General features: G+C 36.9%; 1 protein-coding gene across 1 annotated transcript; it reads right to left on the bottom strand.

The window, feature by feature from the left end:
• Positions 1-32,907: 32,907 nt before the first annotated feature.
• Positions 32,908-38,180, bottom strand: PCDH20 (protocadherin 20). The gene is made up of 2 exons (XM_014248666.2): positions 38,127-38,180; positions 32,908-37,006 (listed from the first exon to the last, which is right to left on the bottom strand). Exons 1-2 carry the CDS (start codon positions 38,175-38,177, stop codon positions 34,310-34,312), a joined length of 2,748 nt encoding a protein of 915 aa, XP_014104141.2. The 5' UTR covers positions 38,178-38,180; the 3' UTR covers positions 32,908-34,309.
• Positions 38,181-72,089: the final 33,909 nt, after the last annotated feature.

Raw genomic sequence — 72,089 nt, 5'->3', positions numbered from 1 at the left:
TTCAATCACTTGTTGAAAATGACAATAAGAACTGCTCAAAATTAAATATCCAATTTTTTTTTTAATCTAAGCTAGGTTAGATGAATCTCTTACTGTGTCGGGTCCTCCTGAACTGCATATTTATTACATGTGAATGAATGAGTGAAATGGCTACCACTTGCCCTTCTTCCTTGACTTCACTTCCCTAGAAACATGGCTTTGTTAACATCCAGAAGTTTCTGACCAGCCACTGTTCCTTAGCTTGATACATTAGAAGGAGACACAATTGGCTGCTGTTCAGTCACTGGACTAAATGACTAAATGACCACTGTAGTGGTTTGGGATGTTGGGGAGGATCAATGTGGACAGGACTGGGTGATAAATACTTTAGCAAACCCAGTTGCAATGGCTAATGTTAGTCAACATGGGAAGTTACAGGCTTGTAACAGTTGGCATGAATGCAGCCCCATCAGTATGATCCTTCCAAGCTGTGTGGATTTGCCCTGCATAAAATGCAAACTTGTCTGTTAAACTGTGTTTTTCACAATCCTATTGTGAGCAAAGGCATTCCTGGATATCCTGCTGAATCCCAACAATGCATTAATAGTGACTGACAAGTTACCTAGGGTCCCACGAAGAAATCCTTCAAAGCAGGTACATCAATCCTGACTGCAGTTACCACTGTTACTCTCTCACAAATGTCATAATGTGTCACTAGGCTACCCTTTGTATCATCTGGAAAGCTGGTCTTTTGGTGAAGAAGGGAAAAACTGATCTTGTGTTAAGCACTGAGAGCTAGTCCCTTCAATGTCTCATGGATCAAATGATGAATGAGAATGTTCAGTCCTGCTTCCTTCTCTGACTGACAGTTTACACAACTGCACCAGCAGTCAAGTGGTCTGACTTTAGGTCAGTCTTTAGAAAATAAAGTTATGTAAAGAAGGGAAGACACATCACTGACACAAATGGGAAACAGATTGCACCAGAAACCAGTAGGTGACTGGCTGGCACCAAGTGCTAATGAAAGAGGAGCTTTGCTGCATCTTAAGAAGACCCTGCCTCTGTGTACTTTAGCAGGGAAGAAGAGGATAAAGATCATCTTGATCATCTGTTTGCCTCATGTCAATAAAGGAGTGGCATATAAGTTCACTTTCCTTTTTATGTACTCATTAAATGATTCAACTCTCACATACATTTTTGTATTGTACTGGTAGAATTATTTTCTTTTACTTACATTTATTTTTAATTTTCATATAATTTTATTTGGACATATGTAATCCCTCACCCCCCTCTTCACTGATATAAACTCAGGTATTTGCTGTTAGTGAGATTTATCAGTATTAAGGGAAACATCTGCTGAATACATTTTAGTATAACTTATCTTTGCTGAGGGTAGAAATTTACAAGTTCCCAATGTGTATTGCTGAAGAGATTTTCCATTCAGATTTCAGAACTTAAAGGACAGAGAACATGGGCTCATTCTTTGTGTGTCTGAGCTTGGTCCTACCAGCCCTTCTGGCCCCTGTGGTTATTAGCAGGAATCCATGTATAGGTTTCCCAGGGAGGATGGGAATCTTTCTTTATTCCTGGTAAAAGCATTCCATTATATTGGGTTTTGTTTCTTTCCCTCCCAATGCCATGCACTGTCTTGTCCATAACCCCAACATCTCAGCAGAGAAGTAAGTAGATAGGTGGCCTGAGATAACAGTGTGGTGAAGGTAAGGCTTCTCCTCTCCTGGTGAGAAAAAGTCATTGGGCAGCTCTTAAAGTTTCTGCCTCAGGATCTATTTTTCTAAGAGACACCAAAAACATGCACTGTCAAAACTGTTTGGAATACAAAGGAAAGACTGAGTAAAACATGCTGGGACGCTGTTCATGTTGCCTAAATTAAGCTGCTTAAATCAGGTACCTAGTCAAATAAAAAGTTTTCACAGTTGACAGAGGAAAACAAGGGTATACTCCAGAGGCTGTCATCCTATCCAAGGGTATTAAAACACAGGAATAAAGTATTCTCTGGAATTTCCTGCTTGCACTAGCTAAAGAAAGAACCTGAGAATGTACAAAATGCTTAGCTTCTAGTTGGTTACATTTGAGTGGGATTAATGATGTTTCCAGTATTCCTTCAGATTCTCTAATTTGTCTTCATAATTATATATTAAGATTAAATTACTTAATTTTTTTAAAAAATTATTTAACTTGCATTACTAATTTTTACTCATGTTATAATCCTGATACAGGTGACAACTTTGGAGGAACAAATCTATCCCTGACTATAAGGACGATATGGTACTGTTGTGACCTTCCCCAGATGGCAAGAGTAACCCAGCCTCTTGTTAACAGATCCCTTGAGCCAGATTAGAGTGAAATAACACTGAATGATCTTTGTTTGTAAAAATATATGTGCAGGGTTTATTTTAGAACAATCTGGTTGAAATGAAAAGCAGGTATGTAGCCTTTTTGGTTGCTTTCTAAGTGATTAAGTTTCTTTCTTATTGCCATACCTATAGTGAAATGGCAGTAAGAAAGAATAAAAATATCACTTAAGAAAATGAGGGAGAGGGAGAAGGAAGGGAAGATATTTATTCACCCATGGATCTGTGACAAGGCTTGATTTTTGCAGTTTGCCTATTGGTCCAAGGGATGGTCTTGTTGTGATCCAACATTGTGATCCAATTGTGATCCAATGCTGTGATCCATTGAGTGTGAGGGAAGAAGCCTGTGAAACACAGTCTGATGTGTTAAAATACTCTCAGCCTGGGTGGGAATGCCCTCCTCCTGGGGAGGAGCTTTTATTCCCTGGTGGAAGGCCTCAGAAATGAGTCCGGGGGCACTTCAGGGGTCTTTAATGATTTATGACATCTTCTAAGACGCAACAGCTGTCTCTCAGTGTGGTTAAGCCCCATCATTTATGTTAATAAATGTTATATTAGTTAAGCCCCAGCATTACCCATCAGACCTTCCCTGGGGGCAGGTGGACAGAGGTTTTACAACTGAGTTGTGTAGGGAGGGCAATTAGCATAAGAGTCACCACCCTGCCTTGCAAGTGCCTTTTCACTTTGTGGCCTCCAGGTGGACATGGTTCACCCTCTCTGTTGGAGGCAAGCTAGTTATTGCACACCCAAAAACTCACCTCCTCCCTGGAGGGATGGAAACCTGGCTCAGCAAAGCACCTGGAACCTCAACAAATGGGCAAATATTTGGAGTCATTAATGGTCCAGTCTCTCCCAGATACCTAACTGGAAATATTCAATTCAATATTTATTTATGCTCAAGTGTTTTTAGAGATTAAACCACATTTCTTTTGACATGGTTGCAAATGTATAAAACTTGAAAAGTAGTGAGGCCCTGAGATGTAATAACTATGGTTATGGAAGACTAAAGCAGACTTTTATACAAACATAGCCTTCTGCAGTGTAGGAATGTTCTCATGAATTGCCTATCACACTCAAGATACTCACAAAATGGATCAAGGTATTTATTTAGATGTTTAAACTTTTAAAAATGTGATGTTTAAAAAACATCACAATTGACCATTAAATTATCCAACTTCATCCTAATATAACAACTGTCTTATTATTAGCTTTTTTCCTAGCTGTTTCTCAGTAAAGCATACATTCCAGAAATGAATTTTTTCATGATTTGTTGCCATCAAGAGATGACAAAGCCACTACTTCAATTTCTTCCAATTGTAAATCACTCTTAATGTTAAAAAAAAACCCACCAAAAAAAAAGACAAAAAACAAACCACCAACCAAACAAAAAAACCCACTCAATTTGTGTTACTTCAATATCTAGTTCTTAGGTCATTTTAGGATTTTTTATGCTTTTTATGCTTTTTTATGCTTTTATAAAGGCTTCTTCTTTATTCAGTATTTTTCTTCTCCAGAGATACTCCACTTACTATAATCAAGACATTTCTCTTGTCTTTGATCACCTAAAAAGAATAATTTCCTTAACTTTTTCACTGTATGGAATATCTCTCCAGCTTGTGAATAATTTTTAATGATAATTTCTTCCTTCTCTCCAGCCTTTGACATTTTTCTTTTTTTTTTTTCCCAGATGCACTTCTTGTCTAAGTTATCAGCTGAGAGCAGAGTTTTTGATGCATGCTGTCAAGTGAATGAATCTCCCCAAGCATTTTCAGATTATTTATAAGTATTGCTATGTGAACTGCAAATCAGCAAGGCATGCATGGGTAATTAATGCCCATTTCATGTGAAATATGAAGAGTAAACATCATGAATTTGCTTTGCATAAAAACCTTTAAAAATCAGCATAAGTATTTAATACTTTTTCATCCATATAGAATTTCTTTAAACTTAACACTTCTACATCTTAAGGAATATGTCATTCAATATCACACATACTGTGCATAAAAGAATGACCAAATAATAAAAGTGACAACTTTTTTCTGTAATGTTTAGCAATGGATTATTCTTCTGTAATCCTTAACTTCTAGAGGAAGAAACACTGCTGCTTTTCACAGAATTTGTTGATATTAAGAGTATTTAACTTCAGAAACAGTCAAAAACACTGTCATGAAATTAAGATAGTATGTAGAAAATAGTAGCAGAAAAAAAGACTAACAGAAAGACAAATGAAAAGACAAAACCATGATTCCTTCAATTTTCATAAGAAGTCCAAAAATTTTCACTGCTTGGATGTTCTTTTAAATGAAATTCCAAAAATTTAGATGTCTGTAGAATTATTCTGAGGAAGCTATTCCCTCACAGACCTACCTTACTCCATTTATGAATATTAAGAATCACATTGAAACATTACAAATAGAATTGATTTCTGCCATTCTTGAGGGGCTGTGGAACAGGAACTAACTCTCTCTCCATTTACTTCTTTTGATGCTCCATCAGTACAAGCAACATCCTCAAAATGGAGAAACAAATTGGACAATTAGCATGACAAGCACTTGTGAAACATATGAAAGATAGTACACTTGTACTTTCTCTTAAGTCTAAAATTCAAGGGGATTTTCTGAAGCATGGCCGTTTTTTCTAATTTGGAGACAGCTGGGACAGAGCAGTTCTGCACATATTGAAACCTGCAGATTCTTCAAAACTCTTGGCCACATCGTGTCTTTTCTGCTTTCCAGCCTGAATAGGTATCCTATATGTTTAAATGCTTGCACTTCAAGCCTTTCTAACTAGACTTGAAGATACTTCTTTTTTGAGTGTGGTAAAGAAACCACGGAAGTCTTGGACCTTGGTCTAACTTCAGCTATATAAGTAGCAGCATGGACTGATGGTGGACTGCTAAGTTGAAAGATTGTAGAAAAGGAACAAAACAACAAAGTATTAAAATACAGCTAGATGACTGAGAATGTTTTGTAACCAAAACAAATGAATATTGTTTTCAGTGATAGAAGATATATTTTGCAGGAGTCTCTGCCTTTAGCTATTTCTCAGCTACAGGCAGTGGTTCATCAGAGATGTAAATTTTGAGTCTTATGACCACAATATGCAAATATATTAGGCTTGAACTTAATTGGAACTCATTAGAATAAAGTCCAGAAGTGAATAACATTCAGAGTTTTTCCAAGGTGTAAAATGTCAATTTAATTTCCAACATGTCTAGACTTGTCTTACCCTCTCTTGGCATCTGCAAAGGGATCCAGTACTGAGGAAATAAACTGTCTTATACACCTGCCATGCTCACTTACTCTGGCTGTATTCTGCTTTTTTAATACAGTTATGCCGAAGAAGCCATCAGTATCTTTGTTTGACTATGTTATACTGCTCTGCTGGATAGAAATGTGATATAGTGATGTTTACCTTTGGAAAAAACTTATAGAATTGGAGAAGAATTTTCTATATATTATTAATAGCAACAGAGACTCCCAAGAGATGTACAGCTATACTTCAGCCTCTGAGGTCTGCAGCACTTCAGGAACACACTCAACTCTCTGGCTTCTAGGTCATGAAATCTGCTGAGTTCTTTAAGCAAAGCTTTGTATTAGTACAGTGTACATCTCTTATTCCAGATATTGCATTGCAGAATGCTAAACAAAATACTGAAATGGTAAATGTAAATATAAGCAATTCTAGTCCACAATATGAGAAACCTATAAGTATTTTTATTCAGTCATTTGAAAATGAAATCATTAATAAATCTAAATGTATTTCTAATTCTATACTATGAGTTAATTTTTTTTTTTTTCTTTTATAAGCATGTGTAATTCCTGTAATTGCATTTTTTCTTCTGCTTTTATTTTTGGTAAATGTCTGGGTATACTAACTGAACTGTGCAATTCAGGGATGTTGACTCTGTGCCTGGAGCACAAAATAGAGCCAGTAATCCAGTAATGGAAGAAACTACCCTATATGAAAGACTCAATGGGTAAGACAATGTTTAAAATATTTATCTTTGTTTTCCAAAGCCTTTCAAAGCAAATAAATTAGAAACAGGAAATGCAGCCATCTGAAGAAAAGGGTTTGTGAATAACCTGCTTTAGGTGGTGTCCTAAAGGTCACTAATCCATTTTGGTCAGGATATAACAGAACACTAGCTCTAGAAAGAACACTGTCTTCACCTCTAGAATTTCACACATTTTGCCAGTGATTTATTTATTTTTTTAACCCTCTGAAACAGCTCGTATAAGTTGTTGGAGAAAGTATCCTGGTTTTGATAGACCTGTCATCTGTTCTGTTCTGACTCATTTTATGCTCCACCTGCTTTGTCATACTGAATCACATTTAGCATCTCTTTGAAATGTTGGTTAAAAACCATCCAAATACTAATCAGAATTTGTACAATGAAAGTATTTTCCTCACATAAATGCAAAACTGTAAAAATTACCTTATGCAGGATCTAGACATTCTTTTGTCAGAACTGAAAGTGACATATTTTTCTCATATATTTCCAATAAAGATTGTTTATCAAAGAAGATGTAGCCATTCTAGCTGCTATGTGGAGACATTGATATGCTAATGTTTTTGTTCTGGAATAAGTAAAAAGAAGCATAGTGTTAAACCAGAGAAAGAATAAAAAAATCAGAGAGAGGTTTCTGTGCAATTAACTGGTAGAATAATGCTTCCATTTATTCTGAAGAGTTACCAGCTACTCAGGTTTTTCTAATTTAATGTATTTCTCTTGAAAGTAGACTTCTACTAAGTCAGAATAAGCACATCAGAATTCAGCTCTGAATGTTTTGATCATTTTTTAAATGGAAGGGCATTCATTGTTGGAGGGTTATATTGAGTCTTGCAATGGAATAAAATGTCAGATCTGAACATGTGTATTTATAGACATTTTTATCCAGAATGACACTATTTTTCATGTATCCTGTCATGTAAATTCTTTCTGGTACTATTAATGTAAGTGCCTGGTATTTATTTTTGTGTCTTGCTATATCCAGTGTCAGATGTCTAAATTGTTCATACTCTGCACAAAGAAAGAAAGGAACATAAAGAATTTAAGTCAAACCCAAAACAACAGATGCCGAAAAGCAAAGCCAAAAAGGAATCCCTTAGTGTTTCTTATAATCAAGTAACAAATTATCACTTTGGCTTTTCCCCCTCATTAGCGAGGCTAAATAGCAGCACTTTGTTGCCAACGGGTAAGGAAGAATTTAGTCTCACTTTACAAGAAGATGAAAAGTAAAACCACTTTGCCATGACCCAGGAGCTGCATCAGACTGAATAAAGAATGAAATAAATAATTCAAGCCATCCAAACTACAATTTTTTTTTTTATTAACCACATTTAAATATTCTTTGATCTTGCTCTCTGACTCCTGCTCTCAGTACCACGTGAGAGACTGGCTGGGGGCAAAGCTAAAGATATCCCCCTGAAAAAATAGATTGTTGTCTGTGATCATGGAATATATTAGCAGATATTCTACTAATGTGAATACTTGCACATCCTTTAGTCTCCAAACTGCTGCTGGTTATGTGAAGAGCACAGTGAACTGTAGCAGTTAAAGTGCTGGATAGAAAAAAACAAAGACACAAATTGTTTGGGTTTCCTTAGACTGTCTAGTTATGAAGTACTCTTTGCTGGGGTGGTTTAATATTTTCCTGGTTTGCTCCTTAGTATGTGTTGACAACAGCTCAGTTTCTCACCTGTTTCTTAGTGGCTGTAACTTTGGTTTCTACTGTCAGATCTATGCCATGGATCTGTTGCAGGATAGACCATTTCTTATTTGCATCTGTAGAAACAATACCAGCATGTGATCAAATTCTTCCAGGACCTGAATCATCTCATGTCCTCCTATTCTTCTATGAAGGATGGGTGTTGATTTTATTTTATAACTCTTCTCTTCTTAAAGACCTGGAGAATCTAGATCTAACACCGTCTTACAATATCTGCAGGATGCTGTGGTAAATTCTTGACTAGAGAAAGATGTATGGTATAGCAACAGTTTCTTGCTTGTCTTTTTCCCCTCTGAGGCCATCTTCTATTTTTTGTTTCTGCATAGGATAGACTGACTAACCTGATCTGTTGAGCCATCCTTATTACTCAGAAAGGAAGTAACAGAGCACATCACACTACCCTGGTTGGAGTACTATCTGCAAGTTTATGAGTCATGGGAGTGAGTGATGGAGAAGCAGTCAGAACCAGTCTTAGAGGTGCAGAACTTAACATCCAGCATAAACAGAACAGCTGACTGGGGATACAAGCATCATAAAGTGACCCCAGGAAAACACTGTGAAATGTCACAGTTTTTTCTCGTGCTACTTCCTGTTTAGTAGATAGAGACAAACACCTACTGAAAGCAACAATGATGTTACCAGGATGTCCAGAGAAGTTCCATTTAGAAACCTAAATGCTCAGCTGGAGCTGAAATTGGCCAGAGGTGTCAAAACCTCTAGCAGGATGCTAGATTGTGTCAAAAAGAGCATCATCAGCAGAGATAAAGAAGTTATCATCCTACCCTACTCAGCATTTGTCAGGCTGCATCTGAAATTCTCACTTCAGATTTGATCTCCACTGTGCAAAAAATCTGCAGACAGACTGTAGGGAGTCTGGATAAGGGCCACAAACATGCTGAAAGGACTCAAAAATCTGACATGTGAGGAAAAACTGAGAGAACTGGGTTTGTTCAGTCTTGAAAAAAGATGGCTTAGTGGAGACCTTAAAACCATGTCCCAGTATTTCAGGGGTGGCTCCAAAGAAGAGAGAGACTCCCTTTTTCACAAGTAGTCACGAAGAAGAGACAAGGGATAATGCAAACAAGTTACCCCTGGGGAAATTCTGATTGGACAGGAGAATAATTTTTTTTCACATTGCAATGCCTAGCCATTGTAATAACCTCCTGTGGAAGTGGTGGGTTCCCAAATGTTGTGTACTTTTACAGTTCAGCTGGACAGAGTGCTGGGCCATCTTGTCTAGACTGTGCTTTTGCCAAGGAAATTTAAACCACGTGGTCCTTGAAGTCCTTTCCAACCTGATATTTTGTTATTGTAGGATTCTATAATGACAATAGCTCATATGAAAAATTGAAAGAAATTAAGCTGTCATGGTTTAAAATGTTATATCCTCTCATAGATAACTAGTTAGATAAAAAATAAGGAAGAGGCACAAGGAAAAAGAAACAAAAAGAAACACCACAAATAATTTTTTGCTGGTCCTATTCAGTTTATTCATAAATTATCTGGAAAAGGGAGTAAGTAGTAAAGTGATATTGAATGGCAGGAAGATAAAATATAAGAGGAAATTCAGTGTCAATAACTACAAAATAATCAATACGTGGGTAAAAAAATATTTTGTATATTATATACAAAAAAATGAGACTTGAATTATCTATTACCATTCAGGAAAGAGCTCTTGCTGTCATGGTGAATAGTTCTTTGTAAATGTTAGCTCTGTGCTCACTGGCACTCAGTAAGGCATGCTAAGAATTATTATGAAAAGATTAAAGAACACAGGAGAAAACAGCGTTATATCAGTGGATAATCCCATGATGAGTACACATCTACAACTTTCTGTGAAGGTCTATTCAGACTTCCTCTTTCTTAACTTCAAAATATATGAAAAGGTGGTTTGGCAAGGCTAATAAGAGATATAGAAAACTTTGTTGTGACAAGGAATTAAATAGGCAGGGAGTGTGTAGCCCAGAAAACAGAAGACTGAACAGATTTTTGTGATGAAGGCTTGTAAAATCATGAATGGTATGAAAGCAGTGAAAAGCACATGGATTGGGGCAATTACTATTTCATCAAATGAAATTAACTGACAGGTTTTGAAGAAAGATCAGGAATCACTTTTCCATATAATAAATAATTACACTGTGGAAGTCATTGATACAAGATGTGGATGCCAAAACCCTCAAGGGAGTTCAAAAGGAGCATCAGACAAATTAATGCAAGAAAGAGTTATCCTACACAAGGAGAAAGAAATACATTAATCTTAGGAATCCCTTCCTTGCAGAAACTGACATTGTTAGCAGAGGTGATATATCAGACCAAAAATAAACCCAAAAATCTATATTTATCCTAATCTCATCTTTTCTTCCACTGGTATCTGCTATGTTGCCACTGTGAGACAAAGGAGATTACAAGGCTATTTGGTTTAATCAGTACATACATCCCCATATTTCATGGTCTTATATGCACTCTCAATTCTTTCTGACACTGCCTGTGTGACAAATCTCTTGGTGACTCATTGTTTTTGGAGTTGTATCTGTAGTCATTCTCTTCAAAACTGAAATGCATAGCTCTATGACTATAGAGTGAAGGCTTTGTGAAGCATACAGAGTTTGTAGAAAGAGGTTAAAGAATTTTTTCTTGGCTTAGAAAAGACCATTTGTTTTCTTATATCCTCTGCTTCCTTCCACCTACCCTCAGTATCCTGATATGATTTTGAAATATAAATCTTCCCTAGATCTGTTTATTTTGATCTTAAGGAATTTTATATTATAGTTTCTTGCCATCTTTATATTGTGGAAAAACTCACTATTTTAGTGTTTAAGAAGTGCATTACATGACCTTTAATGATGGCCTTTAAGAGTCATGTCTTCTTCTCCTAGAGACTGATACGTTGAAGTTAATATTAATTTATTTTAGAGGGACAGAGGAACAAGAAAGACCTCTTGGGCCCTTATGGGTAATTTAGCATCCAGTCCTATCTCTGTTGCTGTCCCACAGATGGAGCACAGAACTCTGTTACAGGTAGCCTTGTCTCTAATCTTTTCTATGGCCCCGTATCCAACTGTTCCAAATTACTCACCCTGGGTGGACCCTAGAGATGACTGCTTACATTGATTGTCTGGCACTGTGGATGGCTCCTGTCGAGATGCCCTGCCCAGATCCTGTAGTTCTGCTCCTAGCAGTGAAGGCAGCATTCAGCCTGTGCTGGGGAAACCTGAAAACCTTGGGCTTTCACCTCATCCTCCCTTGGAGACCAGCCCCACTCATGCAGCTCCCTGAAACTTAAGTTCAGTAAGATGAGAATTAACATTGCCAAAATCCTTCAAATATATATAAATATATATAAACATATATAAACATATATAAATATATATAAATATATATAAATATATATAAATATATAAATATAAAAATTATATAAATATAAATATATATAAATATATATAAATATATAAAATATATAAAAATATATATAAATATATATTTATATATGAGTTAGAAGTTCAGTGCTTCTAACGGTCTATAGTCTTAATACTCACTACTTTGGATTTCAGGTGAACAGACTTTCATCTTGTTCAGGGTTCTGCTCAAAAGAATCACATTTACCCCATGAGACTTGTTTATCTAACTGTAATATTAACCCAGAGTATTTAAATTTAATCATTATTTTCATAAGCTCACCCTCTAGAAATGCAGAATACAATAATTTCTTTTCTGCCTTTTCTGTTTGGTTTATGGATGTCCAGATCTGAAAATGTATATGGAGAAGAAAAATATGACCTTTATATGGCTTTCAGATTTTACCACAAACTACAGCTATGAAGCCCTAGTTTATAAAAGTTCTTTAGAAAATGGTAATAAACTACATAAAGATGACAGAGAAGTGGTTGATAAGAGCTAGAGGTAACAAACTTGTTTTGAGCATTAGAAGTAAAGGACAGTTAAGAAACCTCTATAGAAAGGGATTGTATAAACACAAAGCACAAAGTCAAATTAAAGAAAAAAAAATGTAGGGAGGAAATTCTACTAAGACTTTAAGAGTGGCAAAAAATATATTTATATAGAAAAGAGGTAACCAGAAAGGAAATTTAAAGAAGAACAAAATTCACAGGATTAAGGAAGACACTTTTTTTTTTCTATTTTTAAGGAATGTAATGACCCCTATATAGTATACTATAGTTAACAACACATAAATCTAGAATATGTCCTTACTGTAGATTTCTGTAACACTTTATATACAAGTTACAGTATAACTAAGAATCCCTTTCTGTTCACATAATTCACATGAAAATCCTTTTCTGTTCACATTCACCCCACCTTCCTTTTTCCCCTTTTCTTCCCCCTTTCTGTACCCTTTGTCATAGATTCCTTCAATTTTATATTCCTGGTTTATATTTATTGATTATCAATATGGAACGTATTGTTGTGAACACCTGTGAATTTCACTATTTTCCTAATAGAAAAAAACAAGAAGTTCAATTAACTTAATTTCCTTTTTATCTAAATAACCATGTTATCAAAGACTTGAGGGCAACCAGGCAAAGAAAGAAAAAAAAGCAAAAGCAAAAGCAAAAGCAACTTTTTCAGTTATACAACATATTTGTTTGGAGAATTTTCTTTTACATGATAGGGTTCAATTTAGTATTTACAAGGTCTTTTCAATAGTATTGTATGAATGTCAGAAAGAGCATATTACCAATAGCAAATAAAGACTACAAAGAGTGCAAAGTCAGAACATACACAGAGAAAGGATTCTTGAATTATTTAAAAGAAGAAAAGCAAGAGGGTAAGTCAATTTGTGTCATAGCCAGGTCACTGTTCTAATCATGATTTCAATCCCATGTAACACTACCTCTTACTTTTTTGACGTGGTAATTGTTTCTGTTCATGCCACAGAGAGAACAATAATGCCCATCTAGAAATGTGAGCAGTCTAGAAGCAATGCTAACTACTTGCTGTCCACACAATTAAATAATTAAATGGAATTTCAGATACTCTAGCTTCCAGAATGGTTTGGTCAGAGGTAAGATAATATTAACTGCTCTGCAAAATCTGAAGAAGAGAAGGAAATTTTCCACTTTGGAGCAATAATAGACAAAGTTGCTTTAATTCTTTTTCCATTTGCTGTACTTTCAAAAAAAAAAACCCAAAAAAACCTAAAAAAGCCCAAACCACTGTTTGGCTGTCAGATATATTATATTTGCTCTAAAGTTAATGACAGCATTTCTTAATAAAAGCTATCTTTTTAGACATCTTGCAAATAAGCAGCAAATTAGACATGAATACTGGTTGGCCCTGGAGTAATTTGCAAGTGTTAAGAGAAAAGCTGAAGTCTGGTGAGTGCTAGTTACACAGTAAAATACAGTAAGGAACACTTATCTGTCCCAAGGTGTACATTTTATTTTCTGCTAGAGAGAGGAATGTAATGTTCTTGTCACTGCCAGTGTGAAGGTTTTTGATGGGACAAGTAACAACAGCACTCCATTTATTTTCATTGCTGTCTATAAATATACTGTATGATTGCTGGAAGTATACAGATGTGAATGATAATTATTTGATTTGAGAAGCACCTTTCTCACCATCCTCTTCAGCACTAGTTATATAATGCAATAATTATGACTTTAATGTCTCTTTGTGATAAGAGACAAGATAACACATTTTGTGTGTGATGGAATAACTTCCATAATTACATTGCCTCCTATCTAAATCTAAGGTCTAGTTCAAAAAAATGAAATTTGAGGTGAATGCAATTGTGTTACTAAAATATCACTTTAAAGATAGAAAAAAATGCCATATTAATACTATTTGATAATTGGTACAATTATTTTAGAATAACATTTTACATATATGCAGAGCTGTGCAGAGAAATATTTTCCTGCACAAAGACACATCAGTGAACAAACCATGTTTCTACCTTTCTGTGTTTTCTTTGATCATCTTCTTTCAGAGGGATAAGGTAAATTATCAGTAATAGCAACAAATATAAGGAGAATTAGGATTACAATTAAATCTTTCCTCATTCTTTTTGAAACATCAGACTTTGTCTTTTTGTTCTCATTTTTCAGAAAATATAGTCAGAAACCAGATTTTAAAATTAATTTATGTGCATATCATGCTAAGTATATAATTCAATATCGAGTTTAATGTTTTTAAAATTATAAAAAATAACCTGAGGCATGCACTGTAAACCAGAGACAACATTTTTTTAAAATTTTTTTTTGTTTGTTTGACTTGGTTTGGTTGTATTTGTGTGTATAGAAAGCTAATAAGAAATTTACTCATCTAATAATTAAAATAAGTCTCAGAAGATGGTGAAGAATATCTACTAGGAAAATTTTAGTAATGAGATTTTTGTTCTCAGAAAATTCCATTTTCCCCAAACCAGGCCATTTTTTGTGATGCCTTGTTTTTAATGAAACACTCTAGGAAAGGTTTTGCAAATCTTGGATAGAATATCTGTTAAGGAAGAGACAAGTGATGCCCCAGAATAATAAGTGACCAGGTAATAATGATATTTAACTGAGATGTAGAAGACCTGGATTAAATTCCTTCCCTAAGGGATTTAATACTTTCATGCTTTATGTGTCCTATCTAATTAGTTATTCAGAGGCCAGAGTCACAGTGCAATGTATCTTTACCATCCAGAAATTTTTCTAAAATTCAAAATGCTCTGGTGAATTGGAAACAGTATTTCCTACTCATTCCTCCCTGTGAGGAACGAAGGTAAATTTTCTTAGAAGATTAAAAGTGGCAGTAGACCATATTCTGTTGGATTTAATATATATTTTAAAACACAGAGGAGTTTTAAAATTAAATCTGATTATATGAAACTTCTGCCAAGGAACTGATCGTGCAGTGGCTTTTTGTGCAAACCACATATTTGAGCCCTGGCCTTAAAAAACAAGAGAAAGAAGAAATCTCATTTTATCTTTTTGTGAGTAGTAGATAATTTTAGAATAAAACCTGCATTTTCCTGAAATCCCATGACTTGGGTGAGATATGTTGTTTTTATAACCTGAAGTATATTTAATCAAAATAAATTTGTTTTGGTTGCAGGTAGCAGTACTACACTCCATCAATGTAATGAGGTCACGGTTGAACTTAATTAATTTTACATGGATATACTGTTTCCTTTGAAACTTCTGGTTCTACTAGTGAGTAAAAATAGCATTGATGGATGATAGATGCAAACTTTCCAAATGGACTAAGCAATAAAGTTCAGTTGTAAATTGATCCTTTAGAGAGCAATTTAATTTTTAATTCTCAGACAAGTAGCAAGATTTACTAAAAACCCCACCCAAAATAAAAACAATCACCTTGAATAATAACCCCAGGATAAAACCTTTAAAGATGAAAACATTGCCTGAACTTCTGAAGTTTTAATCCACTGACTAGAAGGTTTCATTCTCTCTATATGAGATTAGTGTATTGGAAATGCAAGGCTTTGTTTCAGTTGTGTCAGTTCAATAACAATTTCATTAAAATCAGTAGGAATCCCGTTGTTAAAGGGTGTCTTCCTTTTTTGGGCTTCTTTGTCATTGCAGTTGCAAAACATTCAACAAGCAAAAAATAAGAAAAAATGCTCTAAACATGGGAAAAACAAATAGGATTCAGACCCTCTAATTGTAGAGATCTTGGTCTGGGTTAGTTACAGAGTTCCCTCTAAAGCAAATACAAACACACAGACAATTTGAACGCATGATTTGACTGACCTATTCTGGGTATCTTCTTCATCGGATGAACTGCACCCTATGTGCGCCTAATTCTCTGCATTTTAACTATACTGGAGTCTTGACTGCTGTAGACATTGACATGGTAAAAAAATTTTAGGGAGCTCTCCAATGAGAAGAGAGCTCCCTGGTTGCTTTTGGAGATGGTCATTGAACAGCAATGTTTTAACTTGCAGGTTTGGATTTAGAGGTGTAAATCTCTAAATCTAGTTAGCATCATGTCCCTCATCTAAATGAAGTTCCTGTCAGAATTTTGCCTAACTCAGAGGTTCTGAGTAGATGATTTAGAACTAGAGTATGGCTAGACAGGAATGGATTTTTCTATCACACTTAGTCTTGTCCAGCTTTTAGATTCATTCACTTCTAATTAGTCTTAAATAGCGGCTAAAGTGAATGGACTGGCTGTAAGTCATCTGACTTAATGGCTTACAGAAGAAAAGTACTGTTAAGGGTAAGATTCAAAACTTAATTTCCTCTAAAGCTTTTATAATATTACCTCCTCATTGTAATGCCTTATTTTGCACCTTCATTTTTTTTCATTGGATACCTGCTTCTGCTGATTTGGTAATTGAAGAATGTTATTATCTCATGCCAGAGGGGTTGGAACTACTAGATGATTTTTAAGGTCCCTTCCAGTCCAGGCCACTCATCCAGAGGGTGGTTGAACGCTGGAATAGGCTAAATCTGCCTGAGTTCAAGGAGTGTTGGAAAATGCTTTCAGGCACATGATGTGGCTCTTGGAGTATCCTGTACTAGGAGCTGGATTTGATGATCCCAATGGGTTTGCTGATCCAACTCAGCATATTCTATTATTATAGTAACAATAAAATAGATTGTTAATCTCTGATTGATTCATTGATGAAAGTTCAATACCAAACAAAAAAATTACAAAGAAAATGTGATTTTTGAAGCATTTTTGCACTCTTTTTAAGATAAATGGGTATACTTGGACTTGGGAAAATGTTCCTTTTTTTTTTTTTAAGGTTAAACATAGCATTTGTGAAAATTCTTAAGACTAACAGGACTAGACACTTTGCCTACCAAAATTGCTTCATAGTTTACATCTGTCATTTTGTTAAAAACTGGTGTGCTTTTTTTAAATGATCAATTGATAAATTTTTAATATATATAAAATAGTAAATACATAACTACCTGATACTTAAGCAACTAAGAGTTATGCTGAAATTGCTGACTTGAATTACAATTAGGTGAAATATGGTAGTTCATTAAGCAAAATGGTCCATTTTAATCAACTGAAAGAATGTATGAAAACACTGTGATATAACTTGGATGATGTGCACAGCTTGTAGATGATGATAGTGATGTTGTAGGGCAAAGCTTAAGTGACATCAGGTTTATGAGCTATAAATACAAGAAAGGAAAAAAAAGATCCTTTAAACAAGAAATCTCACTGTTTTTTCTTTCTCATATGAGTAATGGAAAATTCTATTGGTATCTGTAATTACTGACTTTGAAAAACCAGAGTGCCTTACTATTTTGATTCAAGACCTCTGCAGGAAAGGAAAGGAAGGAAGAACTCATAAAAAGAGATTACCTCTGACTTTATGACTAGATAATTAGAGAAGAACTGGAAAACATCTGTTTCTCTTGTATGCTTCACCTGTCCTCTAGTCCACAGATCTTTTTGGGAGGAAATATGAACTAAATTGACAGAAGGACATTTAAATCCATTGTTTTCACATGGGACAATCCATTCCCTAGCCACTCCGCTCAATTCCTTGAAACTAGAGCATTGCTCTAGATTTCTAGAATGTGCTGGAAAACCAGGATCTCAGTAGTAGAACACATTAAAATCTAAAGAAAGCATACCATTGTTTGCATCATCTGATCAGAGTGATGGATTTAAAAAAATCAATTTTTTTTAAAAAAATCAATCCTCCCCTTGTCTTTTACATCTTTTACACTCATCCCTGGAAGTAGAGCCATGAGAGTGGTGAAGGGCTGTGAGGCCAAGCCTTGTGAGGAGCAGCTGAGGTCACTTGGTCTGTTCATCCTGGAGAAGAGGAGACTAAAGGAGACCTCACAGTGGTGTTCGGCATCTTCAAGGGAGGGAGTGGAGGGGCAGATACCAATGTCTTCACTCAGTGACAGGACTCAAGAAAATGACATGAAGCTGAGTCAGGGGAGGTTTAGGTTAGATATTAGGAAAATGTTTTTCACCCAGAGAGTGTTTGGGCACTGGCATGGGCTCCCCAGGGAAATGGTCACAGCACTGAGCCTGACAGAGTTCAAGAAAATTTGGACAATGCTCTGCAGCACACAGCGTGATTCTTGAAATGTCCTGCACAGGGCCAGGATTTGGACTCAGTGATTTTTGTGGGTCCTTCCCAAATCAGCATATTCTATGACTCTATGGACGAAAGAAAATGTGAGAGAATCTTCTTAGAGTCCATTGGCCAGATCACTCACTTAAAGATCATTAAAGATCTACATTCTAAAACCATTTATTTTCAAATCTAATGGAGGGATATAAGGTATCACAAAATTATGGGCAGCACATTTGAAGCATACATTTTAGATTTTGGTAGCTAAACAGAAACTAAGGGAGTAAAAACTTTTAATGCGTATATCTATCAGATGAAGAACAGGTACACTTTGTGTTAACTACTTAAAGGAAAATAAGTGCAAAACCAAGCTACAACCCACCCAACACTGTAGAGGATGATGGAGCTCAGAAACCATGGAAGATCCTCAGCAGTTCTCCACTTATTTTTCTCTTTTTGTACAGATTGTACAGAGTCTTACAAAGAACTCTTACATACAGAACAATAGATGAAGCACTCCACAGTATCTGCAGACAGACGTGTGAGATTGTGGGATTGCTTCCTCCTGACTTTTCACCATGTGTAGGGTTTACTGATTACACGAGATATTTTTATTTGATGTAAAAGCTAGTTATAACTGTTATTTAGGCCTTAATTACTCATTTCCTTTTATCCCCCTCTCCTTATCTTAACCTTTTCATTAATGTTTTCATTATTCCTTCATTTAGAAAAATCACTTAGTATTCCAGTCTGCAACACAGCAACTATAAATATATTTCTTTATTTATCCAACCAAAAAGGAAGAACTTAATTTGATACAAAAATCATCAGCAAATTAGGAGTTTTCACTGTCATCAAACAAAGGAACAGGAATGGACAGGCAAATAAAGTGCCTCATTGTTACTATTCTTTCCCAGAAGATAAGACATCTGAACTGTATTTAATATTTAATAGTTTATTCAAAGTGCACTATCAGTAGAAGAGATTAAGAACAGCCAGTGATACTAAATAAAGTGGGCATTAGGATATTTTCTTTAGATATGGATTTAAATGTCTGCATGCAAAGAAAGAATGTGAACACAGGTCTTCCACAGAGAGGGAGAAAAATAAATAAATAGGATAAATAATAAAAAGTAATATTGTGACATCTTCTCTTCCATTAATATTCCCTTGTTTCCTAACTTTTTTGGAAAGAAACCAAAACTTCAGTCACTAACTTTGAAATATTTGTTATTGTATTAGTATATGTTTGTGTGGAAAATTGCCTTTTAATTCTAGGTCAATACAAAAGAAATTTTATAATTTTTTATATGTTTCTCAGCTTGTCTTTTAAGACTTCAAGTCAGACAGATGCACAGCTGTTAACACCACAGTCATGGAACTGACTGTCCCTTATCTTCTTTCTCTAAATGCATCCTTTCTGATTTCTAGCATTTTCCCACAGTTAATGCAGTCTTTGAACACATAATTTTTATCTCTGTAAGACTGAATCTTTGTCTATGATATATAGTGGATACATGCACTAGCTTTAAGAGTATGACTGCTTTCAGTAGTGCTAAGTCTTAGTAAGCATGTGATTACTGATAACTAGAGAAAAGTGATACCCTCAAACAAATTTATATTGTTTCATTTTCAGGGAAAAAAGGCTTCAACTAAGACAAAAATATTATTAAAATCTATTTAAACTCTATATAGAGGTTTTATTATTGTTATAGAAATGGGAAATTGCTGGCATTTACATGGGGATGTATCTATCCCTCCCTCCAATGTGCTTCTGACAATTTTTTTAGGCATTCTTAATGGATATACAGTTATTCCAGACAAGGTGTGTGAGAGAAGGGAGAGAACTTTCTGGCTGCTTGGTTTGCTGATTTATATTAGTTTTTTGTTGGGTTGTTTGTTTTTGGTTTTGTTTTTTTGCAATGTTCCATTTTTATTAAACCAAAGTAATAATACAGTGAGTAAATCCTGCCATAATCGGAGCAATTACTAGGATGCATAGCAATTATTGTAAATCACAGAACTGCCTGATGTCCTTCACAGACTCAAGATAAACCAAGGTACACATCCATTTGAAAGTGTTTATCACCTTACTTCCTTAGGTTGTCACCACGTCTGCTAGGAAAATTAAAACACCACTGCCCACCTACAACACAAAGAGAAGCAAATTTCCTGTTACAGAGATCAGCCATGAGGGTGGCCCAGTCTGAAATGAAAAGAATTAAAAGCTGGCCTTTTACAATGAGCTTATTAAATTTTAAATCATTATTGTATAACAGCTCAATGAAAAGAAGACCTGGCTACGTTTGATGTCAATTTAAAACCATGATTTATCTACAGTGGATAATAGGTGAGTAGGAGCACAATTTTATTGTATAACTGCAGTCATTTATTCAATTTGAAACTCTTGAGGATTGTCAAAGTATTTCAGAACAGCTAAAGAGACGATAAGACGATAAGGCCATAGTATATAACCAGTATATATAAGTATATAACCAGTGACAGCACTGCTTGTGGAAGAAATGACAGTCCCACAAGAGCGATAGTTGGATATTGGGCCTGTCATTTCTGAGTCAGTTCAGGCCAACCAGGTCAGCTACAGAGCACTGCTTAACTTCCTCTGCCTAGTACACCCATTCATCCATTCACCCATCTGCCCAACAATTACTGAGAGCTAAGATTCCACTCAATCTGCAGTGCTATCAACAGTCCAATTTGATGCAGCTGAATGGAAATAAATTCCCAATCTATCTTGCCTTGTTTTCCCACGTAATACACCAGTTTACCTCACCTACAGAGCTGAGAAGGAAAAGCTCTGTATGAGGTGCTTCCACATGAATGATGGGCAAGAATCCTTGCTCTGGTCCTCCCTCCTCTGTATGAGGTCCTCAATGGCCTCTGTTTTGAATTTCAAAGAGTGGTTCCCCTCAGCTTAACCAAGGCAGATGAAACAGATGGCCAGGCTGTTCAGGTAAAGTGGTTAAACAATGGGTTAGCAGTAGGGGAGTCATTTATGCAAGAGGAAAGGCTTCCACACAGACTAGACTAAACTTGCACAACTTAGATGCTGAGTTGAAATGTATGTCTACAATTTAGGCTTCATGCCAAATAATTTTCACATGTGTCACATGTATGTCTGCACAACTGAACATGCATGAACATTAATGCTCACTAGACACCTGTGCTTGGATTTTCCATTGGCTAATTTCTGCAGGGTGAGAAGAGACAGAAAGAGATTACTTGGCTTAAAAAATTAAATAAATTGAAGACTTCGATAATGTGCAAAATTATATTGACACGTTTGTATTCAGTTTACTTCTCTAGACGTTCTACATAAGGAGACTGATTATGGGGGAAAGTCATTTTACACATGTATGACAAACCATGTCCTCCACTATTTTTTTAATCTTATCCCAAGGAGTATTCTCAGTGATTGATCTCTTCATTCCACACTATTTTTTTTACTCTAAGTATTCAATAATTACAGTGATATAGAGTTGTTTAGCTAGTAGTGGTATCAATGAGTGAATATATAAAGAAAGGGTATTCATTTTTTAAAATCCGTCCCTATAGTCTAGACAGCCATGGGCTTTATCGTCATTGCTACAGCTCAAAGTTCATATCAGACACTTTGTAATAAAGTGGTTTTCTTTAAAATTTTCTTTAAAAATATCACTTGTATTTGATTTCAGATACATTAACAGATAAGTTTACTTTGTTTATCTAACCATTCCACTAACATAGGGAGGGGAAGAGAGGAAAAGGGTGAATCAAGGTAATATAAAATAAATCTATGCCATAGTTCCAAAAGGTCTAGCAACACATCACTACATCTAGTCTGCCCCTTGTTCATCAGAAGTTACAAACACATGATATTTAATGGACTGGGTATTGTTTTTGTCTCAATTAATTGTGCCTGTTTCAGTTTACATTTTAGAATGTCATTCAGCTTTGATCTAGAGATATCAAATGCCTACTTTTATTCCTTTATTTTTTCTACAATCGAAAGCGTGTTGTGTTTAGAACTTCATTTCAATGCAATCAGTCCATTACTTCCTTTAAGAAAATAGATTAACTCTCTCAAATTAACTAATTTTCCCTCAATTTCAAAATAAATTTGTGACTTATCTACATATCACCCATTTTTAAATGACCTTTTGAAACATAAGTAAAAATTGTAAGCAATGTTTCAGCAGTGTTCTGACTAATGCCTTGTACAGAATAATATTATTTCTCTATTTCTGTTTTTACTTTTCTGTTTATAGAACAGAACAGAAAACCAAAAAAAAAACCCAACCCAAAACCTAGAGTCTTTTTCTATTTCATATTTTTATGACATTATATTAGAGTACAAGTGTACTTGTTTATTCATTTGGGTTTTATTAAGGAATATAAAATTATAAACATATATCCACAGAATCTGTTCAGAAAAACCATCATTAAAGGACATTTCCCACTGAATACTTTTTGCCTGACATCTGTCATTAAGGGGTAGTAACTGCATTAATTTTAGAAATTGCTAAACTTGTTTTATTGAAATCACATAATGCTAATTTTTGGAGTACATAATTAATTTAAAAGTCAAATATACAAGTTTGACTGTTACACCTTGACTCCACAAAATTTATAATTTAATCAAGAGTAAATTCAGGTTCACTAAGTTGAAAAGATGAGCTTTGCACATGATCATTCCTACTCTGATTAATTGCTATGTATTAATTTCTTTTAATTCACAGAATTCTAGAATGGTTTGGGTTGCAAATGACCCTAAAGATCATCTAGTTCCAACCTCCTCTGACACAGGCAGGGACACCTGTCACCAGACCATGATTCTCAAAGCCGCATCCAACCTGGCCTTGAATACTTCCAGGGATAGAGAATCCACAACTTCATTGGACAGCCGGTTCAAGTGCCTCACCAGCCTCACAGTAAAGAATTTCTTCCTAATTTTGAATTTAACCCTATCCTCTTTCATAATAAAGCCATTCCTTCTGGTCCTATCACTTCATTTAATTGTAAAATGACCCTCTCCAACTCCCTTGTAGGCCCCATTAAGGTACTGAAAGGTGGTCTTAGGTCTCCCCAAAGCTGCTTCTTCTCCAGGCTGAACAACCTCATCTCTCTCAGCCTGCCTTCATAGGAGAGGTGCTCCAGCCCTGTGATCTTAGTGGCTCTCCTCTGGACTCACTCAAATAAATAGGTCCATGTCCTTATACTAGAGGCCCCAGTTCATTACTATGTTAGTTGCAAAACAGATTTTTCTTTATTTTACCTAAGTTTTATATATTATTTTACTTGTAAATATTTGGGCCGTCACATCTAATGTTTCTAAATATTGGTATAACATCTGTATTCTTCTAGTGACTCTGTGATTTAAAGAAATTAACCACCAATGAATCTGTAAAAAAAGGTCCAACTCTGGTGTCTGTTGTTCAATATTCTGTTTGGTATGGGAAATAAAGTCTAATCCTTATGAAATAAGGAATATAATTTCTTTCCCACTCACTCATTACCAAATGAATGAGGATTTCTCTCTCCAGTTCAATACACTTCAATAGATAAAGTATTCTTTTATGGAAAAGCAGTGGTTGAAATCTGTGATATAGAGACTGTCTTCAAAGACTGCAGATGAAATTGAGACACCTTATTAAAAAGCTACAAGGGTACCCTGGAGTATCCCTGTGCTCTTAGGTGGAAAGGAGAACCAGTTTGTCCTCCAGAAGTTTTTTTTTGTATCTGTGCCTTAAAAACTACTTTTCAGACTAATTTATTTTACAAATGTGAGCTAAATTGAAGTTACCAAGTTTGAACTAACAGCTGGGTATCCAAAATCACCAGTAGTTGTATTCTAAAAGGAAAATGCATCTTGCTGGACCCAGGAATTTTCTACCATCATTTTGTTGGTTTATTTTCATTTCATGATTAACTGCAATTTTATTAATTGTCCAACATTAATAATAATTAATTGAATTCTTACAGCAGCATCTTTATTCAATTCTAGTTACATGTCTCACCTGTACCTGTGTTAACTTTCCCATACCTTACCTTCTCTTCTCCTGGGATCTTCAGTTCTTAAGCATATTCCAGAAGTTTCACTGTAACACGTATTTATCTTTCAACCTTCTCCTAAGTTTGTTGCCAGAAAAAGTTCACAATCATTTTATTAAGAAATGATGAGTGATCACACCACTATATATCAATGAAAAAACCTTTCTGTGAAATCAAAGGAGGGTGAACATATTAATGAACTAATATATAGAACACTTGGAACTGAGGTGATATTCACTCAGAGTCATAGGCAGCAACAAAACTAAAGAAAAAGGAACAAATCTATATGCATCTGGTTGTATAATTTTTGGACTTTTTTCTCTTTTATTTACATGTGAATTCTTGACAATTTAAATTTTTTTGTTTTGGTGTTTCGTTTCACACAAAATTGTTCATCTGATATGTTTTGGTACCTTCTCTACACTAATGTCTGCTGATCCCTTTTCCTCCATTTTCTTTGGCCACTACACCAACTTGTGTCATTGCTCCCAGGTACATCTAATTTATTGGTATTTTAAATATTTTCCTCTTTTTCCTTTTTTTTGGGAAGGGGGGAGGAGAGGAGAATGGGGAGGTGTATTTGGCTCAATAAAAATTATTAACAGCACCTTTAAAACATATGTAAAGTACTCATGCATCCAAATTTCAATGAAGTATGGCATAATGCATATTAGTATTTCTAATAAGCAATTCAGTTTGACCCCTAGTGGAACTGCTTGAAAGGGCCCTTCCTTTATTGTCTTTAATAAAATTCAGATAGTTTCAATTGTCTACTATTCCCATTTTTTAATTTTTTTAGTGCATGAAAGTTGATGGAAAGTGACAAAATCCCCATAACACTGTGAAAAAGTTTAAAATTTTACAGTAGCTTATTGTTATTTCATTATCTGTAAAGAATCTGTAAAATTTGTTTGACTTTTGAAGACTGGTTTCACATATCAAATTGTGTTTTTTCACCCAGATCACCTTGTAGAACACTCAATTCAAATTAGCCCAAACTCAACTAAATTGAAAACATATCTATTTGTATTTTTAAATTATTCTATTTTAAAATTATTTTATTTTTAAACACTGTTTTGCTATGAAAGTAGGCTCACCTAGTTTTGACTATTGCTTTCTGATACACAAGAGGCAATGATGTATAAGCTGTTGTGCTTTATTTGACCCATGCAACAGTTCAAAATCTTATCAGCCATCTGTGCATCTTTTTTAGGCTAGAAGGAATATTTTTTCACTCCCCTTGAGCAGATTCACACATATTGGTTTTGTAATTCCCACACAGCATTTCTTACCACACGTACTACTTCCACTGAAGAACTGCATACTCAGCACATTGCCATCTATCACCTGCAGACTTGAGAGGACAGAGTCGGAAAGAGCCTCCTTTCCTCCTTGCCTCTATGCCTGCTATATTTCATTCTTTTTATGATTTGTGGGTTTTCATTTCTTCAAACAGCAAATGACACGGCAATAAACCTGCATCAAATGCAGCTGTCCCTATCACTCCAAAGAAATTTACTTCCACACTTACAAAGATTAAATACAGAACCAAGCAAACACTACACAAAAGCTTCCATAACTGGAAAAGAAAGTTGTCTCAGTGTGTATAGAGATTTTTATATAGCTCCACTGTAGGAGTGTTTCCTATTCCCTGCAACTGGGAAAGGGAAATATGGTACTTGGTTCTCTCTTGTTCTAGTACATAATCTAGATTCACTTTGTTTAACTTCACATATTTAACCGAGGCGCCCTTGCGAGGGCTCTGCTGTAATGTCTTTCTACTGTGAACTAAGAACAGAGATATGTCCTAAGCAACCACATTGCAATAAGAGACTTGAAGAGATGCCTTGATCAGAGAAGCAGTCTGAGATGTGTGTAGTCCCAAATTGCCTATAGAGATCTATGAAGTTGGATTACATTAATCTGTGTTGGGAATCACTCATGACTTGGCATTTCTGGAGGATGTTATATGGTAATACTGAAATCCCAGCCTATAGAAGTTTTTGATTTCATTATATTACAAACCAAAGTCTAAAAGCTTATTTGGAAAATGACAAAATACTACCAGGCTCTAAATAAAATATTAAGAGAAAAATCCTCGAACGTTCTATAATGGTCTTATAATTCCTTATCATAGCTGATGATAACAGAAAAAAAGCTATTGCTTTTTCATAATGTATTTTTTATTCCAGGAGATAAAATAGGGGAAAAAAATCTTGTGGATTTTGTTCCAATATTTTGTAACTGATAAAAATATTGTTGATTCAACTATTTGTAGAATACATTTAGTCAAATAAAATTACTAGTGGATATATATTGATAGTCAATATCTAAAACAATAGCAAATGGAATTTACAACCAATACAAATATTCTGACCCTGTAATATTTAATTTTTGATGCCTTCAAAGTAGTTGCATTGGGGATGGGCAGTATCAGTTGGCTTGTTTTTTTCCATATTAAACTATAACCTAATATGAATACTTGAACACTTTTAAACTGGATTTGCCTTAGTGAGAGATGAGGCTACTCAACTCCTGAAAGGACTGCAGCAAAGACTCTGAGGGCGTGACCCATGAACATACAGCTGAAGGGACTGAACTGTTTTCATTGTGTCTGAGCAAACTGAAAAACAACCTTGAGGAGCTTAATACATTAGTTACCTTATGTTGAACTTTCAAGATTGAATGTTACTCCAAAACACTTCTTTTTCCTGCATGCTTCCTTCCTTTACTGCTTTTTCAGATATTTGCATATCTACTTTTTAGGTGCCTAACTTTATATACAGTGTTTCAAAATTAAAATTCAAAATAAAAACAGTTAAACACAAGCATCCTTGTGTTTTCAATTCAGCTAAACTTACCTTGGTAAACAGAAATAAATAAAGGAGAACACCAGTACAACTGTGTAGCCTTTGCTTTTCTCTTATAACAAAAAATATAAAAGACATTCTCAAAATTAATAAATGACTTTTAGAACTTCTACAGAGATATGCAAGGGAGACATTTGAGAAAACATCTGCAGGATGTACACAGTATTAACACAGTCTTATATCAGAACCCTCTTGTCCTACTCTAATGAAATTTTTATTCTATTCATAAAGATGAAAGTTACCCTATCATTATGCACTTTAGGAAAGTAAGGACAGAAGCACATCTGCTATTTGTGACTTGCTACAAAAAAAAAATTCTCATTACTTTATCAGCATTCAGAGGAATAAAAAATTATGTCACAGTATCAGCTTCTATATTGGCTGAAAAGATGTAAGTATTTGCAGTAATACGGTTAGTCCTGAATTAGCAAAAAATGAATGCACCTAATATAATAACACTACAGAAAAGCACCATGAAAAGAGAATGCTGTTATAATAAAATAGACTTTAAACATATTCTACTCAAAGCCTTGATTTCTCTATACAAGTGTGACTTGCTGACAATGTGAATCAGTTTTCAATGTATTTTGTGTTAGTAGATTGTGTCAGAAGGTCCTAAAGCTCTGAAATAAGCTCTCATTCTTAGAGGTTAAGAAAAAAAGATGAGTGATTGCTGAATGGGGATGCTTAACACTGCTGATGTTACACAGGAAATCCAGTAGATCCAGAAAAATTCATTTTATCGTTACTGACCACTTATTTTTGTTTCCCACATGTAATCATAGAAAAGGACCCTTTCATTCTGACTGCATTTATTTATTTATTCTTGCTCTTCTGTTCTTTTCTATTTCCATCTGTCCTGAACACATCGTGAGAAGCAGTTCTGCCTTGTACCCTGTCAGCCAGACCCTTTATAAATACATTCCTCAGAAAATAGAGCCTTAGACAGAGGATGACCAACCTTTATCCCATAAATGTCTTGAGGTTGTAATTTTAGTAAGGTTACAGCACAACTAAAGGTAATAGATTTGAAATAATACTGAACTTTTGGGAGACTATTACATCTGAAAAATACCTAAGGTAACTGTTTCAATTTCTTGTGTGTGTGCCTGTGTGTGTGTGAGTATCATAACCTGCTCATCAAGGAGGAAAAAGCACAGAACTGTGTTTTCCCTGATTTTCTCACCCCTCAACTGTCACTGATTGTTAAAAAAAAATTTTCAAAGTGTTTCAAGGCCAAGTACCTCCGTTTCCTTGGGATGCTCCTCTAGTAGACAAGCATGATTATGTCTCTTCAGCCTTGGAAGATTTTGACATTTAAGCCTTTGTATTAAAAACAATAGCTCAGTTTCCAAAAGAAGGCTAAAGTGTCCTTACCAAGAGATGTCTTTAGCATCAGCTCCAAATACACAACTGAAAACACCTGAAAAATAACAAAATTTTCTTACCTCCTCAGCAGTGAGTGCTCTGCCATCATATAAATCAAAGGTACACCTTCTTTTAGTGTGTCCTGTAGGAGTGACCTGCACACAATGCTACATGGAATGAATTTAGGTTTCAGAGCTTATCAGTCATTTATGATAGTAGTTACATTTTAGGCTTGCAGGTCTTTTTTTGGCTCTGATACTAAATATCAGATGTCTCAGATCTATGTTTTATGTCCCTGTTATAGTCTGTCAAGCCCTGCTCAGTGGAGCTGAAAGGTTGATACACTCACTGTGTCACTGCTGTATGTGGGACATGCATGCCTATCCACAGCTTTATCACGCTGTCTTAGCTGCTTTGCTCTCCTGGCACCTAGCTACTACTCTAGAAAGGCACAAGACTTCCTGACAGCACTGTGCAGAATCTTGAGACGCTAAAGGGCAATCTAGATAGCACTCAATACTAATTTTCAGAGCAGCTAAACCTTAACTGAATTCCCACTTTAGAGCAAACTGAAGCACTCTCTAGTTCTATTGCCTGTGCTGATGGAACTCACAGATTAGAGTGGAAGCTCAGGCTCTGAGCTCTAGTGGTCAATACCTGTCTGTAGACATGCCAACACAGATGTGTAAATATGGAGATGAATCACATCAAAGACTCAATTTAACATACATTTGCATTTATGGAACACCACCTAAAATGCCAAAGCATCTGCACTGAGCTAGCATATATGATAGCTCATTTAGAGAAAGCCTGCACTTCTCCTAAGAAGCCAGGGGGGACACCTTAGGGCATCTCAGGTAGCACTGGATGCAGACACACAGATAGAGAAATCAATCTGTCACTCCTGTTAGGCATGAAGAGATGAGAGTTCTCATCTCACTGGCTTGCTCTGAGGATGAATACTTAACCCAAACTTTGAAGATGGAAAATAGGACAAAACAGTTAGTACACTGCATTAAATCGATACTGCCAGGGCTGCAGGGAATAGACCAACATCCAACTTGATGCTTAAAATGCAACTCTTGATTTGAACAGTTGAAATAATTCCTTACAGTGTATTTCAGTTAAGTGTTTGCTACTTACCAGCAGGGTTAGCTAGCAATATGAAATCTGAAACTTCAACACATAAGCTTATATTTGTTTTCACAAGCAGTGGAATAAATGATTGAATGCATTATAAATGATTCAACGTTTCTTCAGTCAGAACAATGTTTTCTTAGCACCTGTTCAAAGTATGCTCATCACAAAAAATTAAGAGTTGAAATTTGGCCTTTAAAATCTACTGTGTAATGAAACTAAAATGCAAATGTAGCAGAAATCACTGAAACATTTAGGTATAACATGTCAGAAAGATTATTCAAGTTACCAGTCTGTGGTATAAGAATAGAAGTATTTTTCTCATCCATAATGTGAAAAATAGAGCTGTATAACTTTTTACTTGCTAGTGAGCTGAAATATTTGAATCCAAGCATCTCAGAATGCAGACGACAGTTTTATCTTATGTGCTGGCTCAGTCTGGTACAGAAAGTTAAAATGAAACAGCAATGCTGCCTGTACAAGTACTTTTGCGTGTTTTAACTCAGAAAACTGTAAATTATGACATGTTGCAAATAACTTTCAAATAGTTTCCTCAAAATATTTCCCACACTATTAAAATACAGCAGAAAACTAATTTCTGCAACTTTAATCTCACTGAGCAGCTACTATTCATATAAAAACTATGTGAACCTACTCTATAGGAAATGAGGGTGCCAAATACATTTATTTCTACTTTAAGTTTCACTAGACATCTCCTTTAAGCTCAAATTGTTTCGGTAATAGAGATAAACATGCTTAGCTCCTCAAACTCCTGCTCTGAAGAAGAGTGGTCTAAATCAAAGTTGTTAGTTTCAGCTGGCTAATATTTAATAACTAATCGTTTTGCATTGTTTTTCTCTCCAACTTACACTGGTGAGAAGAATGTACAAAGAAACGGTATTTTTGAGAAGATGCTGAGAAGCACAGTATAGGGAAGGTGGCAGTCAGCTTTCAGCATGGTTCTGATAATGCATATGAATCATGAAAAGAAACTCTCTGCATATTAAGCTGATGGTTTATTTTTGGCAGAGGCTCTTATGCCAAACTGCAAGGTATTTTTGTGATGCAGGCCACAGCTCCCAGAAAGTTCATTGCTTTGAAGCAGGAGGTGAAATATTGGTCATGGACTACCAATCATATTCATGAGTTTGAGTATTTTAATGAAATCTTCCCAAAACAGCAGTTAGGGGCAAAAAATTTAAAATGAAACCCCAGCCAGTAATCAAAGGTTTGTCACTGCTGTCAGGGAGGCCAACTTTTGCTAATACCGTACCTCTCCTTGGATGTCCTGCTAAGAGAGTGGCAGCTTTTTACATTCTTCTCAGTGGACTGTGGCATAGTTGCATGTTTGAACCCTAATACTGAAAAATGGAAATAAATTACCATAAGATTAATTGTTTCCTGAGTTTTGACACAAGAAAAAGCAAATAGCTCTAATTCCCTTTCCACACTTTTACATCTCATCCTTTATTGATACTCAGTCAGGTGTTAGGCTAGTTTTGCATCAAAACAGTAACTTCAAAGAATTATTTTAAAAAGAATAAAACAAAGGAGAAAGAGAAGACTGATTTTCTCTGTCCACTGCTACTGGGCTCACTGCCCATTTCTTGTCTTTCATTTTTTAATTTGTTAATTCTAATGAAAAAGTGTTTGCATAGCAAGTTCAGGAGACTTTGGCAATACAAAACTTAAAACAATCTCATTTTTTATAAAAATGAACAAAGGGCACCCACTCTTAAGATTGATCAGTGGATACTGTAAATGAATGAGACATTTATTTTTGTGCCAGCTCAACTACCAGTGTCAACAAGATTTGCATATATTTTGGCAAGTGCACTGCACAAGGTGGTAATAAAATAGGCCTTTTATATCTGAGTCTAATTTACTTCAGTTATACTCATTAAAAATGTGTTTTCATGTGAAAGGAATTTCAGTAAGGAGTACTTTGGAAACAGAAACATCACAGAAATGTTTGCTATACAGCCAGTATCAAGAATTTTACAGCTGAGAAAGAGCATTTTTTAGGAAGAAATTCCCAGATTCTACGAATGTAAAACTCCTGTTTTGTAGTTTTTTAATCATTGTTAGGCTCAACATTGCAGGTTTAACTATTATGCTTGGTGTTAATAGCTGTATTTTTTAAAGTAACACAAAATATGGAGTAAAAAACCCAACTTACTGCATATTTTATCATTTTCAGGGACATTATACACAGATAGTCTACTTACAGAAGGCAAAAAATGTGTTCTATGAGGTCTTATCCAGTACAAATTCCTGTGCTCAAGTAAGTGTTGGTATGGCTGAAGGTGTGATTTTAAACCCATTTTCTTTAAATGTGTAGAAAATCAGGAGTGAAATGCTTCATGAGCAGTACTTTGGCTTTAACAGGCTTTTAACATTACATTTTATTGAGCATTAGGAACATGCTTCATCTAAACAAACAAAAAAAAAAAAAAGGAACAAGAACAGCATGTTTAACCAAAGCTTAATCAAACAGGGTCAAGACTGTATTTGTCGAACCTGAATAAAAGTATCTGTCCAGTGTTATATGAACACACACTTAAAGATCAGGATTATTTTTTTATTGCATTTCTTAAGTCTTAGGTTTGCTCCTGTTTACACTGTCTGGAGAATATATTGGACTGCTAATTGAAATAAGAGAAGAGCAATGAAAAGAATCCTGTCTTTCAGTTACCTTGCCTCCTTACTGAAGAGAAAAATGCAGAGGATCTAGCTTCATCACCACAGCAAAAGAGTATCTCTAATAGAGAAGTTGTTTCCGAAGATATAATGCAATTTTTCTTCAGAGATAAGAAACAATATCTTTTCGTGTCAAATGTATTTCAGGGATGCATACCGTTTTGATAAGATGAAAATAAAGGAAAAGAGGTAATTGACCACAAAGCACTGACAAGATGAATTAAATTTCATGAAACACAGCCATCAAATCATGCCCAAACAGAAAATATTCTAACCTGAAAAAAAAAAAGTCTTTTTCCTATAGCCAGGATGGCAAAATTATGGGTATTATGCTAATACTGTTACTTTGACTAAGTACACCAGTATCTATTAGAAGCCCTAACATTTCAGTAGGTTCAATGTAAAGTAATGTGCCAGTCACAGAGAGAAAAATCAAAAACTGCCTCAAATTGTATTCCCTACTTTCAAAGCAGTTACAAGATGCCCCACCACTTATATCAGCCGACATACAGCTGGTAATTTCAAGAAGCACAGCATAAGCTATCATTAATGATTTTGAAGTGTACTAATTTGTGAAATATTAGGACATGTCACACAAGATAGCCAGTACCTAAGAACTTGTGAAAAATGCATTTCTAATAACCAAAATAATATTTAGTTTTATAATTAAAATTCTAGGAGAGAGAGAATAAGTATTATGAAAATATATAGCTTTAATTTGCAGACATATAAACACTTTTGGTACATTACAGACATATGATGCGAGAAATCAAAATAATAACTTTTAAGCATAACACTAATTTATCTTTTCACACAGAGAAATTTGATGCAATCATCATACAAAAGATAGTTCTCAGCTCTTAAAATGAAGTGAAAGTAATACATCACTGATAAATTGCTGCTTTGTTGCAGAGGATACAGCAAAGAATAAATTATCAAGAAAATATGTCACCAGTCTTACAAGTTAGATTTTGGATCTAATCCAAAATCAAAGCCAATGAAAAGGAGCCAGGAATGGTCGCCAAAAGTCAGAAACAAGATCTTTCACATGAAATACTAATCCAGAAAGGAGCAACAGTCAGAATAAAAAAAGTCCTACAATTCCTTAGAATGTGATTTTTGTTTTCATCTGGCAGATCAGATCCAGAAGTAACATCTAACAAAAATCTACTGCACAACCAAACTGATGGAGCACTACTGACAGATTGCTCAAAGTACAAAAAAAATACCACCACTTTGGTGACAACTAAAGATTCCCTTGCTTCCTTGCATCTGGCATGTTTATGAGGATGAGGATGGGGTTCTGTCATTATTTGCTTTAGGAAATATTAAATATAATTTTTCCATAAAAATGACCAGCAGATTGCTGAAGCAAATGATAATGAGAGTGGAATCTGGAAAAAAATGAATGATATGTCACAGCAGTCCAGATTCTCATTACAATATCTTGCATTCTTGCTCAACAGGAATTGCACTTCTTGTTAATGCCTCTTCTATCCTACTGTATAAGCTTTACTTGTGAGGTAATAAAACATTCTCGTTTTCATTACTAGTGCATTTTAACACATTTATTCTTTTTATTATACATACATTGGGACAGACATTTTATTATTTTTTTTTTAATTTTTTTTTTAGTGGTTAAATGTCTGTATGCCAATAGGTATTTTATATTAAAATCAATATAATTAAAATATATTCTGTTTATCTCATGGACAGCACCTCGAACAGTTCCCTGCTCAGGAGCATCTGATGCCCTCTCGTGGTTAAAAAGACTTTTAAAACTTGAGTTTAAAAGAATCATCTTACCTTCACCCTTTTTATGTTCACTGACCTTATTGATTTATGAATGCTGGAAATGATGTCCATGTTTTTATATTCAGGGTGCTAGCTGTTAGTTACTAATGTTTCATAAAAAAGCTGTACACTGAAATTGAATTTAAAAAACTGTAAACAGCTATTTACAATTATAATATTATTAAGTTATAAATTAGCAGTCCTTCATTGCAACCTCTGTCAGTACAACCTACAGCTAGGTGTTTCAGTGTCATCTGGGGTTTTTCTGATGTTCTGTGTCTTATACACAAAGAAACATCAAATGTTAGAAATCTCCATTGGTTTCTTCTCCAACATGTGCAGGCTAATTCTTCCATTCAATGGAATTTGTACTTCCAAGTTTTCATCTGCTCTGTGATGCTTTTTCCCTTTTCTTAGACAAATGTAAATTCCCATCCCTGTTACTATAGCAATTGAACCCAAGCTTATTATTGAAAGAGCTACCAAGGTAGGCATGCAGGATGCTGACTCCATTTTTTTGTGTGCAGGCTCTATGGATATTTGTGGCTGCTTTTCTTCTACGCTGATATCAGGCTCCTTCCTTAACAAACTTTCAATGTAGCTCTCATTGCTGACAGTATCATTGACAAAAAGGTTCACCATGACAGTGGAATGGAGAGGTTCTGGGTAGCCATGATCACTAACTTTTACAAGCAGCCGATAGAGGCCATAGTCATTTTGCATCAGTGACTCTTCCAAGGTGATATTACCAGTTTTGGGGTCAATCCTGAATGACTCGGGTCGAGGGCCTCTTCTTCCTATGATACTGTAAGCTATGACTGCATTCATGCCGGTGTCCTTATCGACAGCATAGACCTCGGTGATGGGAGAGCCAGGAAGGGTAGAAGGAAGGACTAACAAGTAAGACATATTAGATTGAGGAAACAAGACCAAAGGAGGGTTGTCATTTATGTCCAGAAGAAGGATAGTTATTTTTGCTGTAGAAGACAGGGCAGGATCACCGCCATCAACTGCTTCAATCCACAGCACGTATGAGCTTTGCTGCTCCCTGTCCAGGGAGACTTTAGCTCTCAAAACTCCTTTTCCAGTATCTATAACAAAAATATCGCTTCCATTCAGAACTGAAAGGGCAACCCATCCATTTTGCCCTGCATCAGCATCTGTGACACTTATAACTCCAATTTCACCAAAACCTGGAAAGTTTTCTGGCACAAAAAAGCTGAAATCCTTATTGATAAATCTTGGACTGTTATCATTTTTATCCAGTACAGTGATGGTGACGGTTGCTATTGATTCTCTTGGAGGGAATCCAGAATCTACTGCTTTGACAGTGTATCTGTATTTCTCTTTTTCTTCTCTGTCTAGCTGGGTGGAAACTGTAAGAACTCCTGTGGTTTTATCTAAAGCAAAATAGGAAGGGGCATCAGGACCTAAGAAATAAGACACTTGCCCTCTTTCTCCACTGTCAGCATCAGTAGCATGCAGTTTGGTCAAAAAAGCATTGGGAACATTGTTTTCCTCAATTGACAACTCTATCAGCTGTTCAGAGAAAACTGGTGAATTGTCATTGTCATCCAGAACCTGTACTTTGACAACTTTCCTGACGTGAAATCCTTCCGAGTTCCATGCAACTACAGAGATTTCATACAGCTGCTGTGTCTCAAAGTCCAAAGGCTTTGTGGTCTCCAGCAGGTATTCATTGTTGTATGGCTTGTACGGTGAAAGCCTGAAAGGCCCATCACCATCCAAATAGCAACTGACTTTGTATTTTTCATCGGGGTCTTTGATGGTAAAAAATGCTACAGGTGTGTTGATAGGCTCAAGTTCCTTTAAGTAGACCACCCCTTCCACTTCATTAGCTATGAAACGAGGAACAACTTCAGGTGGCCTCATCATGACTTTGATGATGGTCACCAGCACCGTGATCACGGCAGGAATACAGCCGGGACCGTTGCCCAATATGATCAGCCTGTGGAGCCTTGGAGTGTCCCCATCAACTTTAGCAGAGAGCGTGATTGCTCCTGTGCTTTCATTCAGATGGAACAAATCTCTGGATGGCTGGGGGACCTTCTGGCTGTAGGAGTAGGTGATCTGGGCATTGGATCCAAGGTCGATGTCCACCGCGTGGACAGTAGCCACGTGTGTCCCTAGGCTGGAATTCCCGTAAAGGGTGATGTTGAGCTGCGAGTCGTTGAACTGGGGACAGTTGTCATTGATGTCGCTGATGCCAATAGTGAGGGTGGCACTGCCCACGAGTGGAGGAGTCCCCCCATCCTCAGCGATAATGACTGTGACATACTCGTCCTGTGTCTCCCTATCCAGTGCCCCCATAACAATCAGGTAGGGAGTCCTCTCCCCGTTCTCGTTCTCCTCCACATCCAGGGTGAAGACACCGTAGTTATCTCGCAGGCGGTAGGTCTGGACACCATTGGTGCCCATGTCGGGGTCCAGGGCAGGGTGCTCGATCGCCAGGCGGGTGTTCACAGGTGCATTTTCGGGCACCGAGAGACGGATGTGGGGCACAGGAAAGCGGGGAGCATTGTCGTTGACATCACGGATAGCAATTTTTACCTTCACCAGGCGAAAGTACTCCTGTGGCAGTACCAGCACATCCAGCAGCAGTAGGCATGACTCTGGTGAGGGGGAGGAAGAGGAGACAGCAGCTGATCCCCCGAAGATGGTGGCCCCACTGCTTTCCACGCACAGAGCTTCCCGGTCTATCTCCACAGCTGAGGTGTGCAGCTCTCCAGAGCGGTTGTCCAGCTGCACATACTGTCCCCCCAGGCCATGGGAGGCCAGGGTGAAGGAGAGTGGGGGCTGCAGAGATGCAGGGTGCTGGCCAGCAGCCATTGGGAGCTGCAGGTCACGGGCCAGGCTGCCGATGAGCACCCCAGCAGGCAGCCCCTCGTTGAGGCTGTAGAAGAGCTCAGTGGCGCGGCTGTAACTGGCAAAGCAGTTGAAAGGCCCAACGAAGAGCAGGAAGAGGAGCAAGTGCTGAGGAGAGAGAAGCATAGGGTTGTGAGGAAGGGCTGGCGCCTCCCCCCACCCACTACCTCCCCCCACTGCCACTTCGAGCAGTGAGTGCTGCATCTGCAACATGAAGCCATCCTCCCTCTCCCCACCATCCTCCCAGTACAGCAGCTAGTTCCAGGGCATAGGCATCTGTACCCTCCAGGCAACACCAGCTGCATCCCCCACAGCAAATACGCACTGCCAGGATGGCCCGGGGGCACCGTGCCTCCCCGCCGCGTCCCAGCAGCACTTGTGCCCGACATGCCATTTTCCCTCCTGCCCCCGCCCCAGGCTCGCCCCCGTCTCACCAGCGGCACCTTTCCTCCCAACCACAGGCGCATCCCAAACCGGGGCATCCCCTTGTACATCCCCAAACATTTGCTCGCCCCACTCCCCTTCCAGAGCAGCAATGCGAAACGCGTCCCTCGCTGCCCTGATCCACAGCCCCGTCCCGAAAGCTGTTTTTCCCGCATGTTCACGGGTCCCGCCGCGCAGCGGGGAGGCGGCTCGCTCTGCGCAGCCCGCGGGGGTCCCGGCGGAGGTGCCGCGCTCCGGGCGGGTCCCTGCCTCCCGCGGCCGCGGAACCGGCGGCTCCAGCCCCGCCGTCACGGGTCCCCGGCCAGCGCCGCGCCACCCCGCAAGGTCCCTCTGCTGCCGGCGGACAAGGCGAGCTGCGCGGAGGAGCCGCGGAGCGGAGGGACGGACTGACTGCGCGGAGCAAGTTGCCCGAGCTGGCGAGCGCGTCGCCCACTACACACAGATGGAAAGAAGCTCCCCGAAAGTAACTTCAGGCATCGTATCCACGGAGGAAATTTTTCCTCCTTCCCCTCTTTAATCACCCGTTCGCTTTTCCGCCGCTCTCTGCCACAACCCGCGCCGGCAGCAGCAACAAATATAAACTTTTCGCGGCTGCCTTGATATTTGGGGAGAAAAAGACCCAACAAACATATCCACGTATATACGGTCTGGTTTGTTTGTTTGGTTTTTTTGGGGTTTTTTGTGCTTTTTTTGCCAATTTGTTGCCAATTTCTCTGCTGCGTGCGAAGTCGGGCTCGGGTGGCCGGACGCGGCGCGTCCCCCCCTCCCGCCGCCCGGCCCTCACCTGCAGGCTGCCGCGGGCGCTGGAGCTGCCGCGCCCGCCGGGGGGCCCCATGCCCGGCCACCGCTGCCGCCGCCGGCTGCGCCCCGGCAGCCTGCCCGCTCCGCCGCCCGCCCGGCGCTTCTCCTCCCCGCGGCTGCCCATTCCCCCGCCGCCGCCGCCGCCGCCGCCGCGCTGGGCTGGGCTGGGATGTGCGCGCCGCCCAGGACACTCCCCCTCCGCCGCCGCGGGAAGGGCCGGAGCCGGGGAGCAGTCACGGGCTCGGCTGGGAGGGGGGCGGGCGAGACGCGGGGGCGCGTCCGCGGAGGCTGCGGCAGCGCCGCGGGCAGCGGGCAGGGAGCGAAACGGCGCTGTGCTAAGCCCAGCGGCGCGGCCACAGCGGAGAGCGGAGATATTGGGAGTGTGTGTGATCGCCCGGGCAGCGCTGGGACCAGGGAAAGAAGGTAGTCCTGTGTGGAAACTAAGGCGGGAAAAAACATGTTAAAAAATAAAATAAACTCGGCTTCTTCTTCGTCTGGGGAAGGATGGAGAGCGACTTTTTACAAGGGCCGATAGTCATCGGACAAGGGGAGCAGTTTTAAACTAAAGGAGGACAGATTTAAATTAGGTGCTAAGGAAGAAATTCTTTACTCCGCGGGTGGTGAGGCACTGGAACAAGTTGCCCAGAGAAGCTGTGGGTGCCCCATCCCTGGAAGTGTTCAAGGCTAGATTGGATGGGGCCCTAAGCAGCCTGATCTAGGCATCCCTGCTCTTGACCGGGGGGGTTGGAACTAAGATGATCTTTAAATTTGCTTCCATCCCAAACAACTCTGAGATTCTGGTTTGTGGTGTGAGTGTCAGCAGGCAAATCGAGAATTAACAGCTGCATTGGCATTGCAGAGCCTTGGTGAATTGAGCAGCTTGTACCTGCATGAAACGAAAGTCATGTTTTTGAAGAGATTGTAGGCATTTGATTGGTGAAAAAAGTGTCCTGCTGAATTAGGGCAGCAATTATGATTTGCTGCTGGCTAAGAACTCAAAGGTCCTCTGCAGCAGAAAATTATGTGTTTTCATTTTATAGTCTCCAGTCACTACTGGCTAGACTATAAGCCTGCCATAGGACTAGACGTGAAATTATCAGAACTCCGGAAACTTTAGATAGCACAAGACCAATTACGTATTTATTTAACATGTTGAACTATCAAAAGGATTGCTAGTCTCCCCAGAATTACTTACACTGTCTGCAGCATCTCAAATAGAATTTTAGATGCCCATCTTTAGCCTGAAAATGCTCAGTGATCTGGATCCAGGCTACTGCTGACAGCTCAACTACTGGGACTCTTAAGCACAGTGGAGCTGCCCTTCACAGAAGTAAAGTTTGTGTGGGAGTTGGAACTCACTAAATCACAGGGCCTGAAGACCACCTTAAGTGTCTCCATGCTCTGTGGCAAGCACAGTGTGCAGGCATTTGATCTCAGCTAGGCAATAAAAACATAGACCACAGCAAAACATTTTCCTTCAGTTAAAACAAAAATTACTCTTCACTTTTCCTTTCACAATTCCATGAGACAAACTCCATGTCCAATCCAAAGCAAAGAAGCAAAACCCCCTGTAATAAGAATCCCAGTCCAAAACCAACTTAATGTCTGAGTCTTTCAGGCATTATTCCATCTTTGAAAACCAAATAATAAGTGAAAATTGCAAAACATATTGTCTAGCAACTCTTGAGATGTTCTGAGGTGTTGTGAGGGTAAGAGCAGTGGCACAGCTGCATAGAATAGAATAGAACAGAACTTATATAACATATAACACACTTAACAGAATAGAAACAAAAATTTCCAAGACTGACTTTCTCTGGGACTGTAAACAAATCATATTAATTCCTTTGTTCCATATTCTCCATCCTTAAAATATAAATAGTGCAATACGGTTTGTCTGAATTAGAGCTTTACCCCATTCTTGCTAAAGTCAATGGCAGTGGAATCAGGCTCTGTTTTATTCAGCGAAACTCTTGGAAATATGCTGTGATTTTAATAACCATTTCATCCCAAAAATGACATTAGCACAATAATCATATGTGACCTAAACACTGAAGCATTACAGTACTAACAAAAGGCCTGACTTTATTTATTATTCATTAATCTCTAGGGTTTTGAAACCACTCAGTATGTACCGCTCTTATAAATTGTTTATATCTTTGCCATTCATTTCTAGCACAAATAGAACAGACAATGCAGTGTATACAGTTCAAAGCAAACATGTATAATTTAAGAAAGAAATCAAACTACCCAAGTCCTTTACTAAATTCTCATCCATGTGCACTGTTCTGAACATTGCTTGGTGTTAAAGGTGCCCATAACTCAATCCTGTTTAAGTTAGTTTGACTGGACATGCATGACAGATGCTTTTAGTTGACTCACATCTGCTCTAATTTTATTCATTTCAACAGAAATATTGACTCATTTGGATTTCAGTCAGATTTTGACACTGATTTATATGGAGATTGGATTTCATAGATATTATAATTTTAGTTTTAGTGAATCAGTAGTCTTCTCATGAATGAAGTCACTATAAGTTTCTACCTTTAAGTTCTGGTTTTTGTTTCTCTGATGTTACAGCTTCCTCTTATGTTGTTTCTTCCTCTTATGCTTTTGGAATTACTGACCTATTCATACACCATTTTTCACAGCATTACAGCCACTGCATTTCCCTTGGGCCGCTGATAGGGTAAATGATGACTTTACTGTTATAGTATTCAGGTTTTCATTATACTTGATGACTTTTGTTTTATTAAAGCACAGGTGTAACAGCAGAATTAGAAGTTTTCTGGAGCATCTGGTACCTCTATAATATTTAATTTTGTTAGACATCAGAAACATCTAGTAAGTCTTAAAGGCTCCTTAAAGACTAATGTGTCTAATAAATCTCCTGGTTAAGACGTACTGCAGCCTGTTTAAGAAGAAGTACTCCAGCTGTATGTGGGATATGGAATGAGGGGTGTGAGAGAAGCAGCAGTATAGAAAAGATACCAGATTGGCTTTTTCACTTATTATTTTGGGGGAAGAACCCCTTCCAAAGCTGTGGGAAAACACTGAACTGATTTAATTATATTTCTATACTGACTTATGTTTTCTGGGACAAAGATGTTAGAAATTTATGAGCCTAATTCCATTCAACCACATACAGTTAAAGATATCTTTTTAACTTGCATTTTAGTACATAAAATCTGATTATGACTGCATTCAAAATTTGTGTTGCAATTAGTGATGGAGAAGGAACAAGTAAGAACATTTCTGTGGGATTCCTGATTGACTCAAGTGTGTAAAATACTCCAGTCTGAGATCTAGTGACAAGCCCTCCAAGAAGTATCATAGTTATTGATAAATAGATCAGAAAAACTAGATTATTGGTGTGGTAAAATAGGTTATTTATTTTTCATTATCCTGACTAAAGAACAGAGTATTGATACTTAATTGGAATGCCTCGGTTTTGTGGGCAGAGTTCCAGCGGCAGATGGGAGCCTTCCCAGGTGATTCATTCGGGACCATCACTTCTGAAAGAGAATATCAAATAGTATCTTTTGGCATGGCTGGCAACTGTGGCCAACTTTTACAAGAGATAGGGATGCCTATCATTAGGATGCCTATCCTATACACGTTGCCCTCTCAATTTAGCAAAAAGCTCTCTGCTACAACCTGTGGTTGTATAGAGGAGGACTGTGGTGTGAGATATCTCCATCAGTGAAATTCAAGTGACTCAGATGACAAACTTTGTAAGACTCCAGTCAGTGTGATACTTTGAGACAGGTGCTTTTCAGTGGGGAAACAGTCATACTTTGCAGCGAAAGCCCCGGTGTATTGATTTCTAGTCACAGAAAAAAAACTAAGAAAGGCACATGGCTAACAGACTGCCAGGGCACTGAAGGTTTTAAACTGCAGGCGATACAGGGCAAGTAAAATAAATCCTTTTAACTTTACCAATATGCACTTTTTATTAGATGCTTAGTAAGGAAAATGCCTTACATGCTGAACTTCCTGTGCAGGACGGTGGATTACAGTGTGAAAGACTCTATGAATATTAGATAGTGACCTTTCTTGCAGAAGTACGGAGCATCTGGTACTCGCACATTACTGAAAGCTGTGATCATTCTGTGTCACTGTAGATCAGTCCTAGCATGATCATTCTGTTCTCAGCACAGAGCAGGAGAGGGGCTTTGGCACTGCTTTTCCTTGTGTCACTGTAAGACAGCAGAAACTCTGGCTCCAGCTTGAGTAAAGCAACAGTCGAGCTGGAAAGTGGACGACTCTTTGGGGTTTATATCACTCAAATTTCCAGCTGCCCTTTCAAAGGGGTGGTTCTTGCAAGCTTATGCAAGGTGAACCTGCAAAGTTCTGCTTGGCAACTTTTCACCAACAATACTCTGCTGTGGTCATGACAACCTTACAAGAAAGTAGCTAAGATGTGAAAGCAGTTTCTAAACTTATGAAGGAATACCCCATGAGGCAAAGTGGTGTTTGATAGGAAGGCTGACAAAGGTGGATGAGATTTTCCTGTCTAGTTAGCTTAGTGCCTGTTGGGGACTGCTATGTTGAAGTACCACAAATCAGAGCTGATAAACACTGGCAGAGAAAAGAGATTTGGGAAAAAAAAAGGATTCCTGCAGCCTCTAAACCAAGTATTTGACACATTTGACCAACTTCTTCCTTAGATTCTTTTGAGATTTCGTAGAAGTATGAGTTCTCTGGTTATGATGTTTTGTATATATATATCTTCATGCATTTTGTGCTTTTCTTTTTATCTGAAAAAAATCCAGTATAGTACAGCAGTGAGAAAGATTATCTTCAATATATTTTTAGTCTTATCACAACATTATTTTCAAAAGAAAACCTAATTTAAAATTTATTAACTGAGTATAATTTTCTAAAAACATAAGAGGAAGACTTTAACTCAGATTATATTCCAGTACAACTTTTTATCACAATTTTTATACTGTGTTACATGGCATATGAACATTTGCTTTCACTGACTTCTAGTGTAAGGCTTAAAATAATAATGAAACAGCTCTTGTTTAGTAAAAGCCAAAGCACAAGCTGAGCTATAGTACTAATATGACACTGCTAAAAATTATTAATGCCATAGGTCTTTCATTACAGTCCTTATCGCATTAGTTCAGGGACAGCATTTCAGCTTCTGCCAGCTCACTGTGTACATAATGTCTAAAAGTTATGAGAGTGTCATGAATATGTAGATATTTCTTAATTGACTTCTCATTGACATTAAGCCGTGGCTTCTGAGCTGAAGTGCCGACCTTTTAGTGCCAGAAGCCACCTCTGAGGGGAGAACATGGCTCCCAGCAAGGGAGGACAATGCACTGAAGAAGCCCTGTGATATGCCAGGTAGCCAGGACATCAAGACATGGGTATCAGATCTTCTAAGCCAACTACCAACAGCCTGCAATCCCATTCAAGTTTTCTGTGATGGAAATGGTTAGACAGTGGATATAGTGCAGCAGTACAGAGCATTTTTCCTCTGATTGCAGCAGCTCCAATGATATTTCAACCTTTCTTCTTCTGAAACAGGCAGTTGTATGTATTTTTCCCTGTCAGTAGAACTGCTTAGCTCTGCTCTGAAAAACATACAATATGTTGTAGCTTAACCTGTGCTCTTTGGCCACTGGGGATGGACATTTTCTTCCTTGACAATAAATTATTACCTGAATTTTCCAAGGACCAGATTCTGTCATCTTCCCTCAGTCTATATTCAGGTAAAAATTCTTAATTAGCTGTTAGCTAATTCCTTGCTCACCAAAATTCTTAAATAACCTGAAACGCTTTTTTACTGAATGCAGGATAATTACTACGTGTTCTGGGATTCGGGCCGAATTTCATCTTGTATTTAAAGAAGTTAGACATAGCCAGCTCCCAGTGGGATTTATCACATTTTTATGTGTATGATGAAATGAAGATAGTGAAACCAAACAACTTAATGCCTAAGCTACTTTTTAGATAATAGGAAAACTTTCTTGCTGTATACTTCAGAAATCTTGCAGCTGATAGAAGCTTTATTGTTCATGTTGTCACTGATCACTCAGGTCCCATACTGAGATGAGACAATAGTGTTTTCTCTGCAGAGGCCCTGGTTTCGCTTGGCAGAGCTGAACAAGTGATTTGAGCCAAACCTGTTCTGAGCTTTGTCCAAACACAGATTTTCTTGAGTTAGTAAAAGCCTTCAGTCAGATCAAAACCGTACTTCTGTCTTGTTCAACTTTGGTATGTAGCGAAAAGAGAATATTATTCACTAGAAAGGGTGGGATTTGCTTGCTCTAGCTTCGCTGTCTCAAAATCACGCATCCAGTCAAGGCCTATTTTTTTATTCTTGACATATAGACATTTCCAGGGTAGGTAAGTGAAAAGCAGAGGTGTCTGAAACAAGTGAGACAAATTGTTTTCTGTTTCTCTTTCAACTGAAAATTCAGGCTAGAGTGAGAAGCTTAGATGTGGTTTTTTAAATTTTATCTATTTAAAGGTAGATTATGGAGAAAGATAATGCTGTGTGCAGGCACAGTAGTCACATTGCAGATGTGACTTTCAACCATACTCTTAAAATAATCAGCAGAATTATGTGAGACCACTGTTAAGTCTAAAAAGCCTAAATGTACAACACTTGCACCCTGCTTCTCACAAATTATCAATCAAGAAATATTTATAGATGCTACATCTTACACAATAATTACATCTGACAGAGGGAAAAAAAAAGGTGATCTATCCCTAACAGAGTTTCAGAAAGTAAAATTTGTTATATACATTATCATTTTAAGTAGAAGCTTTATGCACCAGACATCACTTTTTCTTCATACTTATACAGTGTAGTTCAGACAGTGAAGAAAATTATTTGTAGGAAGTGGGTGTTTGAAGTTTTCATCCACAATAAGATGGCACTTTCATTTGACAAATTTGAGATTATATTTCTTTAAGCACACTGACATATCCAATGTTTGACAACTTTTCTATTCCTAGTTCCTCACATGTCTACAACTCCATGTAATAACCATTTGGTTCAAAACATCAAAAACTCAGCAAGCAGTTCAGTAAAAGTCAAAAGGCATTTCCTTCAGTGTAGAATAAAATTATCTAGTGTTTTACTTCTACATACAGTGGCTTTCTTCAGGGAAAAAAAAAACCCTATTTATTTGTTTTGTTGAAAAATGAAAATGCATAATTCATGGACAAATGAGCAGCCTCTATGCAAAGATAAAACCTTTTTCTCTTTATTTATGGTAATATGGGATTGTGAAGGAAATAGCAATTAATGCAAATTTCTGTTTCAAATTTTGTAGTAATGTACTGTCTAATGTGACAGTGTCAACAACATAACCAACATGTTAGTGTTTTCCCTATTCCTTAGGGATATGAAGAACTCAATTTCAATTGTCTGTCCAATGAACAAGAGCATAGAACTGCTAGCTGGAATAGCTTTTACATGGTAGGTAGCTCTTCTGGTACATCTCTTCGAAAAATTGATATGTGCATAAATAGTGCACCTATGTATAGAATATAAGATTGTAAGTGAATTGACTGAGGAGATCTTAAAGCAGAGCAAAAATTAACAATCCAAGGAGCCCTACAGTAATGGGAACTGAATACATCCTCATTTGAATTGTGTGCATTGTGCTGCAAAGACTGAAAAGTTTAAATGTCTCTGTTGTATTGTCTTCATGTTATTCAAGGTAGTTGTCTACATAGGGTCATTAAAAATAAAATACTTTTCTTGAATTAATCCCTCATTTGATAAAAAGTGATTTGTATACCTTTTTAAAATATTAAGCAATGATCAACACATTGCAACAGGGAGATACTTGCAAAGTGAACTATTGAAAAGAAACATTTTCCCCCCCCTATCCAATATTAACTCATTCTGATCAGTCTGAAATTTTAAGGATTATGTCTACTCTTTCACTGAGTGAAAGTAGAAAGACCAGCTTCTGAAAAAACGTGGTCACCACTGCATTAATACAAATTCTTTTTTGTTGAAACCAAAATGTGTGAATGTATTAAGATCCTTAAGTGTTAAAATGTCTGGTATGTATGCTATATATATATCCAGCATATATGTTACTAACTTTTAGTGAGCAAATTTCCTCCTCAAACCTGGATTGCCGTGCTTGGGCTTCTGCAACAGTAACATCCATCTCTCACCTTTCAGCACAACCTGATGCTAGCTTTTATAAACATAAACACAGTTGTTTCCACATATTGTGTAATGAATATTGATTTTTTTATTTTTTTTTAAAGACATAAAATTATCTTTGTTTTTTCTTCACAATGGTCTATTGATTTGTATTTAGTTATTAGGCATTCATCCATTACCTTCTGGTTTTATGATTATAGTTTTATTGTCACCAAATTCATAACCAGATTAAAATCTGGCCTGTCTGATATAGACTGGTGTGTGTGTGTGTGTGTGTGTGTGTGTGTGTGTGTGTGTGTGTCTTGGAAAATGGAACATAAAGAAAAATTGAAAATGTAATATTGAGTGTTGCTAGTTCCAGTGCAGGTCAATCATTACTATGGATCAATGGAAATAATATTTGCTATTACAGGTCACTGAACTTTGTAACATCAGTAGCTTTGCACTCTTCAGAAGCTAGTTTTAGAATTTATAAGAGGAGTTCAAATTCATGAACTTTTTTCTTCAGTAATTTATACCCATTGCAAGTTTCAAGGTTGTTGTTGTTGTAATATTAAAGTGAAAGCTCCAGGGAGAACTCTACAGCATCAGGACCTCTCACTAACTTAGAATGGATGCTTTTTCTCCCTTTACTGTACTTGAGGAGAAAATCATGCTAAAGGGTAGGATTCAAAACAACTTGTTGGTTGATCAGGGAGTCACTTAAAATTATCATGGTCTCTGTGAAGTATCCAAAGCTTACTTGAGAGAAATTTCACACAATTTTATTCACCAAATATGTCTTACAACTGGATTCATTTGCTTAAAGCCACAGATTGCCGTGACTGGACACTGAAGTACCAAAAAAGCCTTTGACTCAGGAAAGAGGCCTCAACTTTACCTGAGGGATCAAAGAATAGGAATTTTTTAAGATCAGGATGTTTTTTAACAGATTTTTTAAAGGATTTTTTTTAAGATTCTGGTAATGGCAGATGAGCTGCCAATCCATTTTTGTAAAATAAGTTGATGTTAGAGTAGGAATTTACATACAAGACTTTCTTCTGAGACAAATATTTAAACCAAGAGAAGCTTCATAGGAGAGTAATGAGGATGAGGATGTATGAGGCAGAGTGCCTAGGAGTTAGCAAAGTCTTAACTGGTCTTGTTTAGTTTAGCTTAGTTATATTTGGCTGGTTGCGCATTATATGTAGAATTTAGATTTAGATTTGCCTCTCAGTGCACTTGTCAAATTAGATTCCTTTCTGAGTTTCCTAAATTTCTGCTGGTAGCCCATGTATTCTTCATACATGATCTGGGCAAACACCTAATTATTACATTTATTGATCAAGACCTAAGCAACTATGTCTAGATGTTTACCTTGTCTAGATGTCAGGTGCCTACCAAAACTGCACTATCATTCCCCTTCTCAGCTGGACAGGAGAAAATAGATGTAACAAAAGGTTTGTGGGTCAAGATAAAGACAGGTAGCGGTCACTCACAAAGTGCCATTACATGCAAAACAGATTCAACTTGAGGATAATTAATTTAATATATTACTAATCAAATCAAACTAGAGTAATGGAAAATAAAAGCTAAATCTTAAAACATCTTCCCCCCACCCCTTTCTTCTTCCTTGGGTTCAGCTTCACTCTTGGATTCTCAGCCTTCTCCCCTCTAGCAGCCCAGGGCATGGGAAATATGGACTGCAGTCTGTTCATCACACGTTGTCTCTGCCGCTCCTTCCTTGGCTGTGGCAGGACTCCTCATACCCTTCTGCTGTTCCATCAGGTGAGACCCTTCCACAGAAGACAGTCCTCCATGAACTTCTTCAGTGTGGGTCCCTCCACAGGCTGGGGCACCTCCTCCTCCTTCTGCAACAGCCTTGGTTTATGCAGCGCTGTTTCTTCTGTGCATTTTCACTCTTTTCTATGGGCTGAAGTTGCTGCTGGGCAGGTTTTTCCCCTTCTTGTTAAATCTGTTATCTCAGAGGCACTATCACCATCACCGACGGCCAGCAGCGGGCCCACCTTGGAGCTGACTGGCACTGTCTCTGTTGCACATGGAGGAAGCTTCTGGCAGCTTTTAGTGGAAGTTACCACTGTAAATGCTCACTGCCAAAGCCTTGCCATGCAAACCCAATACAGCACCTCACATGGCTGTGCATTTAGCTGGGTGTTACTGGGTTCCCAAGAGGTTCTGTGGGTGAACTTGACACTGCACCCCTCAATCAGCATCTTGGCTCTAGTTTGGACTGCTGGAACCGAAAAGATAGCTCTGATGTTGCTGGGGCTAATTAATATAAAGTTGGTGTTGGGGAATAGAACATTGATTGTTCCCTGGTCTTTCTGTATTTATCAGCACAGATGGAGGGACTCAGTTCACTTCTTCTTCAAAAGACTGGGCATGTGGGAGGAGGAATGGTTCTAAGCTGACACAAACCAGCATATGCTATTCCACAGACCTCCATATACGGAAATGGAAACTTGGTATGTTGGGGAACAGGCAGAGAAACTTCCCTCATTAGAAGCAAGAGGAGGCCAGTTAACTTCAGCTAAAAAGGCTGCCACCTTTGACAGTATGCTATGCTGTCTTACGATGTGCTCCGGCCCTACCTAGAAAACTTTGCAAGAAAGAATGAGGTTTGGTGCCAAGTGAGTTAAAAAATTTGCTATAATGTTAAAATGCCTGATCTGAACGGAGCCAACTTAATATCTTGCTGTAGCATGAGTTGGCTGAAGCTGACCAGCTTCAATATTACCTCATCCTTAAAGACAATCACCAGTATGAAATAAACACCATAACTAACACAGGCACAAAAAAAAATCTTTACATTACTAATTTCTGACCTTTGGTGCACTTAAACAAAAATTTAAAAGAATACAGAAATCCAAAGCCTGAAAATTCTTCATCTTTTTCAAGCTGTTATCTTGCTTTCTGAAGAGATAGCACCTTCCTTTGACTCCTTGCTGCTTAATTTAATCTTTGGTGATTTAGATATAACTTCATTGGGTTTTCAAATAGTATTTGTTAGGGAGAAAGTTAAAGTAATTCCTTCACAGGGATAATAGGAAAAAAACCCAAAACAAAGCAACTCCACAAAAACAAGACAATTTTTGATCACAGCATGTGATGTCAGAAGAGGCAGAGGAGACATTAGAAACTGGCTGACTGAGGGATATTCCATATTGTCACATGCATAATTAATTTTCCAGATAATGTAAAGCCTCATATACAATGTTCCTTGAAAATAAATATGAAGATAAACAACATATTTATCTGTTCCACTCATGCTGTACACTAGAAGGAGAAATCTATTCCTCTTTGCACTGAGGGTAAGCACTCTGGTGGATAAACTTATACTACCTGCATACACTGGTAAATTAAAGTTTTTTGAAAACTTTGAGTTATATGTAGGAAAATACTGTGACCTTCAGAGGAAGATCGTGACTTCTTACAATACTGGTGTGTTTATTTATAGGCATCCAAGACAAAAATAGCTTTGGAGGTTATGATTCAAAAATGGTTTGACTGCTTGCACTTTACTCAGACAGCTTGGAGCAGAGGATCTATCCATCTTAAAAAAACCCATCTCTAAGTAAAACCGATCATACCTATGATAACTTTAATGTAATAATTGCCTTTTACTTTTTCTGTGTGTCTTTAGGGTTCACCTTATTTTGCTTAAAAAAAAGTTACAGAAATTGCTTGCATAATTCCTGACCTCAGATTTTATTTGCAAAACTAAAAAAAATATGATTTATATTTATATTAAAAAATCCGTTTTATGATTAATTCATTTTCTTAAAGTAAAAGATTATTTTTAATATCCACAGTATTTTTGTCAATTCTTATCTGAATATGCTTATATATTTTTCATACATTTTTATTCTGCATGTTCATCAAAGTCAATAAATTTATGTGTCTCAATATCACTGTAAATAATAGCAGAAATTCCAACAAATGAGTTAATTTTAAATCTTTTTACTAACTTGCAACATGTGTTTAACTGTGTATTTAATGAGATGATGAGTCAGTGGCTAAGTACTGATATTTTGACCCACCTAGCATCCTGTTGTTTTTTGATTGCATTCCACATGTTTTCTTATGATATTTTTGCAGTAGGTATAAGGCAGCTAAAAGGCTTGATAGGTTAAAGAAAGATACACATTCTTTAATATTTATAAAGACAATTAATAATATTCTACTGTTTACAACGTCTTCATGCTGGAAGAGCTTTAGTATATGAATTATTCCAACAGTGATATATTATTCTGTTTTAGGTAATGGGAAACTGTGGCACAGCACTGTTCTGTGATTTTGGCAAGATATCTAACTTCTAGTGGTAGGATTCCTCTCTCAAAACTTTCCGGTTCTTAAGTATAACCCGTTTGACCCTTAGGAACCATCTAGTAACAGATGCACACATCTTGTGTTTGTTTCTCTGGTTTGACCATAAAGATTATTTGCCCAACTCTAAGCATTTGTGGTATTGGTGCCTGGACACAAGTTAGAAGGAAAATATTTTCATTATCAATTTCTATTTTTCTCCACCCCTTCTTTGTGTGAGTTGTGCTTCTTCCCCTGACTTTGTATGAGTTTCTTCAAAGTGGTGAATCCATGGCTGGACACTGTCATAAAGGGATTATATTATTTATCCTTACTCTGGCCTATCAGGTTACTGTACTTATGATTATTCATTGCAATTTTGGCTTGGTATTTTTGCACCTGTTTAGTCTTGCTTTAGACACATTATGACAGCAGCAGATTTCAATGGTGGAGAACAGCTTGTTCAAAATGAAAACTTATTATTTATTCAGGATGCTGCAGCAGCAACTGAAACCCAAGTAATAACGTCCCTTACCTAAAGCCTGAAATCTCCTCAAAGATATGACAATTTACATATAACCAAAGTTGTCTCTTCCCCTTCTTCACTTTGCATTTGCGCTGATACAGTCTTGACATCTCCGTTTGCCCTTTAAACAGTATTGCCTATGGCTTATCTCTCAACTATTTTCAAGCTCTGCAAAATGTTTCATATGAAAAACCATGGAGGTTTCAAGATAAGAACACTATTTCCAATTAAGTCCCTTTGAGTTTAGTCAAGCTCATGAGTCCACAGGTGATAAAAGAATTGATGCCCATGCCACCCATTTGAACACTGAGGATTTAGTGGCTTAACTAGCAATGCACTGACTATTAAATCAGAACATATATATATATACATAAAATTACTTTCCTTCCCCAGCATTAAGGTTGAGTTAAAAGAATGAACTACTGTCCCATGATGTCACTTTTCTCTTCATTAAAGTTGTTTGTTTGTTATTTTCATTTGTAGTCTACATGCACTTCAGGGACTGATGTTTGTGACAAGACCATGAAAACTTCATAATTACTTTGGTGGAAACACTTATAACTCCCTCTGCTACCTCTGTAAAATAGCTCATTTTAACGTGTGCTAAAATAATGAAATCAAATGTGTAGGTAAGCTTTTAAAAAACACAAAGAATTTCTCAGAATCGCTTTTGCTTGAACCATGCCTAGGGATAAATATGTCAAATATGAAGCCAGATATATGTGATAGTTTTCATGCTTAAATATACAGAAACAGGACTTTAAAGTTTGACTTATATCAAAATTCAGTGCTCAAGACATTCCTTCTACCAATGTTCTCAGAAAGGAGGAGCAAGAATGAAGATAATGATGTCATTCCAATTTACTACAGTTAACAATGGTTGGTTATAGTAGCATAGATTTAGTTTGAAACAGTCTTTTATTTCTTTTTTTCTTTTCCCAAATGTCCAGTCATATTTCAATGCAGAGATTGAAATTCACACTCTTCCTCTTTTACATTTCTAATTTTTGTATAATGTTTTTTAAAAAGTCAAGAAATGCATTGCATAATGCTTTCCTCATAAATCTTCAGCATAATATCTCAGTTTATACTGCTGGATGATCCCAGCTGTGGCAAAGTAGTTTGGATTTATGGATTTTTCTTGCTGTAGTATTGGCTATTTTGATGAATACAGTGATAAACACTCTCACTTTTCTTCTGGCAAAATATCAATTGAAAGTTTGCTCTAACCCATGTAGAAACATGAAGCTGAGGCTGTTTCTTGTGCATATTCGGTGCATATCATTGTACCCCAGAGGTACCTATGGGATGCAAATATTCCTCTTCAAACTGATGCCATGCTTATTTTTCATGATAGGGTACATGGTGATATTTAGTGATCATGCAGACATAAATGTAATTTAAATTAGTAGCAGTTACTTTTGCTGTCAGGGTTGGATTTGTTATCTAGTCTATTTGTCTATTTTTTTTCTGTTTCTTTTAGTTTCTTTCTGCTTTTTATTTCTTCTCTCTTCTATAAATTTTTCCTTTTTTTTTTTTTTTTCTGCTTCTCATTTAAGGACATTGATTTTTACTGTACCAGTTTCTAACAAGAATAATGTTTTACATTACATTATACTTTGATAATTCAACTGGATACCTATATAGTTCTATTTTTCCTTCTCCTAAATATAGTTCCTTTTGAATTTCAGCCTTTTTTACATTACTTCTAGAAAATTTTAAATGTTGTCCTTTTATTTTTATTCTCCACTTCTTACAGATTGTTTTAACTGGTGTTGTGATTTAACCGCAGCCAGCCATCAAGCCCAAAACCACGACTTACTCAGTCTCCCACCAGCAGAACTAGAGAGAGAATCAGAAATGTAAAAGCCAGAAAAATCAGGGTTTGAGATGAAGACAGTTTAATAGGAAAAACAAAAGAAGCACACACAAGCAAAATAAACCACGGAACTCATTCAGCTCTTCCCATGGGCAGGCAGGTGTTCAGCCATCCCTAGGAGACCAGTCATCATCTCACATAATGGTGACTTGGGAAGACAACAGCTATTACTCCAAATGTTCCCTTCTTCTTCCTTTGGTTAGTTTGGTTCACCTGTCTTTGTCCCTTTCAGCTTTCCAGGCATCCCCAACTTCCTGGCCAGCAAGAAAAGCAGAAAAGGCCTGGCTCTGTGCAAGCCCTGCTCAGCAATAAGAAAAATATCTCTGCATTACCAGCTTTATGTTCAGCACAAATCCAAAACACAGCCCGATACCAGCCACTGTGAAGAAAGTCAACTCTACCCTGGCCAAAACCAGCACAGTCAGTCATTCTAGTTCATATTACTCTCCTGCCCTGAAAAGCTTTTTAATGAATTCTTCCTAAGAATTATTACTTTTTCATGTCAGAGTCAGTTTAACTATGGCAGTGATAAAACATGTTAATATTTATGTATATTTTGGGAAATAAAAAAAATTGGTTTTGTTTACTTTGATTTCATTATTTTCTAAAAGTACTTTTACTTATGCAGTAGTTTTGTTGTTGTTATTAGCATTTGCTACATGAACAACTCTTTTTTATCCTTTGGGAATTTTCCCCATCCATTTGCAGTATCAACACTTCAGATGGGAGAGGTCTACATGTAGATAATACTGAAAATTATGCTTTCCATGGTAGATGCTATTTGCAAAGACATGTTCAACAGTGAATAATATAATATATAATTTACTGAATCACTCAGGACTCAAGGTACTTTTAACTGGATCACTGAATAGAAAATTCCAGTGCATTGAATACTTTGTTTTTTGTAGCCATTACAGCTCAAAATAATAGCTATGAATATCATATGAGTTGTAATGACCCAGTTTGATAAAGATCTATGAACTAGAAAAATATGTGAATGCCAGGTGTATTTCTGGACAAAATTTTATTGTGTTTATATATTTAGTTTTACAAAATGTTTTCTCTTATTTGATTCATTGCCAACATCAGGTAATTTGTTGAGAGTTCTGTATTGTCCTGTATTTTACATTTTCCAATTTCTTTCTTGTTTGCAGAATTCAATCTTTATCATGGTATCACAGTAATTTAATAATAATTGCCTTTGTTCTTTTGTCTTTCAGTGACAAGGAGTTTGTCTTTTTGTATCTTCCTTTCCAAAGTACTGCAATGTAGTCTATTTCCTGCAGTTCACATTAAATAGCTCTTGATCACAGTCAAAGACAGCTTCTCATTTTGCCTTGGAGAACCCATGATTTATAGGCTGCGGACCCTTCTCTCAGTCAAAAGCTGAATTTCAGTCATCTACATTATTTCCATTTACTTTAAATACATAATACATTATCTTTATTCTATGATTTTTGTGTCTGCTTTCCTGTTCAAAGAAAAATGCGACGCTGACAGTAGAGGACTGGATCGGTGCTGAGTGCTATGGTACCCTTTAAAAGATATGTTTCATTAATTTTGTGACCAGGTGGGTTCTACAGTTTGACCTCTGATCTGTCTAGGTATTGAAAGGGTACAAAAGACTTTTAGGGGATCCAGATGCATTATCCAGAGAGAAGTGCTAGGAAAATACTTATATTATTCCTAGAATAATTGCACAATTCAATGTCTATTTAAAAAGTACCCAGGTTTTTACTTGCTCATAAAAAATTTTTTTGCTACGCCTCCTTTCTGCCCTTTTCTTTCAGAACATTGTAAGGGAGTAATATATTTATTTCTAAGTCAATTTTTTACCTTTCCACCTAGTTTAAAATATAGTATTGAGAAGAAGAGAAATTTGAGAAAGATGGGCCCCATTACACATTTTCACTAGTTTTGTGCTTTATGCAATTGAAATAGTGACTTAAGTTATTTGATATTAAGATATTTTCTGTTTCTCCTCTGAAAGCTTACCCTCACTGGACAGCATAATGAAGGAGAGAAAGGAAAAGCAGGGGAAAAATTGAGAAAAATTATTCTGAAACTGAAACTGTGGGATAGAATAGATAATTGTAAACTTCATGTTTGCTCAACTCAATGCCCAAGCCATGAGATTGTGCATAATTTTCTGTCTGATTTGATGGCTGTTTGATTAGATCATAAAAAGCTCAGCCTTACATTAATACCTATTGCCTTCTGGTTATAGTAGTGAACAAATTTCTAGAAGCAGGAGGAGAAATTTAATGTATATATCCTCTTTTTCAGGCAGGTAGTCAAACCATCAATTCTTTGGTATAAGGAGATTTTCCTTCTATTTATTTTTCATCTGTAGGTACTTAATCTTTCAGAGTACCAGACCAGGTGGACCAGCAACAGAGAATGAGGTGCTCTTAGCTTGCTTAGTGAGACTTCAGTCGGTGGGGGCATTGCCCTTGCTTTGCTTTCCCTGGTCCTTGGACATTTTGTGGTTGTATCAAATATGCCTCGCTCTGCTTCTAAAAATTAGTAAATGTTGCAGGAAATTGAGTAAAGGAGAAGGATGCTGAATCTCTTTGCAGAATTAGCCCTTTCTCTATTTTTTTTTCTTTTTTAGGAGCTACTCCAGCTCTCTATAGACACTTTTCACATTTTCCTTGAGTCTGTGGACCACAATCAACTGAATGTATCTTCACCTAACATTTATAAATGAAGTTTGGAAGGTAAGTGTTTTGGTTATTTTTCTTGATATACAAGCCTGTCTTCTGGTTTTCCAGAAAATTGTACCATACCTGAAGCAACGTATATAATTACATAAATGAAAAAAAAGATAAAATCCAAAGTACTTTTGAGCTATAAATAAGCTTTGATTCTTTAATGCACACCTACTTTTGCTGTTGCAACATAGTGTTTTTCAAATCTCAGAGTAAGATGACAGATAATTCCTGTGTAAAGCAACGTAAAAATATGTTAAAACTATCTTTGTCTTTGATCCAAGACCAGTGGTGTCTTGGGCTGCATTTAGAAAAGCATAACAGCAGGTTGAGGGTGCCCCTCTACTCAGCCCTGGTGAGGCCACATCTTGAGTGCTGTGTCCAGATCTGGGCTCCTCAGTGCAGGAGAGACATGGAGCTCCTGGAACAGGTACAGTGGAGGGCTGCAGAGATGATTAAGGGACTAGAGCACAAATCTTCAATGAGGAAAGGCTGGGTGAGCTGGACCTCTGTCAGTATCTGCAGGGAGGCTACCCAGAGGATGGAGCCAGGCTCTTCATGGTGGTGCCAAGCAACTGGACAAGAGGCAATGGGCAGGAACTGAAGCACAGGAAGATCCACCTTAATATGAGGAAGAGCTTCCTTACTGTGCAGGTGACCATGCAGTGGAACAGATTGTCCAGAGAGGTTGTGGAGTCTCCCTCACTGGGAATATTCAGAAACTGTCAGGACACAATCCTATACTCTAGGATGACCCTGCTTGACCAAGGAAGTTGGACCAGATGACCCTCAGTGGTCCTTTCCAGCCTTACCTGTTCTGTGATTTTATGATTCTTGATGAAGCAATAGCAATACACATCTCAATGGTTTATTGACCAATGATCATGTATATGATTCAGTCATTTGTAGGATGAAAAAGCAGATGTCATCTTGTCATGAAAATGGCATAAATTCTGTGGGTAACAGAAAGAATGTTTTCTGGTCTTCAGCATCTTAAAACAACACATTTAGTTTTGTTTTTGACTTCTCCAGGGACTGCATGCTTTTTACTGCAGACAGTAGCTGAGTGAGTTTGGAGCACTATGTCACATGTAGCTTTCATCCAAATATTTGCCTGAGTACAAGAGAAGAAATTTATTGGGAGGTCCACTTCATAGACCTTATAAACAGTGCATTTATACAAAAACACAGGTAGCTCTCAGTATCAATAATGATTGTTGTCAACAACATCATCATGATGTGCAATTCTGTAGCCCCTTTTAACTGAGATCATTACAAGTAATTGCAATTACACTTCACCAGCTCCCTGCATAGCAGTGTGCACTTTACCAGTCCTACACATTTTTCTTGTAAAGTGGTGATCTTTACTTTTGGAATTTTAAACCATTTTCTGTAAGAAAAACATAAAAAGAATATTTGAATATAAAGGTTAAAGAATCAGTATTCTAAAGCTGCAGAGGATAGGTATTTATTGCTGAACAACACAACTTTTGACTAGCTTGCTAATGATATTTTCAAATGTGTTCTATTATTATAGGACACAGGTCCATTTTCAGAAATGAAAATTAGGTTGATATTCATATACACTTACACCCCTATTCACTTAGAAACCTCACTAACCAATAAGCTACAATTCAAAATATTTTAATAGCTTCAAAAATATGGCCCTTTTGGAACCTCAGACTAATTATGATTCCGATCAACCTGGGCTTTTAATTACCTAAGTTACTTTTGATAATTGAATCTCTAATTCATTAGTGCCCAGATGCTTACAATTATAAAGGCTTTTAAATCCTTCTGAAGTGTCAGCTAGGAGCCCAGATACCTTTCAGACTGACGTTCGGTATTTTTGGCCAATGTCACCTTGGACATACTCGTGTCTAAGTTGGAGACAGTTTTGCAATGCATGACCCTTACAGGGATATTTTATTTCTTATTGGCTGCATGTGTGAAAATGTACTCCACATGGAAATATATCATGAGATATTTTCAAAATAGAAAAGTGAAAGGTATATCCTACACTGCCATTTTTTTTCCCCATTCTAAACATATCTTGACCTGCTTCAGGCCTCTTGATTGTGTGGAAAACTCTACTATGTCTTTCGGATTTAGAAAAATATAATATTGCGAGCCCTTGTGTTTTTAATCATACGTACAAAGAGTTAATTGGAACCATCTGTTTCTTCAGGACAGATTTGAGTCTTCTTGTGAATCATCTAGTAGGAAACTTTCTTTCCCTTAGTGACTTTCCTGAAGCAACTTTTAGTATAGTATCAGACACAGGAAGAGGGTCCTATTTTTATATTTACATCAGATGTTTTGAGACAGTCAAGCGCTGATACAGTTGGAGCAATGTTTGGAAGAGTAAAACATGACAAGGAAAAGATCAGAAAACATATGGGATTTGTCTTGGAAGTTTAGAGCTACATGACTTTCAGCATCAACATTTTGTGCAAAGATGGCTAATTCTGCACAACTTTCAACATCATCGTTCTATGCACTAGTGCAAAGAAAGAAAATTTTTCCTTGTTGCTAAATAAAGAAATGTATTACTGTTGTACTTAGATTACTTCACATGGTATGTAACACAGCGGGAACAGGCATGTGCTTTTCACACATGCAATCTTATATATATGTATATAATCTATCTGTTATATATTTTGTGATTGTTGGTGAAGTAAAAAAAAATCCACTCCTGTAAACAGTATGGCTGATACAAGTAGTATCATTGAATACTTGCCTTGTATTTTGCAGGAAATTCTGAACCTAGCTTCCAGCACTGTGGCAGCTCTGGGATGATTGATAGTGTGCAGATAAATGCATATGTATATGTATATTCTCATATTAATGTAATCAGGGTTTTGGTGGTTATCTGCTCCTGGCTTGTATGTAAAATGTTTATTCTTATTAACAAATTTTGTGATAGTAAGATGTTAATTTGTATTAAAAGGAGAATTTTTGTTATTTTATATTTCCAGAAATAAACAGACTTGCATATTATAAACTTATCATATTCTGAGGAGAAACCTACATATTGTTTTGTATGTAACAGGCCATCTCTCTCAGTATCCAAGAAATGTAATCACTAAAGTTCATACTCTAAGTTAAATGGTATACAACAGTGTCAAATGAGGGTACTGACTGAAGACAAGAGCTCTGCAGCTGTCTTCAAAGCTTGTACTGCTCATGTAGATCTTATTTCAATCCTTTAACGTACTGCATATGGTGGGGCTGAAGCAATTCACAGCAACAGCAGGAGGTGTTAATGACAACTTCTCTGTGTGATGTTTCAGCATATTTCAGCATATTTCTTCAGAGAGAAAAAATAATTGCTGCTTTGGGATCTCATGTATGTGCGACAAAATTGAGCTAATTATTCTTTGTAACCTGCGATTTAATTCTTCCAAGCAGGAGAATTCATGGAGCTTTGATTGTGACTTAAAAAATAGATAATTGATTAAGAGATAATTTTTTTTTTAAAAAAAATTATGTTAAATAGAAAGAAGAAAGATATGTAGTACTTGACTCCCAGAAGGTAAAGAAAGAGTAACTAATGAATGAGACCCAAAAGAAAACATTTCTATTGGTTTCACAGATGTGATTAAGGCAGTTCCAAAAAGCCTACAAAATTACCTGATCTTGCTAACAGCAATGAAAACAAAAGTCAGTGGAAGAGACATTTTTAGTGATGACAATACATATCCCATCTGTTTTTCACTTATCCAGTAAACCAAACTTGGAGTTTATTTGTGAGGGGGAAAAAAAGACAAGGGAAATGTTTGTTTCTGAATTCATTTAACGTAAAATATGCTACTTTTCCAACCTTATTGTTGGTTGTACTTGCTCCAATATTTTTCCCCCTGAGAACGGAGAATATATAGGATAGTCTTGTGAATTTCTTTTATCTGAGCCGTTGTTTCCACAGGTGGAAACATCAAGCAAGATAACATGTATTTATTAAGAGGTATATAATAGAAAACTATTCTGAACAGCAGGCATGGTTCTGCCTTACCTGGAAAGAATGTACATGACGAGGGAAACCAAGGTATGGCTAGGGAATGGGAACATACCGGGTCCTATTTAGGTTTGGGATCTTTGTGTGCTAGCAAAGTGATTCCTCAAGAAGAAAAGTGTGGAAGAAACCTAAGGGACTCTTGACTCCAATCCCCAGACACCACAAACAACTATATTCTATAGACTATAAGGAGCTATGCCCCACATATTAGGCTTTTTTATTTTTTTCCCCAAAATAATTTCAAGAGTAATAAATTTTACAACTATCATCTTATCAACTATGAACAGACAGTGGTATGGAAGGAGTTTCACTGGAAGAGAAAAATGTTTTCTACTATAAAATTCCATTGAAATGGATGTATGACATTGGGCTGATAACACTTTCTCCATTCTGCCATCATTTAGTTAAAAAAAACCAACCCAAATCTTTGTTGTTTTTTTAGTGACAAGAAGGTGGCTAAATATATGTCTGTTGTTCTTTTAAAACAGCATCCAAATTCACAGGAAACTGTTAGAAATAGGTTTATATTACATTAGAGACACCACCTTCTATAGATGCCAGCAGATAATTTTTAGACCCAGACTCCTCTTTCCTGAGTTAGTAACCTAATGTGCATTTACATAGATTTTCAAAATAATTGCTGGCCTTTTTGTAGCAGCTCACTTCCCACAGGCCAAATGTAAAATTATTCTTTACACTTGAGGAACTATGTTTGGATGAGTTGATGGTCTGCCTGAGTGTTGTCTTTTAACTTGCCTAGGCTGGGTGGATAGCTGTGGGGTGATAAAATGCTCTCATTTCATTCCTGTCATTGACTCCTTTCCATCTCCTTTACTTTTTCTGTGCACAATGTTCTGTTCATTCCTGCCTGTACTTGAGTAGAGTCCACTTTCCCACATTTATTTTAAGGTGAAAATTAGTATGTTGAACATCAGGCACTGCAAAGAGAGCCTCTGGAAGTCAATAACTTTTTCCTGGAAAATCAGGCCAGAAAGGACATTTTTTTGTTAAGAGCCTTCCAAACCACTAATCATAGCTTCATAGGAAGGCTGCTTCTTGCTTCATAGACTCCTGAAGATTCAGTAGTCAGTCTAAATTGTGAATTTTGTGCTCTGAGAGTGTCACAGGTATGCAGGCATGCCCAGTAAGTGAAAATACTTTCTGACATGTGGTATAGAAAAGATAAAAGAAAGCCAGCTCCCTTAAGTGTGGGATGCAGTTCATGCATATAGATCCTTACAATGTCCACTCTTCACTCAGAAACAGGTCAAAAGAAAGGGTACAAGGCCCAAGAAACCCATCAGAAGTCTCATCACAATATCCTAACCAATATCCTTGATTTGTTAAAATTTTAATTTTAATTTTAAAATCAAACCCCTTCCTTCCAGATCAACTATTAGCAAAATAGAATAGAAACAATCATGCTCACACAATCCAGTTAGAAAATCGGCTGCCAGGAACATTTTTCAGGCTTGAAGAAGTCTCCAAGCAGCAGTCATCTGCAGTGCCACTATGATTGCACTGTCTCTGTAGAAAAGCTATTAGTGATAAGTATTTCTTTCTCTGACAGGATCCTCAGATTTTTTTCACACTAGCTCCTTGTTGCCATCTAAGTTTCAAATTTTTCCTTATGGTGTAGTTTGATTTTTCTTTACTCTGAAATAGTGAGTGGATTATTTGATTCCTCTTTTCTATCTTTTTTCTTTCACATATCTGTCAAGGCTATAGAAAATTAAATTGAGTAATCACAGTATTTAGATTTTTTTTTTTTTAAATCTAAGGGAGGATTAATGTGATGAAAGATGCCTCATAATTTGCATGAACTTCCTTAGAGAATGATAGCAACACTTTGAATTTGACTCAGGATTATCTGGAAACGCAGAGAACTGAGTGGAAGACTCCTGCGATTATTTGCTGTAGACAACACTGATGATGAAGAAAGCCATTTCACTCTATCATGATGAGAGACCCATTCTAGTTCTGAAGCCCATTCATCCAGCATGGGGGTCATTAAAGCATGAATCACCAACTGAAATGATGGAACAAAATCTTCTGGACAGCCACTGGTCTAATTTTTGCATTCGATTAGCTACAAGCAGAGAGAAATTTGGGAAAGAGGGAATAAATGCAAACATTTTTGGTTAATTAAATAATATTTATGAGATCTCATTTGGACAGAAAATGGTTTCTGTAATCAATTAAATATTATTAAAGATCTTATAAGACCACTTGTGAAACACATATATTTTAGTGAAAAAAAGATGGTAAAGTTTTCTGTTGCTGTTAGGATCCATGAAGTATCTTGTTGGATATAGTATTTTCAGAGAATCATTGAAACTGTATTAGATTGCATGAAGCCAATATTAGTAGTATTTAACAAACTAATCGAACATTTGGACTGATGAAACTGGATAATTATCAGTTGGCACTTATTCTCAACTATTGGCTGGAGTTTAGGAAAGACTTGTGGGTAGCAGTTTATGTCCACCTCATAACAACCACTTTTCAGGGTCTCACTTGGTGTCTTTAATTGTTAATTTATTTGCCTTAGGACAATAAACAGTTTGTTACATTAAAGTAAAAAAGAACAAAGGAGATTATGAATTTTTTTTAGAATGAGAATATGACTTGACGTGCTGCCAAAACAGAATATTTTCACTAAGATTCTGGAATTTTGGTGTCAAGCAGGTGTTCACCTAACACCTTGTAATAGTTCACAGAGGATTGTCCTGCAAGATCTCTGTGGGCCTTTAAAACAAAACTGAAAAACACATTAGCAAAGGACATGCTTTTGCTTTTCTGGCATATCTGACAGCAAAGATGTGTATAAACATCCACCTTTTCAAAATGATAGGCATTTTATTTCAAATTAGGTATACCAGTTTTAACACTAGAATTATGCACAAATAAAAGCAGATGTTTATATTTGTGCTGATTTTTATTCAGCTAAGTACAGATTGGTGTGATACTGACTACATGAACACTGAATGTAGAAACAAGGAATTTCTTTGGTCTGTAAAATATGCCCACCTGCAGCCTCTTCCAATGATTGGAATGAGCTATATTGTTTATTTCGCTGATTTTCAGCCATGCTAGTATCTTTGCAAAACACTAGAAAGGAGGGAGATTGTAGACTTCAAATCCAATGAAGCAGAAGGTAATATTTGAAAAACTAAGTGGTTACTTGAGCTGGATGACAAACTTGAAATTTAAAATACCTTGTAGGCATTTTTACATTCACATGAATACAAAGAGATTGAGAGGAGTATAATAGAGCTTGTGTCAAAGTTGAACATTTTAGAAACTTTCTGGCATCACCCACTGACAGTGAAGAAGATAACAACACCAGAAAATGACATTTTCTTCCTAAGATTTAATTTTATAAATGAAATAGAAATACAGAAAAGAAATTATAAATGTCTACAGAGAGAATAGAATCTCTTGTATGAATTATCCCATCAAAGAAATAAATATGTCTAATATTTTTTAACTCCTAATGATTTCTTTAAATAAAATATAGAAATTATTTAATAAAGCTTTTTCATGTTCTCAAAGCATAATGATGTAATTTGTTAGATGAATAAGTGCTTTTCTTTGAAAAACTATGAAAAGTTTAATGTCGGCATGACAGATCACTACAGAGACCGCTTAGATAAAAGATACCAGAGTTTGTAGATTAATAGAGTTATATGACATTACTGTGCCAAGATCTAAACCCCCCTTCCCTTAACATTGCAACAGGTTAATTGTCTGTATCTGCAATAGTAATTTTATGTTATCACAATATCTCTGATTCAATTGGTCTATACTTCTTCTTTTAAACTGAAGACAAAGCCAGCATTGAATTAGCTGTCACAATCAAATGTTTGTGAAATGATAAAAGCACATGTTTTTAATTGCAAATAATGAATGCTGATTAGCATAAAGTAAAAGCTTCACTGTGAAGCATTACAGACTCATTGAATAGTCAGAGTGAGGTCACCACAGTCTCAATAGAGTGGTCATCTTGTAGCAAGACTGAAAAATAAACTTGATGATTCTTTGAGACGGTTTTTCTTATAGCCTGCATTAATATCAAAAGAACAAGTCCAGCTTAAGTATTTCTTGGACTGTGTTTTAGTGTTAGAAAATAGAAATTTGGTGGGGGACAAATTTAGGATGGGCAATTTTTCAAAACTACTTTGCAGTGTGAATATTTAACATCCATGCAATTACTTTTTCTATAAAAAGGCACATTGGAACATTTTAAATTATAATACTTAATGTTTTCTCTCTTCCACATTTGGTTATCAATGAATTAACAGAGATCTTTCAGCACTGAAGTACTTCTATTTGGTTTCTTCTACTATAGGTTATCTGATGGACTAAACATAGTAGGAAGAAATGCATCATTCTCCAGAAAAAGAAAAAAAAATACCAACAAAACTTTAGACTGTATCTATAGCACCAGTTCCATCTTTTTATAAGAAGATTTTGTGTCTTCAAGGTAAAAATGAATGAATGTCTTCTTTTTTCCCCCTTTTCTACTTATTTCTCATGTCTGATTATTTTGATTTGTACTTTGATGGATTTTTTTAGTTTTCACTACTCAAATCAATGACAGCTCACTAAATGGTGTTTTTTAAATAATGCAATGGTTAAAGAAAAAGAATTCCTACAAGGTTTGGCAGCTGTATGTAGTAGATGAATCATGACCACTGAAGATGCCACAGATCCTGCTCTGAGGAGTTTATCTGCCGTAAGTGGGAATACTAGGAATGGTCATGACAAAAATAGAAGGAAGGAAATAACAAGTTAGTGTTAATTAGATCATGCAGTCAGCTAGTTATTGCACAGCACACTGATTCCATGCACTGTCCCTTAAAATAAACTGAATAAATGAATTGTAAGAAAGGAAACTCTTTTCCAGATGAATGATAAAATTAGCTCAAAGTTATGGTAAAACTGCTTTGGTATTTACAGGATGGGTTTGATGTTTTTTTTAATTAGTTTTTAACATTATTTTATATATATATATATATGAAAGCAATACACCCAAAGCTTATATAATCTGAACTATGTTGGCAATTTGTGCTTTTTTTTCTTTTTTCTTTTTTTTTTTTCCTTGAGGAGTAGTCTGTTACAGACATTCAAGAGATCAGGATAAAAAAAAAAATCTTAGTACTCTTCTGGTACACTGTACAGCCTTGAGAAACTGGACTGAAATATTGTCATGAGGGAAACTTCATCTGTTCTTACATAAATTATTTTTTCCAGGAAAATATTTACTCAAATATATTTGTTTTTTGGAATGATGTTAGCAATTAGCATGAATAACAGCTGGCCTGGTTTTTGCTCATAAGCAATCATTTGTAGCTGTCTCATGTGAAGAAGAACAGCTACTTTGAATACCTGGAAATGTTATGCATTATATTCCTTTTACTTGAACAGTTCAACATGATTCATGGAATGAAATTTCCAGCCTGATGATAAGACTCACATCATGTGAGCACCTGAATGATTCATTTAAGGTGGAATTTTCTGTGTAAAGCTGTCAGATAGGTCAGTTTATTACTTCTATTAAATGAATTTGAAGTAAAAAACCCAGGAGAGATAGATAGATAGATAGATAGATAGATAGATAAGAACATATGTATAAAAGTGTTTTCTCTGATCACCATTCCCAATCTGGGCTGTATTGGGAATATATACTAGCTGTTGAGACCACAGTCTGCCTTTACAGACCAGACCTGTGCATTGTAATTGTCCTGAATTCTAAAGCAGTTGTCAGAATCACAAATTTACAAGCTTAGTAATCTTATGTCTCTTTCAAGTGAGTTTTGCTCAGATTGTAAAGCCCCAGTATGCTTGAAAACTTGGAATAATGTGTTTTTGAAGGCACACTGATTTGAAAGGCACCTGGAGATAGTATCTAATGAGATGTACAAATGAAATTTTCAGTCCCTGTTTAACAGCAAAGAAACAGAAAAACCAATAGAAAAGACCAACAATCTATAAACTACTGTGGGAGAAAGTGTTTTAGTTGTAGACTTTTTCCATCATTGCTTATTTTTGTGTGCCATCAGTTTAAGCACTCCCAGCATTTGGTCTCAGATTTACTGACTATGTTATTGATGCTTTTTAAAGGTCTTTTTCATACTGCCTCTCATTTTCTGAATCATCAAATCACAATTTATCTTTGCTAATTATATTTGTAAACCTCTAAGAGGTTTGATATATGCACAGCATATTCATATCATCTCTGCATGCAGGTATTCAATTCTGAGTGAAAAAGATTCTCTTGTTCTGGGTAGGATTTGTATTTTTTTTTTTTCTCAATAACTTAGACAATGGATAGGATTCATTTTTTCCAATTTCCTAAGCAACCAAATTTTTTCAGTTGGGAACACAGGTGCAAATAACATGCATATATATTTGTGCACATAAATAATATATATCCATATACACATGTATTGTTATGCATGCCTCCAGAAAAGGATTGCTTGATGTCACTTAGGATTAGTGCCCAGACATTTATTCCACAGTAAAAACATTGACGTAGACTGCAGATAATCTCATCCTACAGCAGATGTTTAACTGCAGGTAAGTGGGTTCAGTATAAATGTATCTCTGCTCTTTTCTCTCCTATATGGCCATACAGGACCATAGGGTGACATGACATGACACATTTACAGATGTGAAAAAGTCTCCTAAGGACTTATAAGCATGCACTTAAGAACATATCCACTCTTCCTAGGTTTCTTGAGTTAAATCCTATTCTATTTCTTCTTTCAGTGTCAATCTTCATTTCCTCAGTAGGTGAATATTAGCTCTTTATCTTGTTTGTATTGAAGTATCTTTATTTAAGATAGGAGAAATCTCCCATAGAAGATATTTTTTCCTTTTTTTTTCAATTTTTTTTCAATTGTATAATATTTTTCTATGAGACTGGCTGTCACCCTGAAAACTCAGCTTCTGAGCTTGCTGACATGGTTTTCTAAAGACTTTCCCAGGACAGTAACTGTAAACATAGATATGTGTACATTCTTTCTGTTACACGTCTTGTGATGGGCATCTCTCATGGCCAGTGCAGTGAGAAAGTGTTACCCTGACCATCCAATCCCTGGCCGTGGTCAGAAGCCTATAAATCCTGGGAGGAAAAATAAACTCTGCTCTTTCTTTCACCATACCTCGACCTGTGTCTGTGCGATCTATTCATCTTCAGCGGTAACAACTGGCAACTTTTTATGGGCAGTGTCCCGTTGCCTTTTGCTATTGTAACATTACTCATGTTCTTATTTGCAAAAGCTAAAGTATAATTTATAAAATCAGAGACTTGAAGAATGCTATGGATTGAAGGGACCTTATAGATAATCTAGTTCCACACCCCCTGCCATGGGCAGAGACACCTTCCACCAGACCAGACTGTTCAAAGCAGCATCCAAGCTGGTGTTGAACACTTCCAGGGATGAGGCATCCACAGCTTCTCTGGGCCTCCTGTGCCAGTTTTTCACCATCCTCACAGTAAAAAATCTGTTCCTAATATCTGATCTAAACCTATTCTCTCAGATTAAAGCCCCCTCTATCACTATATGCACTTGTAAAAAGTCCCTTTCCATCTCTCTTGTAGCAGTCCCCTTCAGGCACTGGAAGGTGCTATAAAGCACCCCGAAGCCTTCTCTTCTCCGGGCTGAACAGCTCCAACTCTCTCAGTCTGTCTTGGGAAGCAGAGGTGCTCCAGCTCTCTAGAGAACTGTCTTCATGGCCCTCCTCTGGGCTCACTTCAGCAGGACTATGTTCCTGTTAGGTTGGGAGCCCCAGAGCTGAACAGAATAGTCAGGTGGGGTCTCAGCAGAGCAGAGAGGCCCTTTTGGCCACAGTGCTTTTGGATGCAGCCCAAGACATGGTTGGATTTCTTGGCTGCAAGTGCAGAGTGCCTGATCATGCTGAGAAAAAAAGCTAATACAGGGAGGAACTGATTGAGTTATACAGATGTGTATGAGCAAAAGTGAGAGGAGGGAAATTAACTATAAAATTCTCAAGACCTAGGACCCATTCATGAATTCAGAAGTATATCCCATTTAAAGAGAAAAGTGGATTGCAGTACTTCAAGAATACAACAGAAATTTTTAGTATGAATTCTTATCAGAAGGAACCTTCATATATTTTGCACTGTAGATGCTTAATATTAGCTGCAATAAATCTCACTCATTCTCTTCAGTTCCAAAAGAAGCCCTGTTTTAAATAAGCCCTCATTTAAAATTGGTCTTCAGTTAATTCAGAAGTATGCAGTTCAGCTTGCTTAGTTTTGTCTGCAAAAGATAATTACAAGGATGTGAATCACTATGTTTTTAGCTGAGTCAACCACCCAAACTAATAAGCCTTTTAAGATATTCTCATGAGCAGATTTTTAATATCTGAATACAGCTAATAGATGTGTAGCTTTTCAGTCAGATGAGCAAAATCATAGCAGCTTTGCACAGGCATTGCTTTGTGTTTTTGTTCCCACCACCCTGAATATTAAGACAACCTTGATCATCTGTTCCAGCTATGCTGAGTTACAGAGCAGCATGGACAGAACAGTATGGACTAATGAGACTTTGAAATCCTTTCATGCTTTTCTGAGCTTGTAAATACCCCAGCCAGCTATGACCTACCATGAATTAAATTAACCTTAAGTCTGTCAGATAAATCCTGTCCTGTTGTTTGTCCCTGGAAGAGCACTCTGTCCTAGACACTGAAAGCTGTGAAATGGGTGCTTATGAACAGAGCCAAATTTTCTCTAATTTTGGGCTGCTTTGTCATAACGAAGTAGCAAGAGGCAAAGTACCAGATGAGAGCTATTAGAGCTTCACAATGCAGATATTCACATCTGATATTTTTTTTTTTTTTCAGTGCAAATACTACCGCTATTTTTGAGCTTATTTTAGACAGGTTTCAGGAAACTAACTTCCTTTCGTAGTCTGCAAAAGTGTTTCGCTTCTTTGAGTGGTAAAGACAGGCATGTACTATTCATGGTATATTTTTTGTGTGAATTCATGAAGGATTTTAGGGATATTAATCTATCTGTGTTCAGACAGGCAACAGATTCACTATAAAAACCAAACAAAAATAACTTCTGAGCTGCTCATCATCAGGAGCATCCTTACTGCTGAAGTTAGGAAAAACCTTATGAGATATACCTTGCTGATGGTAAATAATTGTCCACTAGGAAAGTGTCACAAACATGGCTACCACAATAACTCCTGGCCTAACAGCAAACCTACCATTCCGTGGGAGAAGAAAAAGCAACAAGGTAGGATTTATTCCATATCACTATACAAATGGTATGTGTCTGAAAAATGTCTGTGAAAAAGTGATCCGCCAGTGTGCATTAATTGGATGTGGCCAGCTGAGCCAGATGGTAAGACACTTGCCATGGACAGATACAATCTGATTTCAGGTTCTTACTCTGACTAATCTAGAGAAGGAATCTGAAACCTTTGGGCATACACTCTTCAGAATAGAAATCTGCTCATTTCTTCTAGGAAAACTCCTCAGCATTGCTTATATAATTAAATAAACATTGAACCAGGAAGAAATAGAAAGAAGGGGGTTTTTAGAAATAGAATAGGTGGTTACCATGTGCAATCAGACTGAGGGGAATAGACTTTCTCTAATTTCAAATGAGTCTCCAGGGACAAAATTGAACTGTAGTTTTCTGGGTTTCAGCTCATGTTTTTACTATCAGAAAGCTAGTGCTTTTTCTTTTCAACATGCTTCAGCAACGTGAAACTTTCTGACAAGGTATTTCTTAAATAAATTCCGTACTTGTTTTGACAATAAGTGACCTTAAGCACTGAAATATACTAAAGTGTGCTTTAACCCAGTACTTGGGATTCTTCCAAAGATCATTAAATCATAGAATGGTTTGGTTTGGAATGAACCCTAAAGATCATATTTTTCCAATCCCCTTGCTACAGGCAGGGACATCTTCAATTAGACCATGTTGCTCAGATCCAGCCTGGCCTTGAACACTTACAGGGATGGGGCATCCACCACTTCTCTGGGCAACCTGTTCCAGTCATTCTCTGCCCTCAGATTAAATAATTTCTTCCTAATATCTCATCTAAACCCACTCTCAGTTTAAAGCCTTTCCTCCTTGTCCTACCACTACATGCATTTGTAAAAGTCTTTATTCCTCCAAGGCTACCTGTCACTCCTTCCCTTTTTTGTTTGAGTTTGTCCAGGAGCTCCTTGCTGATTCATACAGCCCTCTTGGTGTTTTTGCCTGACTTTCTCTTCACTGGAATGCATCACTGCTAAGCTTGGAGGAGGTGATCCCTGATTATTAACCAGCTTTCTGGTGCCACTCTTCCCTCCAGGGCCTTACCCCATGCTACTCTAATAAGCAGGTCGCTGAAGATGCCAAGGTCTGCTCTCACAAAGGCCAGGGTTGTACTGTATACTTCTGTAACTGCTCTTTTCTATTTCCCACACTACGTGTGTCTGCATAGAGGCATTTATGTTGGGCTCCTGATGAAGCCAACACACCGGCTGGAGTGGCTGGAATTCCTTTGTACAGCTCTCCAGGTGTTCTCCTGTGATCCCACTCCAGGCTCTGTGCATCTCTTGCTGTCCCTGGCATCAAACTGATATCAGTGGGATGGTCTGAGGTTACCCTGCTCAGTGTGTTGTAAATGTGCACTAATAAAAAGAGTGCACTATTTTTATTTACTGCTGCACAATGAGGGCCTTATGATTTTGTGCCAAATCTGTTGTATCAGGAGCACTTCCCCAGGCACTGGGAAAGATTTCTGGGCATATTTGAGAATATATATTCACTGCCAAATGAAAATAGGATGCAGATCTTGATTACTAGACCTGCAATCCCTAACTGCCTTGGATTCTTCCAAGTGGCTATTTCCTACAAAGATCATGCATAGGTGGAGCAAGCACTAAGCTGACCTGAGTCATTCAATTGCATCAATTTCTGGCTCTCCTTTAATCAACAAAGGCAATGATGGTTATAAAACCTGAAATCTTCTTTGAAGGCAAGTATTGGTTAAGTTGGTGGACATTCATGAAACTCAATACAGTAAGAATATTTATTAAAGATTAGATCTAAGTTATCTAAACCCTGGAGAAAAAGCCAGAAGATTAATCTTTTAATGTTCAATCATCTCTGTTAGCATATGTTTTCATTACTTCTCAGTGAAGGCTGTGTTTAGAAACTTACTAAATTATTTTCAAAGGTCTCTTATGTGCTTTAGTTCAATGGCTCATTTTTCAGTCAGCCTTTCTATTTCTCTTTTGGGGTGTTTCTCTAATTATAGAATCAGTCTTTGAATTTTTGTCTTCTTTGTGTGTCTGATGAGAACATTCCTCAAATCAATTTCAGTCTTCTCTTGATCATATTAAAAGACTTCATTAAAATCACTGGTCATTGAAAGATGCATTTAGTTCCAACTTTTCAATGATGTCTATTCAGAAGCACTTTCATATCACTGCATGTCATCTGTCATCTAGGTCCCAATTTGTCTGAACAAGAATAAAATATTTTCTTAAATTAAAGCAAAACTCATTTGTAGCTATCAAGCATATTGTTGTACAACCATGAACAAACATTACTGAGATCAGGCTACTTTTCTCTGAAGTACCTTTGCCAGAAGAGAAGTAAACACTTTCACACTGGAGCTGGGTAATTTACTTTTCACATACTACATGCCCATCACTGGGAGGCTGAAGAGTTCAGACTATTAGTACTTGTTCTCTATGAAAGATTTAACAGAAGACAGACATTAAAAGTAGAAAGCTTTTTTTTCCTTGGCTCAAAAGCAAAGTGTAGTCAATTTTAATTGATCTTTCTCTAACACACTTGTAAATGTTTTAATTTAAGTCTGATTATGAGACGGAGAAAATCACAGTCCTTATTTCATTCTCATCTTTGGGCAAAACCCAAAGCTATTTGAAATTAATAAAAACTCATGTTTCAAATATGTCCAAAAGATTTCCCTGAAGAATACACACCCAGGACCTGTTGGATTCTACTATGCCTTTGCACTACTATAGTAGTTCTTTACCTACTTTTTGCTGAATTTCCCCTTTGTGAAAATGTAAAATCAAAGTGGTTTTAACTGTGGAACACCTAGCTTCCTCTTGTCATGAATTTTATATGAGGAACTGGAGGTACACATGGAGGTATGCTGCCACAATCTGACAAGTTTCGTAAAAAGGGAAGAACTGGAAGGTGCATGACTTGTTAATACTGACTAAAATTATCCTAAAGCGGCTCTATTTTTTATCAGAAGTCAAACCAGACCCAAAGATAATCAGAATGCAAGGGTGATTTAAGCTTCCATCTCTGCAGAGCTGCATTAGCAGTGTTATGATGCACTTCTAGAGC

Source organism: Pseudopodoces humilis, chromosome 2 (genome assembly GCF_049639895.1).
Source record: "Pseudopodoces humilis isolate 2021_Gansu_Grassland_sample_001 chromosome 2, ASM4963989v1, whole genome shotgun sequence".
In the NCBI taxonomy this organism is placed as follows: domain Eukaryota; kingdom Metazoa; phylum Chordata; class Aves; order Passeriformes; family Paridae; genus Pseudopodoces; species Pseudopodoces humilis.
Note: the sequence above shows the minus strand (reverse complement) of the source record. Positions and strands in the feature narration are given on the sequence as shown.

Excerpts from the sequence above, each read along its gene's own strand:
- PCDH20 (XM_014248666.2), bottom strand. The coding sequence starts at position 38,177 with ATGGGGCCCCCCGGCGGGCGCGGCAGCTCCAGCGCCCGCGGCAGCCTG. Across the intron at positions 37,007-38,126 it reads GCGCCCGCGGCAGCCTGCAG|CACTTGCTCCTCTTCCTGCT; the intron begins GTGAGGGCCGGG and ends CTCTCTCCTCAG.